The sequence below is a fragment of the Diadema antillarum genome, unplaced genomic scaffold (genome assembly GCF_040938485.1).
Source record: "Diadema antillarum isolate AM-2024a unplaced genomic scaffold, OU_Dant_1.0 scf00000086, whole genome shotgun sequence".
NCBI lineage: Eukaryota > Metazoa > Echinodermata > Echinoidea > Diadematoida > Diadematidae > Diadema > Diadema antillarum.
In genome coordinates, this window is record NW_027270975.1 from 478,886 (window position 1) to 547,500 (window position 68,615).

The 68,615-nt window shown below is 38.0% G+C and overlaps 2 protein-coding genes across 2 annotated transcripts; one reads left to right on the top strand and one right to left on the bottom strand.

Moving 5' to 3' along the window:
• Nucleotides 1-19,483: 19,483 nt before the first annotated feature.
• On the top strand, nucleotides 19,484-21,612 carry LOC139717932 (alpha-1B adrenergic receptor-like). The gene is made up of 2 exons (XM_071629416.1): nucleotides 19,484-19,495; nucleotides 20,584-21,612. Exons 1-2 carry the CDS (start codon nucleotides 19,484-19,486, stop codon nucleotides 21,610-21,612), a joined length of 1,041 nt encoding a protein of 346 aa, XP_071485517.1.
• Nucleotides 21,613-33,432: 11,820 nt separating this feature from the next.
• LOC139717976 (NFX1-type zinc finger-containing protein 1-like) lies at nucleotides 33,433-58,226 on the bottom strand. Its single transcript, XM_071629459.1, has 7 exons — nucleotides 58,110-58,226; nucleotides 52,115-52,750; nucleotides 51,126-51,495; nucleotides 42,434-42,674; nucleotides 37,747-41,763; nucleotides 36,831-36,927; nucleotides 33,433-35,438 (listed from the first exon to the last, which is right to left on the bottom strand). The coding sequence occupies exons 2-7, from the start codon at nucleotides 52,664-52,666 to the stop codon at nucleotides 34,461-34,463; spliced, it is 6,255 nt and encodes a 2,084-aa protein (XP_071485560.1). The 5' UTR covers nucleotides 52,667-52,750; nucleotides 58,110-58,226; the 3' UTR covers nucleotides 33,433-34,460.
• Nucleotides 58,227-68,615: the final 10,389 nt, after the last annotated feature.

Below are 68,615 nucleotides of genomic sequence, written 5' to 3' on the forward strand. Positions count from 1 at the left end.
GAAATTCCGCCCGCCCCGTGACCCCAACTGAACCAGATGCGAATTCATACATCTCTCAGCGCATGCTTGGTAACAAAATCACTCAAACTCGCAGAAGTCAGAGGTGAAGCATTTGAATGTATAGAGACCGTAAAAAAGCATTAGCTGATAAATCAACGCATACAAGGTCGACCACTTACAGCAGCACTAGGCGTCAAACAATGACTAGTCCATTTGTGCTCAGTAATTGCACAGCGACCATTAGTTTTACAACTCTCCAACTTTAAACAGAGAAGTAAAAATAAAGTGTAAGAGCGTTCAGATGTTTGAAGTTTGTCTGTTACAACTACATATTATATGTATCTTTCAAGTTGGAGTTGTATGATATACATTGATGAAAAATTTTGCAATTATTCAACATGTTGATGGTCTACAGGTAGTCAAATGTGGCTTGATCTGTATCATAGTGTATAGCCGTATTCACATATTTTCTTAATTTACCTAGGGGATAGGTAATAATTATGATATTGACTGGCCTCTCTTTCGGGAGGTACCAGATAAATATTGCCCTCGTCTTCGACTCGGGCAATATGCTTTCAGTTTGGGCAATATTTTCTGGTACCTCCCTCAGGGCCAGTCAATATTATATAACTCTTAAATGAATCCCACAAGGATTGGAACAATCATCACCAGCATTCCCACTGATTTCCACTGATCAGTTACTAGCCATCCCCTTTAAAAACGACATTTTTTTTTCTCAGCTGGAGATGAACTTTTTTTGCAAACATCCTTCATGGGCAGTCATTCATTTAGGTACAGTGTAGGCGATTCACTGAGGCAATAAGGTGGGTCGGTCTCACTCACCTCCCTGGTCTCATCCATATTAAACTTAAAATACATTTCACGTAACTTTTCCCTGCGAGTGTCTATAGTGTCAGACAGACGCGCTGGAAGCAGTTTTGGATGAGGGGGGAAAGACTAAAAGGGGAAAATCCGGTCCCAATTGACATTGACATTGATATGAGCAATAGCTGGATAGAGTGCAATTTTGTTGGAGGTAATTTGGAAATGAAAGCATAAATCAATATCATTAAATTCAAGATTTATCTTGAACTTAGGTTTCAGATTTTGCTCTATTTTCAACCCTCTGTACAAACTTTTCATTTTGCACTGGGGTCAATTCGTGTGTATGGAGTGCGTGGTTAACACCCAGACAATGGTCCTGAACAATGACCAGGGTTTGAATGCTGTATTATTAAATAGTTCATGAGAAATTCCACTATCACAGCTAATCTTTATTCATCCTGAAATGTAGTGTACGCAAGCGTATGAAAACATGTGCTTCCTTTTTTCATGTGCGTGCATTTTACCCTTTACCATGAATTCAAACTAGCAGTGCCCCGGGCAATCCATCATGAACTGTAAATAAAGCATAAGTGCCTTGGAGCATGGACCTGTTGTAGGTCCATGCTTGGAGGTCCATGGAGCAAGAGACCATAAGCCCAGTCAGCAGAGCTCTGAAAAGGTGTTACCCGTGGTATTCGTGGTATTCATGTCTATTGTTCAGGGTCATTGTAAGCGCACACTCACCTACACATCATTGGCTCCTGTGTAAAGGTCAATTTTGTACAGAGGGGTAAGATTTGACCAAAATCTGGAGGCTAACTTTAAGATTATTCATGGATTTGATGAATTTGATTCCTGCTTTCATATTCAAATCACCTCTAACTAAATTGTACGCTATTAAAACTATTATTCATATCAATGACAGCATCATCTGATGCATAGTTTTCGAACTTTTTTAAGGATCAAAGTGTAAAATGTTTTTTTTTTGTAACACCTAGTACGATTGATAGGGAAAGCGCAACGTATCAGCAAAATCCTCGTCGGTATATAGAAGGTCTTGCATACATTATAAACATGTACATACATATTGCGCTGATAGCCATTGGGCAAATCGAGCAGTGTCTTTGGTTAGTTCCGTAAGAGAGTTGCGCCAGACTTTTTAAAGACAAGCTTACTTGAGTGAATGCAGAAGTATTCGTAAAACACATCTGAGAAAATTTGAAGAGAATCTGACAATCAGTTCAACAGTTACGATTTTTTTTTTGGTAGTTTCAGTGCAACCGTTGCTGGATGAAAAAAACTGACAGTTTGAGCATGAGCAGAAAAAGGTCATTTGTACTGAGAGACGGGTTGGTTATTAATTTCACTGAGATAAGCGTCCTTTAATGCTATGATTATTCATGGATCCCTATAAATGGTGCCTGCCAGTACATCCACCGGACAGCAAGCCTGGTATTTGGCAATGTTAACAGAAAAAGTTTTGTTAATGTAGTCAAAACAGCACAATTAAATAGATGCTTCCCAAAGTGTTGATTGAAGAACCATTCTGTGCACTTCATCTGCACAGGTTCATTCTTGAGTTCCATAAATTGCTGTGTTGGGCAAGCTGCTGCATTATGTTGCTTTGAATTAAGTGAAGTGCCTAACCAATTGAGAAAAATGAAAGGTCATTTGTACCCATGTGCACATGAGCTATCTCCGAACTGGCTTATTATGTACGACGTTATAAAAACAAATCCACAAGACCTCTTTTTTTTAAATGAAAAGTACACATTCCCTTGACCTGTTCTTGACAAACGATTTTGTTATAGGCAATGTCATTCCCCTGCTTTCAGAAAGAGGTGAGTGACGTGCTACATGAAAAATTGAAAATAATTTATTATGTTGTATAAATCTTCTTTACATTTTCTCTATATAATTGTACATACAGAATGTATGATGTGAACTGACTAACTGTTGTAATCTTGTCATCATGCAATGGCTGCAACTAACAGTTACAAAGTTCATTACATTTGAACAGATTGTTCAATTTTCTCCCAACTTTCTTTGATGTGTGTTACTAATATTACTACATTCACTCTACTTAATCCACACCGTGTATTTGGGTGAATTTGCCCTTTAAGCTCTGGAGTAAAAATCAAAATAGCAGACCCCAACGGCAATGTTAGAGGCCTTGCGGAGCTGAAGCGCTCGGTTTTGGTTCTCCAAAGCTCTTTGCTGACCACTGTCAGCGCAGGTGATAACAGCATGAAGGTCTCTGAAAAAAGGTTAGCACCCCGTGGTACATTGGAGCTGCTGACGGTTCTGATGTTTTACTATTTTCTCTTCCTTTTTTCCCTTAACTCTCCCCTTTTTCCTGTCTTTTTTATATAGATTTTCATTGCACTAGCACAATGCATAAAGCCAAAATTGTTTCCTTGTTTATCAACGAAGAAGAATTAATGGCGAATTCTTGTTATGCGGATCTGTTTATTTTTTTTTTATTGTTATCATCATCATTTCGACCACTGGATAAGTGGTTTTGACATTACTATACGGATCTCAATTCACCTCGGCCGGAAATTGGCACGGCCTAGGCAGTGCCCTGCTGAGAAGCCTGCTGAACGTACCCAGCCGGGCTGACCAAAAAATACAACACATGTACAACTTGACGAGAACTAGATCGACCACCTGAAGGTTTATGACGACAAAAAGGGAAAATTGTGGCTATGTAAGAAAAGAAAGGAAAAAAAAACACAGTTGTAAGCACAAAAAAAAAGTGTATTAATATTCATTTGATAAATTACGAAAACACGTATGAAGAGAATCATTAACACTGTTTTTGGCGTACATATGGAGACTAAATGTAAAGCGTTAACGTAAACGACAACAACATTATTTTTGATGAAATAACGGCGAAACTGTGAGAGACATCAGTAAATCTTTGCTGCAACCAGACATATTCAGTCGCGACCTACCCACTGGAATTAATGCTCTCATTTTGAATCTCCTTTTTGAATCATCGTGCGAAGTGTAATTATTGACAATCTGTTTGCATGCAATATTGATGACAATCTGAAGTTGTTGTGTTAAAAGAGTTTGAGCTAACTCTTGCCGTATCCAAAGCACATTTTCCAGCAATAGGTATATCGTTATATCGTTAAGGAAGAAAATGTTATATTTCACCCCCTTTGATCTAAAAGGTCGAAGGAAGTATTAATTGGTAGTAACTGCTGAGAATAAGGAAAATACAATTCCCGTTTACTTAGAGGAGACCTCCGGATGATTTTCAGACTTTTATATTCAAACAACTAAATTAGTTATACCGAGTACAGAGTTTCAGAATTTATAGTGACTGGGTTGAGTAATAAGAATGTTTTCAAAATTTACAACAAATTGCACTGAACAAGGATGACATGGCAGCCTCACCATAAAAATGCAGGAGTCTTGTTAAGTAAGTGGTATTGTAATGGCCAACACTGCTACATTTCTGAAATATGTGAGGCTCCTATGTGATCAACACTGTTGAGTGTAATTTGTTAAAGATTTTTCAGAGCATTGTTTCTCTGCTCAAGGACCACAATAAATTCCATAAATCTATACATAGAGCTGCCGATTTATGTACTACACCCCATGATGTGAAATTATGAAAATCGTCTGGAATGCTCCTTTAACGATTGGTTCAACGGAAAATGTGAACAATAAAGGATGTCATCTGCCTTTGTAATAAGCGCCTTGTGTGCACTATGAGACTGTTACTGACCGCTGTTACTACAGAGATCTAACTAAAGTCGGTCTACTGTGTGTATGTAAAGGGCAAATCTGGACCAGATATAATTCAGTCTTGAAAGAAGAAGTGTTATTTCATACTGCACGACAGTGAAAATTTGATCAAAATCGGATAAGAAATTGGGATGCTATGAAACTTTGTTGTGAAGCTTCACTAATTTTTGCCAAACTGTTGTAGAAAAGTGTTGATATAATGCAAATCAGTGACCTGATGATGTCATCACCTCACAGTTTTTAGATGATTTGTAAAAAGAAACTGACGAAAATTCAATCTTCCTGCTATAATAGTGTAAAATATAATGTTATTCCCGGCTGAATAACTCTGAAAATAGTGATCAGGCAGATTTATGAGGATTTTAGACTGGGTCATATTATATTTGCTTTTGAACAAAGAAAACAAGACGAAAGTTTCACGATTCTGTGGTCAAACTTTGTGACAAGCTGTGAGGCAATGATTTCACCAACTCACTCATGTGCATATGTGGTCCACATTGACTGTTCGAACATTTTCGAAACTTCAGAATTTCAAAAAAAAAAACTTCCGTAATTGTTATCATACTATTTCAATCAAATATGCATTGTTGCGTTTATCAGCTTTACCGTTAAATTGATTTTCAGACTAACTGGTCCTGAATTGCCCTTCAGGAGCTCTTTCATGCTGAAGTTCACCCTTGAGGCATCACTAGGACTACTGGCTAATGGAGTAGGTACCAGGCAAGCAAACAGTGACGCTCCAATTATTGTATTGAAAGAGAACAAAGGAAAGGCTCATCTCCGCTCAAAAAATAAAATAAAGTAAAATAAAAGATAAGTGTTGCCTGACTGTAAAGGCTTGACTATAATCTAGGCAAAGAGGAAGAAGTCTGATAAGATGATTATGATAAATATCAGATACCTAATATTTGTATATGCAATATTCGTAATATGGATATATATGCATGTAGGGCCTATATGTGTACAATGTACGTATAAAATTCACGTTAGCTGTGTAATTGGTGATGGTGACTTGCCTTACGAAATCTATCCTGTATGGAGATATATTCAAATTATTTTCAAAATTGCTCTTCTTGTGTATCATGTAGTTCATTCAACTGCACCTGAGTATCTCCAGAATTCTTTATATCGTTATAACCCTCCTCGCAGACTTCGATCATCTACTTCCTTTTCATTTCAGATACCTAAGGTTAAGCATTCATGGGGAACTCTTTCTTTCTCCCACATTGGACCAAAAGTTTGGAAAGATATCCCTGTCACTGTTCGCCAGTCATCCTCTGTGGAATCATTTAAAACATCCCTAAAAACATATCTGTTTAATATGTTGTAGGAAATACAACAAAAAAGTGAAGATGTCACATAATTCATTTTTTTCTTCTTCTTCCTCTTCTTCTTTCTCTCTTTCTTTCTTCTCCTAACCTTAAGACTAAAAGCGCCATGAGCATCTTTTGATGGACTGTTGCGCTATAAAAGTATACACTAGTATTATTATTATTATTATTATTATTATTGTTAACTTTCAAATTTAGAGTGGACTGCAATCATGTTGTATAGTGTAGTTTTGATTCAATTCAATTCAATTCAGTTTATTGAACCGACTTTTCATTGAATGATACAGAGTAACAATTACGAACAGTACTGTATAACAGTTTGATTATTATTTGGGGTCCATCATCATAATGCTACACCGCACAATAATGATACAGGCTTATTTTACTCAGACAAAGAATACTTTGAGATACTCACAACACGAACATTGAGGATGCGATGTTATAGACACACATTCTATTTCTTTTAGTAATTGAATCTTAGTAATTTGATAATTTGAAGTTTCACATACGATATACCATGTGCATTTGGAACAGAACTTAAGCAGAGAATCTCGCCTCTGAACGCTTCAGGATTTAGGTTAAACGGGCAGCTTTACTTGGTTACCAAAGACGGGACGTATTATTGTGTCTTTTTGTGCATTTGTGTCTTTTTTTTTAGAAAATGCGTACAGAATGACGTGAGATCCATATCCCTTCACTTAAACGGAATGGCCCTTTTCCGAATACCACCTGACGCGTTCACCCTTTAATATGCAACAATGCTTTGCTCACAGCTATAATATAAGGGGTACATAAATGGGGACAAGGCAGGTCTCTGGCAATATAGAGGCTATCTTAGAAAAAAAAGAGACGTCATATTATTTCTCATCCCACCATCGAGGAAGATTGATGAACTCATCGACAAGAGCCCTTACGTGGTGAAGTTCACTTTTGACGAAAATAAGCCAGTTCGGAGTACCATTTTGCAGCAGAATATAAGGTCATTTGTACTAAAATGAATGTTGGTTTGTAAATTCACTGAGATAATCACTTGTGATATTAATGATTACTCATGAATCCCTATAAAGGGTGCTTACCAGCACATGTAATTGACCGTAATCATGGCATTTGATAATACTCATTGAAAATGTTCGTTAGCACATTCGATGTAAATTGATATAATGGATACTTTCCTAAGTGTGATGTTTTGCGGACAATTCTGATCACCTCGTTCATTCAATCTTTGTCCGAATATGAATGATGAATTCCATGAATTGTATGCATCGCGTTGCTTGAAACGCGTTAAGTGCTTAACCGACAGATAAAAAGAAAAGTAATTTGCTGCTATGTGCGCGTCATGAACTAACTCCGAAATGGCTAACTATAGTATTAGATCTCCCCATCACATGCAGACTCACATACATCCCTGTAGGATCCTTCATATACGCAACTACAAGCACGCCATATGCTCATGTTCTTACATTTTAATTTTTGTTTTTCATAATCTTTATCTGATCTATATGATTTTACATTAACACACACACACACACCCACGTACACACATGATGGTAGGCAAACGTAGATATTTTACTATTCATAAGACGTATACCTGATGTTACAGGATACGCAGCACAGGACGAAATATTCATACTCATTACTTGTTCGTTTATATTTTGTTTATTTCACCTTGCTGAGGATTAAAGTCATATCATTTATCATGAAGATACACACATTTCTCTGCACAGCGTCGCTGATTTTGTAATATTTTAAGCAATTGTAATATTGTTACCTGTGGTTATAATTATGCTCAATTATTTTGAATGATACACTCATCCATCAATGGGTAAGAATTAGAGTTCTCAGATACGATTTGAGGAAGGTCATGCGTGGTTAATCTTAATTCGACCTCTGATGGAGCTGTGGTTAGAATACAATTTTGCTCTGGTAACTGGCAAGTGCAAAAAACAAAAGCAACAACAAAAAACACACCAACAACCCACATATCCAACAAGGGAGGTGAGTCCCAAGCCTCTGATATCCAACCCCATGGACACTTAGAACCAAGTTTGTGACGTCTACAAAGAGTGTATTATTTTGATTTATGAGCCTGTTTTCACCTCATTTTTTTTTTCATTTTGTCGTATTTCTCCGCTTGTACATTTGATGACAATGAATACCGTGGCCTTTCTGATTATGCCGAATTGAATTTGATATTGTTGGAATAGGAGGGGAATGCGAAAGAGCAAATCTTGTACTTAGTCTCACTTTGGACGCATATTATAACGTCATTATCATGTTGTATCATTATTACAAAATTATGTCTCCTACTTCCGTTGATAACTGACATTCATGTATAACTATTTGTATTGTTTACTAACTGAAACACGATTTTAAATTCAATTCAGTTTGCTACAGTTGTACTCTATTTCCATCAAACTAAACGTAATAATGATACAAAGTGTATCATTGACAATTTCTTCCAACAACTTGTATGAAATACAAGTCATAAGGTATGATACAATTTTGATTATGATCACACGCCAGATATAACTCGCATAGAATGTGCATACCACATGCATAGATATTTTTCTTTCATCGAGTGTACTGTATCCAAGGCACGCTTGATGAAACTCGCCTAAAACTCGCATAGAATGGTCATACCCCACAAATATGTTTATGATATTTTAGTTTTATCGAGTGTACACTGTAAGGTTACCTTGTGAAAGTCAGGAAGTTTTGCCAAAAGGATTATTCCCCTTTCCCTTTTCGAGTGGCTAAGACTTTAAATGCATTTCAGGAAGGAGTTCAGGTTGATATTTTATACTAAAATGAGCATATTCTCGTATTATCATAAAAAATGGGGGTGGGAGTGGAGCTGTATTTATGAAAGGTAACCTTTGACATGATACCATGGAAAGATGCCATGCTGCTTTCAAAATAGCCATTACACGAAGGGGGTCTTGACCTCTACTGATTCTTGAAGGTTTGTTTATATCGGGGAAAAATGGGGGAGTATATATATATATATATTTGTCTTTGCATGTGGTTGCGCTGTTTTATTCAACATACTGTTCAACGTGTCGTCACTCTTATATTGTGTAGATGCAGTCTCTGTGTACTGTTCTTTTAGACCAGCGGTTAATTTCATTACAAATTAGTCGTTCCTTTATCTGTTTTTGTTTTGTTTTGTGAAGACTGTGTTTTTTTTTCACTTGTGACATCGCAGTACCCCTGTTCTACTTGTAACAAAGCAGTTAGGAACAATCGGAGGGGATGGCAGTGCACTTATTGCTGAGAATGACGGCTCACCTCTTGAATCGTGGTTAAAAGGACAATCCAAAACGTACACCAGGATTACGTACATTAAAATTTTTTTCTATATTGGAGAAGCAGCGATGCCGTGTTTGTAGTTCTTTCTTTTTTCATTGCTTAACTTTTTGCCAATTTCAAACACAATGAATCGAATAAAGGTGATATCGATCTTTTCATAGATTTCTCCCTCGGTTGAGTTCAGAAAAAAAAGGAATTCTGAGATATCTTCGCAATATTAAGACCTTACAAATGAAGAGCTCTCAGTACAAAGTGCTTCTAAGTTCTAAATGACAATGACATTCATATCGTGGCTTTGAACAAAACAATCTAGTATGGCTTTATCAGAAACGACGAGTTATGCATTTAAGATTATAATCTTAATTGTTCATAGATCCCGAAAAGCCAATTGGGGTTGTAATAGATTTGAATAATTAGTTATACACGAATATACATTTCATAGTCGTAACTCAACAGCTGCTCAAAAACCATTGTTTCTTTCAAGAATATCAGACAATATTATAACTGTTCCTATAATATTAGTTCATTTCAGGCAGATCAGTTTTATGATTTCTTTGCAAGCATATGAGGGTCTCAACTAGAATCTACGACCATCCACATTTCGAAAGAAAAATAGAAGAAATACAATTCTCCCAAACAAAGCATTTTCGAGTTTGATCCCGTAAAGGTAGGAAAGGGAAAATTTTGGAAACTAATAGTTCTTATAACAAATCTATAGGTGTTAATGATATTTCTGTCATGTCCATGTTGATCCTAAAAACGGCAACCCCCGCAATCTCATTTTATCTTCCTTAATCAAATTTACGCAAATTCTAAATCGATCTCTTTATTGAAGGCGTATTCCTTTTCAGATGGAAAATATCAATTTAACACCTTACCACAGAATCTAGAGGCAAATTAACGTCCTCAAATGATTACAGACCAATACAGAATTTACCTGCCAACACTCAAATCTTGGAAACACGTTTGCAATTACAAGTATGGCAGACTATCCGAAATTTAATGATATTTTTTAGAAGCAATATGGCTCGACACAGCAAGAACCATTCAACAACATCGACTTTAATCAAAGTTACAAAGGATTAGCTGACCTCGTCCTCCAGATCTCGCCCTTTACACCACAGCAATCTATATGGATTCATGAAAAGTTTCTGACACTATTGACCTTTCTATTTTGATGAACAAAGTATCAAGCAGTAGAGTATCTCGATCCCAGCTAAGTGTCACGGTTCACTGGTTACTAAACTGATCACCGAATCTGTACATGTTATTACTGTTTGAAATCGACAGAATGAGATGAATATCAGTCATGGCGTCCCTCAAGGCTCTATCTTTAGGCGCGCTCTTGTTTGTTATCACCGATGGTAATAGTCAAACATGTGAATCGTTGCTCTTTATTGTATGCTGATGACAATGATTTATTTCTCAGACAGAGCTTTCAGCACTGCCGGCGTTGTTCTGAATTCTGAATGGCAGAACATTTCTCCTTTTTTTTTTCTAATTGAGAGTAGGCTCCCTTGTGTAACTACACTACGTGTGTGAACGAGGAGTCTCCCAGCAAATATGATAAAAACTTCTGAGGACAGAGTCATTTAAACAGAAAAACGCTTGCCTCCGTTTCATCGTCTACGCACTAGCTGTCGACCCAGAGTCAATAGGTGGCGCCATTCTCGTAATCTCAGTTATTCCACGGAGGGCATGGTTATCCAGTCGCCAGTTTTGACGTCATCATAATTGTTAGATTTTGTAGAGATCTTTTCCTTCTTTTCCTAAGTCTCCATAATCATTTTTTTTTTCTCTTTGATGTACTAATATCCCTTACCCATAAAGAGTTATGCCGGTTATCTTAGCGATTTTTGTCTTCGAATTCTAATAACACTGAAGATTTATGACAATTTTAAGTTGACATAAAGTAGGATGTGAATCTTTTTTAATACAATAAAATGTAATTTTCCTAGTGTTGTTACATTTTATGACTCGGATTATGTGATGATAACTAAAGAAGTTGACGTGAATGCCTAGACACAAGGAGATAAGAATAAAATTTAAAAAAAAAAGATTAACTGTATGCTCATCACTGCCGACACTGATAGTAATTGGTTTGGATCACAATCATCTTGTATTTTCATAACTTTATGTTTATCTGTGAAATTGATTTTCCGCATTTACTTTACCGATCAAAAGAGTTACTCATTGTTTAATACTAGATAAGATCTAACCCATGCAATGTATATTATCAATATCATACAAAATGTTTATCGCAAAACATGAATTTCCTCCGCTGTGCACTATGATAACGCAACTTATACGGGTACCAAAATAAACTATAGATCAGATTCAAAATAAGTCTTAAAGCATTTAGATTTTATAATTCTCTTTTTATCTTGTAGGAGAAACATTTATCCGCCAGTCACTTCAAGTGGTCTTGAGATAATCGAAGGGCTGGATTCTGTCTTGAACTCTTGTCTATATTCGCTGACGTGCATTGGGTTATAAAAATGTCAGATTACACTGTGGCGCATCATTGGCCAGCGCCACCTCGGTCACGACATCAAATTGATTTGGTTGGTTGTTCCTTCTAGATATAGTAGCAAAATATTTATACAAAGTGTAAAAGGAAGATAAACGATACAAAGCAATAAAGGAATTGTTATTTCCGTATATAAGAACACTCTCCCTGACAGCATAACACATTGACATAATGTAGGAAAGTAGAGATAAAAAGATAGAAAACAATGCAGAAGACCAGATTCACAATTATGAATGGAGCCTCAACTTATGCATTGACATTACCGTCATGTTGTACACTATACTCTACCGCGCAACCTTCCTATGTAAAGGGAAAGCCGACAAATTGTGAGATGATACGTTCTTGCTTTACATAATTATGTGGGCACTCTTGGTGATAGGTGTGCGGAGTGGATAAGATAAAGACGAAGCACCACTGCCTTTCTCATACTACCATGCCTGTGTGACAGTGCAAGTGGCATCTTGCCCTAAGTCGTACGGTCAGTGTAGGGTTTCTCCATACAGCCTCGTATCCACTTTACGACTTCTCCCATCACATTTTTACCTTCTCTTTTGTTTTTTTGTTTTCGCCCAAATATAAAACGAATTATACTCTACCTAATTTCGAGTTTCTGGTTAAAAGCTACAGGCCTCGGTGTCTCAAATATTACCATTCACTGAGGAGCTGTACCCCTCAGTGAATTCATATAATAGTACAATTTTTGAGTCACCTGTGACAATAGTTTTAACCAGAAACTCTCGAGACGAGGTATAATTTGTATAAAATTGATAGATATAACAGGTTGTACACGGCACAGGTCAAAGGTATATATTCTATTGAAGAGTTTGGGATGTTGATCGATCCCAGTACGGGACGGCTTGATACTGATATGTCGTTGGAAGAGGATGAGTAGGAATGACAATCATTCCTGTCAGATTTCAGCTGGACATTGATCTGGACGAAATGTTGTAATACTCTTTAATAGCCTACACTGTACCTTACGGATTTTACTTGTTTCAGCGCTCTCGTGGAAACCAAAGTAGAAACAAAAAACTTTTGTTTTGTTTTTCGACGTGGCAGTCGGCTCTCAATCACTTTACTAAAATCAGATGATCATTTTAGTGTGTGCAGATAATTCCCCAACTTCGATGGATGGATATAACCCATCTTCCATTCATTCATTAATCTTTATTTTCATTTCCAAACAATAAACATGAATACTATACAAACGACAAAATAATAGTATATTCCGTGTGACATGATTACAGAAAATGGTTTATTCCATGTTACATGATTATGTACATACACATTTTAATAACAATAATAACAATAACAACAATAATAAATACAGCATTTGTAATGCGCCATCGATCTATATAGTGGCCTATTCTGAGGCGCAGAGGGACATATAAAGAGAATGACATACATTATAGTTGTACATACGAAGGTTGTAGAAGAAGAGAGAGAGGTAGAAATATATACTCGATGAGCAATTCAATGAATATTCAACCAAAACAAGATGTGAACATTTATGACTTCAGAAGCTTTTTAGATATTTCAGTGGTTTCATTTTCATTTTATTTCATAATAGACTAGAAATTAAAATTTAGGCGCTTCTAAGAAATGATCTTGTAAAATGCTGTTCCCTCACTTATTGCAAGGGTTCGGAAGTAGAATCGGAGAGGATTATTTTCACGTCATATATTTGCATGTAATTCAGTCTATGATACAAATGTTTTTAAAAAAAGCAAAAACAAAAAAAGAAAGAAATGAGTACAAGTTGAAATGTGGGCGACAATCGGAAGCACATGGTTACAAAAAAAAAGAGAGAAAAGTACAGAGAACTCGAAGGAGACGAGGAGGGATTAAAAAATGCAACAAGGACAACAAACTCATGACTTGGAGAAAGAGGTTTCACATGGAAGTACTTATGATGCAATATAGCTTTGCCTCTAGTTAGATGGATAAATTTTGCATTGAAAGATATTTCTAGAAGTACAAAGTAAAGTGCAAGGACGCAAGGTAGGCAGATAGAAAACATCACTGTCAGACTGTGGAAACACTGCGGAAGTGCAAAGAAGACGACGCTAGTTGTGGTTAACAGTATTTTGTTCCCTCTGACGTAAGGAGCATACCAGTCTTCGAAGTCAAGCGCACTGATATAAAACATGAAAAAAAATAATAGTGATGGTGATAATAAATCATTATCTAAAGTCATTTTCCAGTGAATTCATGTCGCCCTATAAATTTTATCACCATGAAACTGACAATCACTGTGCCACTTCGCCTACATAGGAAGACTTACCTTACCTAGTCAAGCGTTCTGCAATCAGGAAAACAAAGAAAATATCAGATCATACAAAAAATAAATGTAATAGAAGAAAACAACACCGTGGCAATGAGCAAATATATTATATTCTTCCTCTTTTTATACACGCTTTCTCATTTCACTGCACACTTTTGGATCGTCAATGTGTTCTTCACTATTTCTGTCCTATAACTCCATTGATTACAATCTATTTGCTAGTGTACTTGGGTATGATAATAAAGTATGCCCCCACGCCTTTAAGAAAAAAAAAAAAACGCCCACAGAACGTTCTGTATGTTCCTATCCTGTTCATGCGTATTTTGTGACAACATTTCCAACGCATGAATATTCATGAGGGATAATAGTAATTATGCAGGAGCTAGACGGGTTTTACGCGCAGCTCTGAACACTTCACTTATTCTGTTTCAAATCAATCGGAAGATCGGACAGATATATGTGGGGAGCTCTTGTTGAGTCGAACAGACGTTAAAGAGTTTCTTGCGCAGATATCTAACCGAAAATTATGTTCGCTTTAAAGGATCGTATACCGTACCATCATGTATTTACACCTATTTTATATATACCTATATGCACGTGCTATTTCATTCTTTGAATTACAGCTGTAGGTAGGCATGAAAACATTATATTGAACCATTATACAAAGTGAAGAAGTGATTATTGGTCTTTATTCTATTATATTTCAAAACCAAAGATTGTTCAACATAAAAAGTTGGTGAATGAGGTTTCAACATGAAGATTCATATTCACTTCATTTACCAGATGATAATAATTGCAATGCATCCTTATGACAATGTTATAACTCCCATTGATGGCCTTACCCTTGTGTATAATATATAGGCCCCTATCCCATTATTATTGACCTATATACGCAATGTGTCATCACCGTGGAAAAAAAAATAAAACAATTGCTTTAAAAAACGGTGATTAAAATCACTGCAAGGTAGTGTTCATCTGCCCATCCGAAAATGTTATGTAAAATAATTATAATACGCAAGTTGAATGTATTTACATCTGCTGTGTTAACTATGCATTTCCAATTACCTTCTTTGATTTACATTTGCACAGGCACGATCATGTCATATCGAGTCATTATATAAAGTGACTCGCGCTATGTCTTTATAATTGCATTCTTAAACAAAAAAAAAATGACGTTCATCACAAATTGGTAAAGAAAATTGAAAAATGCTTATTCACAATAACCTCATCTACCAGATCATAAACTTGCATGCATTTATGTAACTTTATGTGTGTGTGTGCTTTTTTTTTTCAATTTTATGGGAACATTTTACTCTTGTAAGTGATTTTATACTTAATTAAACATTCATTAGAACAACTCAAGAGTCCTATTGACTCCAAATATTTAGGACCCTATTGATCTGATGTCTTAAATCCTCTCCCTAAATGATCTAAAGCAATTCATATATATTTTTTCAACACTTATTAAATGAAAACTACAGGAAATAATGATAGATAATAGCTGTTGTTTTTTTTTACTAAATAATCAAACCCATAAAATACATTATTGAAATACAGAGTGTTATTGACAACTACAACAAAATGCATATCTATTTTAATTCATTATCCTTCTCAGCATAACCATATTGATTATGAAGATCCAGCCGAACCATTCCTGAATCCTCGTACCCCCCCCCCGCCCACATCTTTGCCCCTTCTTTTGTAAGATAATCATAGAGAAATATTTTGTCATTTTGTCATGAAGAAAAGGCTTGCAACTTTCAATAAAAACATGATTTCTTTTGTAGAAAATCAAATTTTACAGAAATTTGTATTAGCATTTTTGTGTTTCTTTTTTTCTTCATATCATATTCTTCTTGGAAAGGGTTGCAGACGCAAACTGAAATTAAGAAATGGAATTTGAAAATATAGAGAAGTCTTTACCAAAAAGTTTGCTTCCGTCTTGGTTTGTTTGGTCTTCCTGTATACCTTTATTGTATTGTTTATTTCCAACTGAACAAAGTTCAAGTTCAACTTCTTCATCGATGAAATGGATATTATGTTGTCACAACAACCACCACATAATTAATTCAACTTCGCGCACGGAAAAAACCGCGGTTCGACATACATAATACACTACATGTGCACTCACCTGTCATATCACCCTGTCCCGTTCTTATTCTTGTTTGACACAAACAATATAATGCATTCCAGTTTGTATAGAAAAGCTTTTCCTGATTTTATGAGGTATGAAAATGAATGACGTGTCAGATTGTTAGAATGAAAAAAAGAATGAATAAAGAATGGGCGCCAGTAGACTTGCGCACTTCAAGTCACCTTCGATTTTTTTTTGAGGACCACTTTACTACAAAATAACTCTTCAAGCTGAAACCTCACCTATTTGTTTTCTTTAGTTTTTTTAATGATAATGTGTCCCCAAACTCCTATGGGGGTTAGAGCATCATTACACTAAGAGGGTACTTCTAGTTACTTCTTAGTTATACACACTCCAAGATCTTTCACTATTATTTATATTATCATTATTACTATTGTTAGGTCTGTCACTATCGTTTCATTATCATCATTTTTAACATCATCTTCTAATGTCGGCTAGCAGGACTTTCATTGAAGACAATTTTGAATTTATAGATATTATTTGTTCGATGACAAAATCTCCAAACGCTTCCATTATTTCAACAGAGAAAAAGGAATGTGAATCATCCATCTCCCCTTCCTAGTTATGTAAGTAATTTACAATGCGAAGCTATTCATGCCTTTTTATTAATTTACGATTAGCGATGAAAAGGAAAGAAGAAAGTAGTCAAACAGAGAAGGCAATGCTTATTATCATCTTTCTGTGAATGATAATGTTTCTACTTTTCTCCTAGCGCTTGAAAAGCGTTTTCCTAATCATTATGACACAACTTTGATTCGATTTCATCTCGCTGAAAGATCGATGCTTTTAAACAGGGAGAAAGGATTTAACATGATCATTTTTCTTTCTTTATTTATTTGAGCATACTTCCATCAGCAACGAACTACTTCTTCTGCCTCTCTTTCTCTAATATTAGGTCTTGAATAGCAAAACAAACCGTCAGGAGATTGCAGCTAAATGTCTCCATGACCATTCCATCAAAGCATTCAGACGCACGGAGTTTTTACAGTGTAATCAACTACAAAGGACAATTTCCTCATCAATTCAAGGCATTCCACCAGTATTTCTTCAAATCACGTTACCATTACGCTTCCCAGGATTTGAATGGGTTATAAGAAAAGTATAACAAGCCCTTGCCAAAAGATTTTATACAGATTTTTGTTGTTGTTGTTATTGTTGTTGATTCAAGCTGTTTTCCAGGTACCGTTAATACTTGATGATAGTGGTTCCATTGGAAAGACTCAAACTGGCCACATTAGTATTACCAGGGTAACCGCGGTCCATTCGTTTGTAGCCATCTGAGACATGTGATAATTGAATTATCACATGGTTCTTCCTTTGCCATGATTTCTAAGGCGTTACTCTTTCAAATTTTGTTGGTGAAAGACTAGCTCGTGATCATCAGCAGATGTCAATGTACTTTTGCTGAGAATGGGTAATGTTGTGCCTTGAGTGCAACCAGATGTCGTGTGTTTCTGATGAAAGGCTTTGCAAGAATGTTTCGGGTCCGTTTTGTGTCAGTGTCTATGTGTGTATGTGTGTATGTATGTGTGTCATTCTTGTTCTTTTGATGTGGCAAGATTGGATATACGTTAACACTTTAATTTCTCTCACTTCGGAGCAACAAGAATATTGCTTGTTACTTCAGTGTAGAGATTTTGACTACTTGTGTAAAAAAAAAAAAAGTTTTGTTGAAAGAAGGTTAGTTTCTTAATTGGCAAGTGCATGGCAAATGAAGTGGAAGCCGGTTTCTCATTTCACGCGTGGGTTACGTAAACCTACGCAAAATTAAATGAAACCAATCACGAGAGGTTGGGATAATCAGTACGAACGACCAGGTAATGACAAATTTAAATTTTACGCCGATACGAGTTACCAATCTGAGCACGCCTATCAAATGTTCACGTCTCCGCGAAGGAGCCTTCGTCGAAGTCATCAGAAGAAGTGTCGACAAGCACAAAACAAAACAATAAAAAAGATAAGCAAAGCGCACACACAAACCACACGCAAGCACGCACCAACACACACACACGCACGAACGCACACGCGCGCAAACACAACCTCGACATGTGATTTATACACAGTGATACTGTCTTGCTTGGAAACAAATTTGTACTTGTTCATAGCTCGATGGAATGAAATTGTTTCTTCTTCCACTTGTTCAGACACTAGCTCTGCCACCTTGCCTCGCTGGAGCTTTCCTCCGTGCTCTGCCTGAATTCCAGGGAACAGTATATATTTTTTCTCGACCTTTCTCTCTCTCTCTCTCTCTCTCTCTCTCTCTCTCTCTCTCTAATTGTCTTTGTATCTTTTTCTCCCCCCCCCCCCAAAAAAAAAAAAATCCATTCTCGGTCTTTCGGTGTCTGACCCCTCTACCGTTCTCCTACAATTTTTCTGTAGTTAGAGTGCTATATCTTCAGACAAGATACAATCTCACAATGTATCCACTGATAATTATATTTCGATGTCACCCGTCATTTGGCGTTGCTTTACAAGAAGAAAAAGAGATTCGCATCAAGCGATGTTCGATGCCGGAAAAACCCGATAGTCACTAAATCAAAGAAACTGCCACTTCTGTCTCTATTTGTCAACGTTGTCAACATGACCTGACATTATTATCAAAGGGTGATAGTATGATAAATAGGAAATGTTATTTCTAAGCGTTCAAACCTTTGATTTCCCTATAAACTCTGAAATATAGACGGCATAAATTCAACAGTAATCCTATTCCCATTGCAACCTACCTAAGAAGACTTGTTACGCAACCAAAAGTTGTTGGACTCTAATAATGCATAACAATTTCTTCTTTTCATATTTTCTGCAACGGAACAAATAACATAGACTAACAATTATATATATATATATATATATATATATATACATATATGCGTGTGCGACTGTGCGTGTGTCCATTATGTGCTTGTCATTGTACTTACAGTGGCGAGCCATAATATTAGTCAGTCGGAAGATTTGACAAATATATTATGCGGCAACCAAGCTCGCGTTTGTTGAAGCAACGCGCGGAGTTTGCCGTCGCAGATCTAACCAAAGATTATTTCCGGCTCCACGTACATTCGGCGTAAGGAAGCCTTTGCCAAAATTATCTAGTACTCACTAGTTTTTGTTTGTTTGTTTGTTTGTTTCATTACTCATTCTTTAAGCTAATGAGCACTCTCGAAATTGGCATCGTAATTTTGATCATTTAAACAATTTGATTTTTTTCTTTCTTTAAATATGCAAATCTTTGTTATTTGTTTGATGTCAGTTTCTGAATTAAGGAATTCCATCTATTTTTTTTTTCCGCCAGGATGAGGTACACGGTAAAGTTGGAAAATTAATAAGGACAATCATAAATACTTTCTGTAGCAATGTGTTTCTAAGATTTGATAGGTTAATGAACAGTACAGTTATAACCTGATGAAACGTCACACAATGTCCTCACACTGTGGAATATAGATTACATGTCCATGACGAAGCCTGCTAATAGCATTTGTGACGGCCTTCTATCAATGATAACGAGACGACAAGCTGGAAATATCGCAGTTAGACTGTGAATAACAAGACTTACCTCTTAAATGGGCAAAATAACTTTGTAAAATAAATATATCTAAATTGAATTGTTCCTGTTCTCTTCGAAAATGATATTTTTGAAATGATCCGGTAGGCAATAACATCAGAGGTAAGATTTTACCAAGCTATATGCAAAGAAGGACAAAAAAGAAAAGAATGCAGAAACACACAATGATGGGGGTTTCGCAAAAGATTAGAATAATGATGAATGCTTCTTTTTCATAACAGAAACATTGTATTCCTTTTATTTGTTTTTGTAAGTAGGCTATATCACGTCCTTCGTTAAAACTCTCATTATACCCAATTTGTATTCGTCACGTTAATTTTTTGTGTTTGTAGATTACATCGTTTCACGTCGTTTTCATTACGTCGTGGATTTTATTCGTTATTCGTTTCGGAGCGGATTTGTATTATCCTTTTCTTTTCTCTATACGATTTTTCTTTTGTTCCATGAGTGATGTGTTTTAATTAAGTAGGGCGTATATCGACCAAACGTTCTTTTTCAAAAGTCTCATTTACTGTTATTCGCATCCAGCCAATTAGATATTGCTAATGCAACGGTGAGAATCGCTTTATTGGTTTAAATCACATCACGTCTAGCTAAACCACGCCTCCATCTAGCAAATTAGCAAATTTGGCTGTCTATGTCGCGCGAAATTTTAAATCGTCGTAAAACAGGTTAATGTAAGTGCGATACCTCTCACTGTAATGAGTCTGATAATAAGACGTATACGCAGTGATCGAAATTCTTACTCGGGCACCTGGAATGACGGTTTTCTGCACTTTCTTATTGCCACACTTCTCAGATTCTTCGCTATTTTCCCTCATTCTCTCTCAGTGCTTCTCCTTCGAGTCCGTCTATGACAACTCACTCAAAGAGATGGCGAGCGTCTATGTGATTGTGACCATAACCTCTAATATTATAGTATCGGTGATCGGTGTGATAGGAAACGTGTCTCTGCTCGTCGCTTTCATATGTCGCAGAGAGATCTGTACTGTCCCAAACTACTTCAACTTGACGACGTTTGTTGCCGGGTTTATAATCAGCGCGATTTCGTATCCATTGCAGGGGCTTATTGATGGATTCGTCATCAAGAGAAACCCTGAGTGCCTCATCGTCCTCTGCCTGTCGATATTCATAGGAATCTGCTTCACCTTAAACGTTGTGGCGCTCACTGTGGAGCGGTACATCTCCATATGCCACTCCCTGCTCGCTCCAACCATCTTGACCAGGCGTCGTGTTGTCGTGGCTCTTGGGGGCATAGTCGTCTACGCCGCGACGGTGGGACTTCTTCCTTTTCTTACGACCATTGGGTTCAAGGGCCCTTTCAACCCAAGCATAGGCTGTCGACTATTTGTAGTCCTGCACAAATTCTACGTCATGTTCGTCTTCATTAACTTCTTGACACCTATACCCGTCATGATTATCATCTACTGTCGGATCTTCATCGTCTTACGTCGGCACATCCGCACCATAGCCAACCATTCGTCGGTCCAAGGCGCAGCTGGTGCCAATCAAGCCGAAAACGTCGTGCGAGTTGTTGCCTCGACCACGGAAAGGAGGAGATGGAAGCGTGAAGCCAAGTCTGCTTTGTTTCTATTCGTGCTCATCGTCAGCTTCGTCGTCTGCTGGCTGCCGTTCTGTGTCTTCGTGCTGGGTACAACATACCAGACCAGAGTCAGTCCGCTTGTATTCTCCCTTTCACACGTTCTGGTCTACTCCACGGCCACGATCAATCCATATCTCTACGGTTTCGGTAACAAAGCCTTTCGTCAGGCTGTGATGTCGGTGTTTTGCAAAAGGTGTAGAAAAGTTGACCCCCTTTCAACATCGGTCAACACCGTGACATCTGTAAATGTGAATTAGTGATTCTGAGCCTCTATGGGGGGTAAGAAGTGCACAAAAATTTTTTAATAACTTGTATTTTCCCCGCAGGCTAAAGCCAAACGGATAAAAAGATGTTGATTCCTAGTATTGTTTAACTGTTCTCTAGAGTCATTACTAATACCAACATGTAAAAGTTTCCCCCCTTTGCCATCTGAAGTGAGAAGCTTTTATTTCATATGTGTAAATTATTTCTAAGGTGGATGGCGTCTTTAAATACAATAATACTTCTCATTTCTGTAAAGCTATATTCTAATCTGGTGATCATCACGTTTGATAATATAAAAAAAAGAGATAATGTCTTGCGCTCAAAGATTTTTTCCATGTGATTCAAACCGGGAGAATAGAGATATGGCATGAAAATAACGCAGAGTTCTAAATCGAATGAGTATAGTTAAGCGCCATAAGTGACAATGTACTGGATGACATAACAAGCAAAATAACATATGATATTTAAAGTGATTGTCAAAACGATCCGTACTCTTCTTCCATCTTTCTTTTAGGTTTGAGGATTAGAGTCTATATATTCAATAGCCCGATGTTAATTGTTAGTGGTGGTAAATATTCGTCTGCGCGGAAATTGGAAAGAAATCTGTATCGGGTCATTGTATTTGACAAACGAACATCTAAATAATTTGAATGTTGCCAAAATCATGTTTAGTCTAGTGTAGTACAATCAGTCATTCGTTTTATGTCGGTTCATATAGATTAACATTCACAGGCAGTCCGTTGCCCTCATTCATTATTTGAATATGTTATGAAATGAAATGAAATTTGAAATGAAATGATATGAGCGTCGTCTTCATTTCATTTCATTTCATTTCATCCCCATACGTATGTAAATGTTCAATAATTTGACTAGAAAAAGCAGGGTGAAAGTATACGAGAGAATTTATCAGTTAATAATGTCTATGTGATACTGGCAACACCGCTTCTATAAGCAAAGTGGAATTAGATGAGGTAAAAATGTATTAAACAATTCGTAGTTAGCATAAAGACGATGCACCGCTTTCTCCTTAGCTCCAGTTTTCCACAGACATTCTAACTTCGATGAAGAATTACTGCAAACAATTGATAATTTTTATCCACCTTTAAGGATGAATTAAATCCTCGGAATATCAAGAACAGATCTGCAAGGAGGTCCTTAGTTAAAGAGTTGGAATCACTTCATGCTTGAGCAGGTTTATTAACCAGAAATTATGATATGAAAATTGAATATCTTGTCTGCCAATTTTCACATCTTAGAATATGCATTTATGGACGTTTGAAAACTTTGCATTCTTGATACCGTAATTGGAGCACAGTCATGAGCGTCGTTGAAATGCATGGAAGAGTATCCGACGGAGACAAGAGCAGAAGGCCGTATTTCTCATTAAAGGGATGACGCAGTTTCAGTTGAGACGGGGATTACAGGTTTTCAACATTTTTTGATGGTTATTTTTTGAGATCTACAATGAAAAAACTTTCATGAAATATGGAAGAGCATATAATTCTTTAAGATGAATTCAAAGTTTATTTGATAAAAATTGGTTTCGAACTGGCTGAGATATCCTAAATACATTGTATAGCAATCCAAATAAAAGGTGGGACTCATCTTTTATCAGGATCGCTTCGTTTACTCCGTTTTGGGTTATCTTAGCCATTTCAAAATCAAATTTAATCAAATAAATTTTGAATCCTCTTAGAATTGTATGCTCTTTTACATTTCGTAAAGTGGTTTCGAAGTATCTTGCAAAAAAAAAGAATAGTTAAAAGCTGAATCCTCACCTAAGCCAATACTACGATCTCTCTAAGTTATACAATAGTTAACTGGGTATAGTCTTCTTCTTCTTCTTTTAATTGCAATTACACCTTACGACACCAGCCCGTTGAGGCCAAATCGTAAGGCAGGTTTTGCTGAATGCCCACAATTCGCTTTCTTAAACAGAAGAACAAACGCAATTTCACCTTTGAAGAAGGGAAAGCAGAAGCCATACCTAACAATAGATTGTATAACTTTAGAAAATATTTCTTTCTTTTTTGTGAGGAGTTATGTAGTCACTATGAGAACATGTAAAGATAACTGTGTCTTTTGTCAGTAAACATAGCATACAATCATAATTTGTGATAAGCTGACGTGAATGCACTGTAATGGATTTGCCAAACGTGCAGTTCTGATATGGGTAAACTGTATTAATATTATTAGGCAGAATCTGTACAAGTGTTATTAGTTCTTGTCACATCATTATTACTAATGTTACGTAATAATATGAATAATGATATTTACGCCATCCAGGGCAGTATTTGTCGGACAATTGCTGACAGGAAACTTTATCTGTAATAAATGACTCTTTAGGCATCTGAAGACGGCAGAAGTGCCATCGCATCAACTGTATTGCAGACGTAATATGGTATAAAAGCATTACCAATTCTTGGTGTATCTAAACCCGTTCTTCAAGAAGATAATTATTTGGATCTTCGAGAAAGTGCACAGATCTTTGGATTTTGAAGTACAGTCACCTCAACTTTCCGGCGTCATCTAAAATTCAAGAAGGTCGTGCACACTCTTTCAGTATCCTGAATGTTTTATTCATGTTATTCATAATAATCATATCGTGGTATTGTAATCATCATGGCGTCAAACATTCATGTTCCGTGTAGAATATATATATATATATATATATATATATATATATATATATATATATATACATGTATATATATATATATAAAAAACACATTATTGAGTACTCAACCTAACGCAAGGCATCAATAGCAGTTGTGTATCAGTTACTATTATGAATGAAGATGCATTAGCTTTTCATCAAACTTTTCCCCTTATACATGAAGCCCATTCCTAGTTGGCATACATTCATTCGGAAGATACACCAAATCACGCGTATAATCGGAATAAAATAATTGCTAGGTACCTTTGAAAATTCTGTCGACAAATGAAGCATATTTTGTATCAGCTTTCGGATCGTCAAGATTGCCAGTGAAAGACGTTCTTCGTATAATAAAAGGCGCGATTTCCACTGCTAATGTCATTTCAGCTGCATCATTTTATTGTATCTATTACTTTTGCAAGTATGTATCATGTGCAAAGGAATTTAAGAATTGAGAAGATTCATACATTTGACAATTATAATGGAAGCGCTGATGGTGATTGCATGAAGTGCGTTTGTGTTAATGTGTGCGAAAGAATGTGTGATGGTGTTTTAGTGTGTGTTGGGCAGTGTTGGGATTGTGTGATTGTGAGATTGTGTGTGCGTATGTTGTGTACATGTATGTGTGTGTGTGTGCGTGTGTTGTGTGAGTGTGTATGTGAGGGATTGTGTGTATGTATGTGTGTGCTTGTATGTTTTGGCGATGGCTGTTCGTTTCTATTACAGGTGGTAAAGGCTTTTACCTCGGATGCCTCCTGGTTGGCGCCACAATCATGTCAAACGGACAAATTTAACAGCTATTAAAACCACCCGCGTTTTGGGGAGCTCGCAGTCAGTTCAGCAAGTGAATTATGCAATAATATCTTCTTCTTATTAAATATCAAAAACGTTTTCAGTTGCTCTGAATAAAGAAAGAATAGTGTTAGGTGTTTGTGTCTCACCAGGGAGGTGTTTTCCCCCTCCCTGGTCTCACGTTGGATATTCCGCGTCGCATTAATACCGTGACATGTTTATTTCATAACTATTGTCATTCAAGGACAGTGCACCTACACGACCGTAAAAGGGATTCGTCATGTATTAAACATTTGGACTGCTATTTTCAAATGTATAAAATTGGATAACGATATACATTTATCCCAAAGAGATTTAACCCCCCCCCCCCTTTTTTTTTTTTAAAGATTTTCATTCCATTGATGCACGGGCGATTTCATGCTCAAGGAAGCTCATATCTGTTTTCTCGACATTGGTCGTCTAAGCGACAGTTCGAGTGGTTTCACATTTAGATTTTGTCTCAAGAACGGCTGAGCGTTATTTCTGCATCAGTCCTCTGCCCGTCTGTACCGAATAAAGCCCGACAACCATGCGATGCAGCTTGCAACTCGTTCAAGCGGCCAGGGAATACGAGATACGTTTGTCAATGTGCCTAAAATGTTACTTGTATTGAAAATTTCAGGGTCTTTCCGATTATTCTGATTCCACATTCCATACGTTTTAAGCCTATCTGATTCGATTTGCTACTTTCGCGAATACTCTATGGAATGACCCGTCAGCTATGAAAATGATCATTCTGCACGACATCCCGACAGGCGTTTCAATGACAGCGCATCATTATCAAATGAAAATAATCACCCCTTTTTTTCACCTTGTCAAATTCCAGCATCCAATGTTGATTTTGATAAGCAATGTGTTTCAATCCTGTACTAGTAGTTATAGGCCTATCTGCTAAAATACTGGAAGACATTTCGAAGGGATTGACTTTTTGCCATAATTTATCAAAAGAACAGTGCTTAACGAGATTTTTGTAGGCGGCATGCCAGCTTGGCAATCTAAAAGGGGCTTTCCCACGGACACAACCTTCAGCGTTAAAACACACACGCACACACACACACACAATTGGTACCAACATAGAGTGTGAAAAATAATGAAAATATTTTCAGGCGCAAAGTTGGTTTTACAGAGTTGTGCACGTTACATTCACTCTCATGTTTGTGTGTTAAATACTATTAGCATTTTTATGTGTGTATATGTTTCTGTACATATCGCCGTCATATAACAATCTTCTCACAGAACACAGTTACCATAGGGGTACATGCAATGCAACATGAGAACCATGAATAGCGTTTTTTCGTTCTCCTTTACCATAGCATTGCAAACATTTCACTTTTAAAAGATTTAATCTCTTCTCTCGCGTCCTCTATTTTCTCACTCATCTTTCAACGTGAACAATGCCATCAGCTTTCAGGCCATTATCCACCCAATACCCCATTTGATATCAAAGCAGTTCAATGAATGCATTCAATACAAAGACCTGTGTAGGGCGTGGCTGGTTTATTCATCATTACTGTCTACATCTCACAATCGCTACTACCATCAAGTCCCAGAGGACAGATTTTATATGATTTGATGCTGTATTTTTTTTTAATCATGTTATGAATAGTATTCCATAACGTAGAATAAACTCTTCTCTTTCATTATTTTGAAACCTATTTTGGTCAGAAACCATCGTTTACGTCAGTTAAAGATGAAGCCCTAAAATGTTAATTCTATGATTGGCCCTGACATTGACAATGCATTCTGGAAGAATAGACTTAATGTTATGTTTCGGTCTTATATTCACGAATTTTGTATTTTTTCGGATGTAATGCAGATTTTATGCATTTAGGCAATGTCAATTAATCTTTATCTATTGTAGGATATGTGGTAAAAATTCATTACTGCCAATTTGACGAGATGATATTTTCTGAATCTATTGTCCCAGGCTGTGATGGTAAACCATGCACTGCTCTCTCCAATTATAGTTACTCATGGATACTGACACTCGCCTTAGCTAAAAAACAAAGTCAGCATTGATGCAACCTCCCTATATACGGTGTCCCTTAAGGGTACGTCATTAACTGCGGGTCAAGTGCATCTACATTAACGGGCCTCACAAACAATTACAATGTATTATTCTTTACATGCAATGACCTACACGCAATACAGTTTATCATTTTCTTTTATCGGTAAAGAGATACCTGATTGACCTGTCCAGTGTTTTGGCCCTCAGTAGCCTTGACCCGCGGTCCCCATGTCGGTGTGTGGACCATGTACGTCTCTTGAGTATAACTGCATTCCCTATACGCTTCATGATGGTTAAATCTAATCGGAAATGATGGCTAGGTAAATCTGTGGGGTCATCCCTAGAATTGTCATAAATTTGTTCTCTTTCCCCTATACGGGCATTTATACAAGTACATGTTATAATGGATCAAATCATAACTCCTAAGATGACATCTTAGCATTTATTTTATCAGACAGGACTACTTTTTTGATCTTCTCTCTAAACTAGTAGATATCAACACAGCACCTTATAATGCATCTCTGCTTATATACAAAGAGATTACACCGAAACCACACTTTGATGACATCAAGTTTTCTACAGTTCCACTTGTTCAACTTTTAGCGTGAATATAGACACAACTACAACAACAATTGCGCTCTAGAACCTATCCATGGCATTCAGATGGCACATATCGACGCCTAGGCTATGGGGTATTTAGCTCCGAGCCATGTGCTTACAGAAATCTTAAAGATACCCCTATACTGTATATAATCCTTTCCGAAAAATAAAAACAAACAAACAAGCAAACCTAGATCCAGCTCATGATCCAGATCATCGCCAGACCTGAATAACATAAGTTTCCTTTAACCACATCGGACTGTTCCTCACAATTTCATCAATATCTGTTTTCAGCTTCTTCTTCTTCTTCTTCTTCTTCTTCTTCTTCTTCTTCTTCTTCTTTTCTAACATTGCCAACAGACGGACAACCCAACAAACGCTGGCAGAAACACAACTACCCTGGCACTGAAACCACCTTATTGGGATGAACTCTTTGGCTTTTTAATACACGCACCAAGATTACATTAAATACAGTGTACGCGGTTCCCCGTTATGCTGATTTACAGACAAGTGAAAGGAATCGCCCCATGTTCTTACAGACTAGGCCTACAACTCTAGTGAGGGATCTGCATTGGCTACGTGTGCCGCAGGATCTCATTTAAAGTTTTGTTGTCTGTCCACAAACACTTAGGGGTCAAGCCCCGAGTAACACTTCTAAAACAGTTAAAATATGTAACTTACAGGCATATCCATAACCTTCGTATTACGTGCAAAGATATTATAACACTACTGCCACAAACCCCATCACGTATAGCAAACGCAGTTCGCTTTGAATAATAAGCAGAGTCCAAAATGTGGCATAACAGGGAGGTGTTAAAAAAGGAGAGACAACTCTTCGTAATTCCTGCAAACACATGCTTTGGTTCAAAGCGTTACAATGGGATGTCTAGCATTCCACTATACGCTTTGAAGTCATGCTCTGCACCGCTCTAGTTGCAAGGCGAAGTTCGGAGACGTAGAACGCATTTCACCTTTCGTTGAATTACAAGCTTTATTTCCCCGTAAAATTTTAAATGAAATACTCGAATGATTAAGAGGAGTTTAGGAAAGAATTCAATATTATAAACATGTATTTCTAGTTTCTTCGTAATGCGCAAATTGAAAGGAAATGAAAATTAGGCTACCTTAAAAACCTAATATTTTTCTATAATGCGCACATTTCCGCATGTTAGTTTTCTATCCTTTAATCTGGGATATTTTGATCTGTCAAATAAAGTACTCCGCTAAAGCGTGCACTAGCGCGCTTTTAAACTATTTGCTGTTAAAATTGTCAGTTTTACACTGCATTTTGATTCGCTGCTCCAATTCAAAGCACCTGATTTCCACCTGTAGTTAAGCGCATAACTTCTCGGCGGTGCCGCGCATGACTTCAAAGGAGAGTAGGAGTTATCTCTCCTTTTCTAACACCTCCCTGGGCATAAAGCACGTCTACAAATAAAAAAGAAAATAAAACGGACACAATCCTACAAACTTTTAAACCAGAATGAAAATCTATATCTTCTCAACAAGGTATCTATAATTGATTGTTTCAAAAAGTAAGTATCAAAGCAAGTTTTGGAAAAAAAAAGAAAAATATCAAACCAATGTAGCACAGTAAGATACATTTTTATCTATAAACGTAGTTTCTTTGCTTTGTGTGTCAGTATCGAAAGATGTTCTTAAGTCATGACAGTGGGATATATTTCCCCTTGTAAAACTATACACGACTGTGTTCGTATAATCGTACGCTCGTGAATTGTTTCGGCTCTCCAATTATAAGCCCATTGAATGGACTATGGCACATTTTAATCAAATAAATCACAATGCGATATCAATTAAAGGTCAACAACACAACAGAAGTACATGTACTAGTATCAGAAACAGCAGGGTCGCCGTTAAAATACCATTCGCTCTCGACTTACAGTTGCACAAAAACATATAACATCAATACTATACAAACAATCACAATAATGATACTTCTGGGTTTTTTATACTTTTACTTGATACTTTTCTTTAAAGCGACTTGCGACGCTGATCGCACATGGTTGTAATAAGAACGTGCTTTGCTTTTTACAAAGGGCCCGTACTCTTATTAGATTACACGTGCTTTCTTAGCTGCAAAAAACGTTACTTGAAACATCGCTTCTGAATTACCTTCCTTTCAGTACTGACATACATACACTAACTTGTATAGTATCGGTGTATCACGCGCATTGACAGAATGCTTGCGAAATATATCAGAATCTAATCCCACATACAATTTTACGTGCAGTGAATATTGGCACCTGAGACACAGCAACTTTCAGAGTCTGACACAGATGTGTACTTCATAACGTCATGTGTCATGTGTGTTATGTGGTGTTAGACACATATACATACACACAGCACCTTTATAAGGGAGTTTTCGCTTCAGGACGGGAAGACCGAGAATACGCGGAAGCAATCACCTGTGACAGTCCCCGTACTCGGACTCCCGTCCCCGTATCTAAGCAGTTTCGCTTTCCCGTTAGGATGGAGGCGTGGGGACAAGATCGCTGATTGGCTGGCTGGCTGGCTGGCTCACTCCTGCCCAGCTGCATCGGGACCAAACGCTATTTTGGCCGAATACCGTACTCGTTTTCCCCAGTACGGGACGTTTCTCGGATTTGATCATGCACAGAAGCAAATTTTGCGCACGGCACGCTCAAATACCGGCTGCGTCGTGCTTGCGAAAACTCCCTATTGTCATTTTGAGGCAGCAAACCCACTGCGCTACCATTACGTAGAACGTCGCACCCCTTGGACTTGGAGCCAAGTGGTGGTTTGGTGCAGACACGCAAGAAATATTTTGAATCCCTGTTGCATGGGGCGATGGCCACAACTGGAACGAAATTCCGTATCAGCACTTCCGACATACTTCACTTTATTTAAACGCATTTCGACGGTATGCCCACCTCACAAAGTGATCTTGACTGAAATTCAAAATTGCGTTCAAACATTTGGCATAACACCATGAAATATCAACTGACCGTCTTTATGTTACTCAAACAAGAGACGTCATACGTCCCGAAGCGTTTATTCTGATATCTTCAAACAGATTCACCTTTCCTCCTTTATTCAGGTGTAGGAGCTTGAACGAGCGTTTCTATAATGTATATGAAGCTCGCTCGCATAAACAATTCCACATAATGTATGTGAACAATCGAGCGATATAAAGTTGCAAACATATTTCAGCCGCAACTTATTCAAAGCTGAAAGCGTTCGAAGTCGAGCGGACCGACTATAGTGATAATAATAATGATATGGTCTTCTTTATCCAGGGTAGCCTCTTCAATGTTGACATTGTTCTACAAGAGGGCCCTACCATTACAATTACCCCAGCGTTGCTAGGTACCCATTTATACACCTGGGTCGAGAGGGACATAGTGGGTAAAAACATCTTGTCCAAGGACATAAGCACTGGACTGAATTCGAACTCGGGTCCTCTGACCTGGAGTCAGCAGTCTTATCCAGTATGTCTCAGTGCCCCCACCACCCATCGGGTTACAATAATGTCACGAGTGACTGCAAACCCTATATAGAGTACACTTGTACTAGTAATCAACGTGTTGGCCAGACAAAGGCTAACTTTGGTAGCTTGACGTGAAGCCCACCATCAAAGTTTATTTCAATTCGCTCTCTTTCAAAATCTCATCAAGATGCGCTCTTAAACGACGCCATGCACGCATTTTAATATATCGATAATCTCAATTCTCAATTTTCACTTCTTCAGAAAAAATGACAAGAACGAAAGTGGTATAACATTAACCAATGTCATGCCACATTATGGCCCATTAAACATAATTGAAACTTGTCAGAAAAGAACATGATAAAGAGGCTTTTGCTCGCTTAGAATGCCGCACATGTCCTATTTCGATACGGAACAACTTGAAAAACACGACAAATACCACATTAACTTGGATGTGGTAGTCTTCAACACGGGTATCTATAAATGGCTAAAACTGGAAACCACTAGAGACCATTCAGTCAACCATTAACAGCTAAATACATGTTCATCCTCGAGGACCAACTCCATAACCGATGACATATATGACACCTCGCTGACTTCAATTTTTAAAACAAAAGATGACACACACCCTGAAACAGCATGCACGAAAGGGAGTACTTACACTATAAAGGACTATAGCAAAAAGAGTATGTCGAATACACAATATCAACAGGATGCTCATAACTACGCGGCTAGTACTCCTACAAACCCTGAACAGCATGTGATGAATATTTTGCTATGGCGCGAGAATGGTCTTTGTAGTGAATTCGCAATACAAAAGGAAAGTTCTGGAATATATCGTCAAGAATTACACAAACAAAGTTGTTGATGAGAAATTCCCCAACAAAGAGATCGTCAACATGTATAAACGTTCCAATGGAAGCCGGACTCCGGAGGAATTGACAAAACCAACCAGCTTCCATTCGGTCAATATTTCAGTGCTTTCCATGTCCGTACTCGAAGGCCAACTCCATAACCAATATCATTTAGGAAAGCACCTAAAAGATTTCAATATATTTGAACAAAACATCCATCCTGACAGCAATATCTTTTTTCTTTTTTTTTCTTTTTTTTTTGCTGATGACATACATCCTGAAACAGCAAGAACGGGAGTAATACTACTATAAAAAAACTATCGCGAACAGAACATCTCGAATGCACAATATCAACAAGAAAGATATAGTATACTCTTACAAATCTTCAACAAGAGGCAATGATTATGTGGATATATAAATGTGGTGTGGGAATGCGCTTTGTAATGAATTCATATATGAATAAAGAATCTGCTTGAATATCGTCAGAGATGTTATAAACAAAGATTGTTGAAGAGAAAATTCAGGTGCAAAGAGTTCACTAATGTGCACAAAGGTTTCAAGGAAGCCCAGCTCCGTACGAATTGACATAAACGTGCACGTCCAAGTTATATTCACAGCCGCGAGGTGATTGTCATAGTCCTTTGGGTTATCAATGTGGGAAGATTGACACTTTCGTAAATGAAAGTGCTGATCTAAAAACTTTTACACATCATCACACTTAATTATCATTTACTCGATGAATACTGTTTAAAAGTTACGCTCCTTGTAAAACATAGCCAAAGCAACAAACGAACTGACGAAATGAAATGTCAAAACAATACAATGCAAATTTACATTTGCATAGCGCTCTTACAAACTATATATAAGCTGTGTCAAAGCGCTTCATATCACATCATCATATAGCGCAGCTGCGATATAACGCAGATCATAATAAAAAGAATATATTTGTTACACAGTAGTGATAACAAATGACGAGTGCGTATATTAAACCAGAACCTAATTCTCATTGAGAAAAAAAAAATCCTAAAGAAAAAAATACAAGCAATGCTTTGTGACGAAGCACTGGAAATAAAGGGTGTTACAAAAGGAGATATTATACAGATAGCTGGTTTCATGTTCTGTTTGGTAGGCACAACAGTGGAAAACTGCATTCCAAAATACATGTCAGGTCTGACGTAGGGGGAGCTCTGCAAGAGCAGAATACTACTGTATAAATGAACCAACAAAACCAAACAAACCGAACGTGATACAAGCCCACGTCATCAAGGTATTGACAGTATTTTCATTCCATGGTGGGTTTTTTTTTTATAGTTAGTCTATTTTTGCTTTTGCTTTATGTTTTTTGTTTGTTTGTTGTTGTTTGTTTGGTTTTTTTTTTTTGGGGGGGGGGGGTCAGTGGAGAAGCGAGTGCAAACACTTTTGGCAATGCTGCTGGTTTACATTACGGTGATAAAGCTTCGGACAATATTCAAGTGCTAAGTACTACTATCATCATTTCAATATTTATCATAATCATCATTATCATTATTTACAATCTACACAATACTGCAAACTGAACCAAAATCAAACATTTAACACTGATAGTCCTGCAAGAAATGATCACTTCGAGTGTAAAACGCACAACTTGTCATAAGAATTATGAAAATCCAATAACAGCTTAGTGATGTACATCTGATCCATAGTCCTTACAACATAAACAGGTATTTGTGAAGTGTATTTAAGCAAAAGGTTTAAAGACTCTGCATTTATGATGCATACACATGTAAAGAATTGAAATGAAATATGGGCAAAATTTTCATTACCGAGGCGAAACCATTATTATAATGCAACGAGAAAGCAATAGTGTTTTATTAATCCTTGCAATAAACTCTTTGAAATTTAATTGACATTTCTTGCTTCAATGACTCGTCCAAATGTTCCTCCACTCTCAACCATGGTTTCATAGGTCGCGTTTATTCCACGTTTTACATAAATGCTTGAAGCCAAATTAAAAAAAAATAGAGAATCATTGCAAAACAAATGAAACAAGAAAAACAATAATGCAGTAAGTTAGCATCAAAAAGTAAACAAGTAAAGATAAAAGGTAGTGAATAAAAAGTTTAAAAGCTGCATGATGTTAATATCAAGGAAATAGAGACAAATTAAAAGTGTTATCGTCTTTGACAAACAATGTAAGAGGAATCATCTCAATACATAACAGTCTGTATTGTGCAGGTCTCTCAGAGAAAGACATGCATTGGAGGAGAAAAGGAGAGAGAAAAAAAATTAATTCAAGAGGATTATATTATAATATACATGTATTGCGTGGGTGTGAATTTTGCAACTTAAAGCTCTTTCACCTCTGCTGTTGAATGAAAAAGATAAACCTTACACAAGAACAATTTGTTTCCTTTCACCCTTTATAGAGCATTGCTCTCGTGATAATTTCACGGCCTTCCGAAGGGTGCTGCGGCTCCAGCCTTTGACCACGCAGCATGTTGCGCCTTGTCCATCTCCCCAGCAAGACGGTTTTCGTCAGTCAGTCGATGACGTTGTCCACCGATGGTTCCACCGCACTCTGGGCATTGGCCGCGTTCCATCGCTCCACCACATTCTCCTATGGCGTAGATATGACCCTCTCTGCACTTGAACCAGTGACCCTGACTCAGTCCCATTGCCTGGACTACTTGCATCCGCTCCCTCTCGCTGATCCCGAGGCCGGGAGCTTCTTCGATTCCTTGCTCTTTCCGAATTGTGGTGGTGATGCTCTTAGCTTCACTTTCCTGCTCAAGGGTAAGCGGTTTCCCGCTAGCTAGCAGAGCGTCAAAGTCCATGACAAGAGTCTGAAACACAGGATGCTTGTCCCACCATGCCAGGTCGCGAGACAGTAGGTGGGCGAGGTCGATTTCCATGCCAGTGCGAATGATTTCGGACATCATGTCATCGACTTGTTGCTCGGCAAAGCGATCAAGGTCTCCATCGCAAAGCCGGTGCTTCATTTTATCAAGGCGTGCAGACAACGGCTCTAGCTTGAATTGCGCGATATCATGAAGGGACTTCATTACCCTCTTCGTCGCAGATATTTCCGTCAGTGCGCCCTCAATGCTACCTACTTGTCTTTCCAAAGCAATGACCTCCTTCATGAAGTTGCATCGATTCAGGCGCGAAACCACGGTCTCGAGATGATTACAGTCGTCTAGCTTGTCCAGGAAGCGTTCGACGGCGCTCTCGTCCATTCCTCCATTTGCAGACTTGCTCAACGCCCCTAGGTTCTTTTTCAACTGGCGCCGCTTTCCTTTCAGCTCCTTCGCGCTGCCCATCATTTTTTTCTTCACCGCTTCGATGTCAGCGAGGGCGCGTTTTATCACGTTCCCATAGCGCAGATTCTTCCGAATAGGCGTGCTGCACTTGGGACAGCCTTTCAGCTGAAATCAAAATGCACATTAAACACTACGTTGAACTTTATAAGAAGCTATTCCTCCCTCTGGATTTTCCAAAACTACAAACATGATCACCGTCCAATCGGAGTATTGCTTTAAAAGGTTACAATACCCTGTCACGAAAGATCTGTGTGCAGTGACAGGAAAATAACGTACAAAGCCTCATGGGAATAAAGTACCCATGGGCTCACGAAGAAAAACATTATGAGACATATGTTCTTCATTGCCGAAATCAGCCGAAGAATCGCCAAGTGATATATGAATTGATGACATATTAATGTTCAAAAGGCAAGGGATTGTTGACTGCAGTGTTGAAATAAAGAACGTGGAAGTACTGAAATGACCTCGAGGAAACCTTTGCAATGGTTTGGACCATACCATGACTTTGTCAGAGACTAACCTATGGTTGGTAAATTTAAATGCGCCGTTAACAAAATAGAACATTGTAAATTTGGCTTTATGAGAATAAATTGTATCGAGAGCATGTTAATTGTTTTTATCTCAAAAGAGAATGACAACTGAATATATGATATGTGGATTGCCTGAATGCAGCGATATTAGAACACATTAGTCTGCTAGTGAAAATCTAGGAAAATCAGACGCGCTCAAATATTTTACTTTTTAAGGCTTCAGTACCGGTACTGATGAGAAGATGTTAACAGTTCGTGACGTCATTGCGAACAATGATATAAAAACAATATACAGAAAATTCAACATATTATATTTTCATTTTTTACAGCATAATGAAAGAGCACTTGACTTGCCTCTTTCAGAAAACAGAGGAAATAACATTGTCTTCAAAATACGTCAGTCCAACAAGTCGAGGAAATGTATACTATTCGTGCAAAAGATATCAAATTTGGAGCAATTCTTTCTATACTGTACTAGTATATCGTTGTCCTGCGTCACGATTCACTGCAGCCTTCTCATCCAACAATGACTGCACCGAATTTAAAAAAAAAGACAAACAAACATAACTTTAGAATGGATTGTCAGATTTTCCTTAAACTTCAGTTTGCTACAGTTATTGCTGCATTCACTCACCTCCCATACATACACTGTATTTGAGTTCCATTTTTCTCTTGAGTTCTTTTGAGAATTACCTGAAATATATTTTTTCTTTTTCAATGAAGAAAGCACTCAGTCGATAGGCACACAGTGACAAGTTTAAAACAGAAGTACAAACATGTATTGAGTTCATATGCATACATATTTATATGTATATAAATACATACATGAGTGTTTGCTTGTGTGTGTGTGTGTGTGTGTGTGTGTGTGTGTGTGTTTGTGCATTATACAATAGCCCAACGGAAAATGAGCAAACAAAATAATAGTCCTGCATATTGGTGCAAACATTCGATGGGCGTGTACACATACCTTAATGTTTTCTGATTCGTCTGTATCTGAAGGCTTCATCCATCTATCGAGCCCTTCGACTTCCAGCACGTGACCACAATCTTCCAATTCCACGAATCTGCGGGGGGGGGGGGGGGTGGGGGTGGGGACGGTAATAAGCAAATTAACACATGCGTTATATTCTTTTTCTCAAGCTAAATCTGACTTATTTATTCTAAATACTTTCACCGACTGACGAATCCTCATCACATCTCAAGTGGAAGAAGAGATAATGATAATGATAATGATAATTAACATTTATAGAGCGCTTAATACTGATGTTTCTAAGCGCATCGATCCGGAAAAAAAAAAGAAGTATGACATTGAAATAAAATACAGCATTATGTACATGTACATGTTATACTATAACAACAGCAACGAAATAACAGAATTAAAGTTGAGTGAACAGATAAGTTTTCAACAATGACTTGAACATATCAACATTTTCAGCATTACGAATAAAGAGAGGGAGTCTATTCCAAAGAGAAGGGGAAATAACAGAAAAAGCCCTATCACCATAGCGGGTGCAGGTGCGGGGACCAAGTGATAGTTGGAGAGTGGAGGAAGAGCGAAGAGAATGGGTTGAAGTGGAGGAGCGGAAAGAAATTAAGTCTTTAAGATGAGATGGATCAAGATGGGGATTTGCTGCAAGACTGATTTATCAAAATGCACGTTTTTGTTGTTGTAGTTGTTTTATCAGACCTGTTCTAAAATTGTAACATACGGTTACATTTTTTTGAGAGGTTCACTTAATGCGACCCAGAATGTAACGTTTCCTTTCTGATTTTTATGTCGTTTTGTGTTCTTTTTTTTTACAATTTGATGTAACATGGAATGAATATTGCAAATGGAGGTATAAGGTATAAAAATGTCTACGTCTGATGACTGTTATCCTAACCTGGCATCAGGTTCGCTTTCTGTGCCAAAGAGGGTGCTGGTAACGTCTTCTTCATGGCAGATTCTGCACTTCTTTGGACAGGGCTCCCCACACAGTCCGATGCACTCATGGCCGCACCTAAGTAGTTTCGTACACGGCTGCTGGCAGGGCTCTCGATCGCAAGGCTTGCAACAGACTTGGCGACAGCTCTGATGGGGGCACTGCCACTCGCAGTGTTCCGTACATGGGATGCATTCCTCTCCGCACAATTCCGTACACCTGCTGTGATTGCACTTGTTCTGGCAGTCTTCTGAGCATGGAGGACAGGTGGCCGAGCATTTACTCTTGCACTGGTGTCCACACACGAGGATGCGCCCACAAGGTTTCTCGCACGCTATATGCAAGCGACCTCGCATGCAGGTACCGCATGTTCCCTGGCATACATGGCCGCACTTGAGCTCTTCGGCACATGGATGGGGACACATTTCTGCGCTGTCTGAACAGAGTACCTTAACGTTATGACCGCATGGCCAGCCATCACTAGTAACGTACTGGAGACATTTGGTTGCACACTCTTCACCACACGTATTTGGACATTGATGTCCACATGGGAGGATCTTCTCACATGCACTTCGGCACTGAATCATTTCAGTGGGAAGAGAACACGGTGCCAGTTGAGAGTGGCCACATCCTAGTTCTCTTTGGGAGTCTTTGTTGCACTTTTTGTCACATTTCTCAAAGCACTTTTTTGTGCACTTGTGACCTGCAGCGCAAATTAGTTTCTGACATGGTTGCTCGCACCGGTAGTTTCCCATTTGTTTGTTGTCGTGTTTGTGGCATAGCAGTTTACAGCTATGTCCACATTTCAGTCGTGCATGACATGTGTTTCCGCATCCTTTGAGCTGTATTCGCTTTCTGATATCCCCGGGCTTGGAAGCTAGCGTTGACTGGTCACGGTGAGTACTGCAAGTCAGTGTCAGCTGTGGTCCTCCTCTAGTCAAACGTTCAGCTTCCTCAAAGAACGTCAGAATAGACGCAGACTTTTTGGCCAGAACATCAATGTTAGATATGACATAGAGACCCTTTCTTGCACGAGTGAGTGCTCTCTTCATCCGTACTTCGTTTCGCAATCGTCCATGACGGATCTGGTACATTCCGTAAGTTGCGAGCAACACAAGATCGCTTTCACCCTGGAAAGTGTCGAGAAGATCCACAACGACGTGCTGGAGATCTGCTTTCCCAAGTATCTCCTTGACTTGCTCTTGCTGTTTGACAGAATTCACGAGGATAGAAATATCACCATTATGCCCTTGGAGCGTGACGTATTGGCACAGCTCAGACAAGAATTCAGCTTCGTGTTTGCTCGCTTCATTTCCAGTAAGACCATGGCGCAAGAAGTACACATTCTCCGCAACACCCGGCACGTTGGAAAACCTGGTCACGCTACTGTCATCCATCAGATCAGGATACATTTCTCTCTTCAAGAATTTTGAAATCTCCGGTCTCATGCGATGCTGAATCTTCAAGTTGTTAACTGCATAGTTCTTATCCAGAATGCGTTGGAAGAAAGAAATCTTCACATCACTCCTGCTTGCCAAGGCACTCACAGCAACATCAGGCTCCACATTTGGCTCACATTCTCCAAGCAATATCAGCTGTCTGCAATCCGGAGAAAGTGTAGAGATAAGGACAGCCTCAGCCACATCTTGGGCTTGGTCGACTATGATTATCCGTGGCTGGACATATCTCAAAACATCGTGATTTGCCACTGTGGCAGAAGCAGTCATGCCAAGCACAGATGCAGCCCGAAACACACTGTATTCACTGGCACGGCACCCCTTTGCCACTTCATGCATGATGTTGTCTACTTCCTGGCAAATATCTAGAATGCGGTGTGATACCTCCTGCTCATACATGGCAACCCAGAATCTGTAGATCTTCCATTTCTCATGAAGAGGCAAGGACCAAAGATTTGTGATGCACTGAACCTTTTCCTTCTTCATCACATCATGATGCCTAAGTTGCCGCAATACCATTTTGCTTTCTTTTTCCTTGCCTTGTTTTGCTCTTTCCTTTGGATCGTAAGCTACTGCAAGACTACACTCTGTCCACTCTCTCTCCTCTCCGTGGATGTTTCCGACTGAAGTATCATCGGTCGCATGGCCATCTTGCATTTCCTCAGGTAGAATCCAGGCAGCCATACCTCCATTTTGACTGATGCTTTCAAAGTGATGTTCATCCATGACAGGTCTCAGGGAGCTGGCTTGTAGGATTGTGCCCTTCGCTTCCTTGATATTTCTGTGCAGTTGAGAGAGTTTCGTCCTGAGTTCCTCTACACCTGGCTGTTTTGATGCACCAGCCGATGTTCTGGCTACATTGCTCGCATCAATAGCATTGATCTGTGGATCACTGCTCTTGCTTCCAAACCTAATAATCCCTTTACCTTGGAATGTTAGTACGCCTTTGAGGAAGTGATCCAAGCTTGAGTCATCGGCACTTAGGACTAGAATAGGACCGCTGTCAACATCTGCTCGAGAACACGATGTACTTCCAATGCTTCGTCCCCATACATGACGATTCTGAAGAAGAATTTCAATGATCTTGAGACCAAGGTAACGCTTTCCTGTGCCTGGCGCGCCCGCAATGGCAGTAAACTCTTGAGTCAGTGCTGCTCTCATGGCTTTCATCTGGAATTCATCGAGGCATGAAGATGTTACTTCAGGCCAGCACTTGACGTCAGTGAGTGGAACAGATGTTGCCCTGGCTTTAGCGCTCTTGTGTTGGATCTCTTCCTTGACAAGTTGGCTCAGATCATACAAACAGCTACTGTCGTCATCCCGGCAGAATGATGCGGCTTTCTGCGGTGAATCCATACCAATGAAGTGATTCTGAAGCGGCATGGTGACATCCGTCAAGAGTCGCAGAGTTGAAAGGACATTTATTACGCCATCTTCCATGACACGACAATCAATCATGTAGAAAGTGTCATGAACAAGAAGAGAAACAACGTCCTCCTTATGTGGAATGTGCAATTCCACTAAGCCTTGCCTGAGCCATTTTGCCTGTCTTTTGCTCACGATTCCGTAAACCAAAGTTTTGAAGTGATCAAAAGAAAGGCAAACAACTGATCCTTTCAAAAGTTGTGTGCTCGTATCCCACTTCACACTTTGAAATGGACTGTTGTCAAAGTGCATGCGGTACGTCAATCCGATGCGCTGTTCGCTGGACTCGACAATGCTCCTCAATGTCACATTTTGATAGACAGGAACCCTGTTCAATTCATCAGGTGAAACCGTATTCGAATCATACAATGCATGATATCGCGAAATTCTTTCCCGGATGGCAGCTGCGAATCTCTCTCTTGTCATCTGGAGTTGGGCGTTGATGCATTCTGTGGTTGATTCGTACAAGCCTTTATCTCCAGTTTCCGGTATCAATGGGGGCCGGTCTGAGTGGCGTATTTCATCCGAGTCTGGGAAGTTGCTGGTTGGAAATTTATTGAATGGTTCGCTTCGCTTCTTTTTCATGCTTGTACCGGTGACAACTGCTTTGCGCTTGTTGTCGCAACTTTGAAGCAAATCCTTCATACTCGCAGGTATGTCCACATCCTTTGATTCCATGTCTTTTAGAGCATCACCAATCACAAGGAGTAGCGACTGTGCGTCAGCTGCCTGCTCTCGGTTCGATACATTCAAGATGTCCTGCAATACAACCATTACTGTTTGAATCTGCTGTAGCAGCTTCTCTGGAGTCTCGTTGTCGGTATCGACTCTTAGGCGCAAAATGTACTGTGGCAAATGAAGCTTCAACAGTCTAGTTTGACGCCGTATTGTCTTGATCAGCTGTGACGCGTCACATTCTTTGTCTTGAATAATTTGAGCCAATATGTGCATAATATTTGCCAAGGCTTCCGGTGGCACCTCTCTCTGGCCCAGTAGCTTGCCCACACTACCTTTTTGCCTCAGCAGCTCTCCACAAACCTCTATAACCGGCTTAGTCATCAGCGATGTTATGAAATCCTCTTCCAAATCAGGATATCTGCAGTGGGAATGAAAAACAGAAATTCCTCTTCAAATCTCAGTTCAGTGGAAGATGAAGTGAAGCCATTAATACCGGAAGTTCCTATCTATACTTTAACATTTATGAAATACAAGGTCAGGATGAATTGTATGGACGTCAATATTCATGACTGTCTTTGATATGTTCAGAGCGATTTGAGGCGATGCAAAAACCTGCTAGAGTTCTTGATTCCGGTGCAGATTAGATGACACCTCTATCTTACCAGCATGCTGCAGTATACAATGTAACGGCGAATGGCAAATGGAGTTTTAAATCAATATCAATACTTATAAACCAATGTCTTTGGCATGCCGTAGTGTGCAGGGATTTCGAGAAATGACGCTCACTTTTGAAGGATATAACACGCTCAATATTGCCAATCAGATACAGCTCCAAGTGAGTCTGCGATCATTTTTTGAAGGTTTGCCCGTCATCAAAACATAGCTCGTAGTAAAATCAGACTACATGTTACCCTCTCCATCAAACATGTCTTCTGTAACGTGGTGATACACTTGTGCACGTAACAAGATATAATTGGAATATTGAGATATGCGTATACAGAGAAATATATACTATAGGAAAATCTAAATCAACCCACATTCCCTCATCATGCTCATGTTTAACTACATTCTACTGCCTTTCCTCTTACTCTTCTGCGTTTGACGAATCACTTTCTACTTCAAGTCGGGGTTCTTCTAGCTCTTGAGGATTGCTAATGCTGCTAACGACTGACACATTGTCGCCATCATCGCTGTCGTAGAGGCTCTCATTTTCATCTCGAATGGAACTACGATCGTAACTACTGTTGCGGCGCTGTCGACTTCTGTTCCGGTTGCTTTCGTTTCTTCGGCGCCCTCGTGTTCTCCCGTGCTGAAATTCCTCTCTTGTGCCTACGGAAGAAAGTCAAATCGGAAGAAAGTGACAATGACTGCGTGAACTCGCATGGATGTGATGACCCTGCGTACGCAAGGACATACACACACACATACACACAATCTACACACACACACACACACACACAAAGATTGAATAAACGCAACTTGTAATGTGCGCCCGTCTTCAATACACGGTTCATGCTATATAGTGACAAAGAACTTTACGTAGCTCAGTTGAGGCCTTGCTCGACGCAACTATACACTTGCGGATGCCAAACCAAATATGTGTAATGCTCTCATACCACATACAACTACTGTAGAGTAGGACCTCTGAAAGACTACTGAAATATCGTAAAAATCAGCAGATGTCTCAATGATCATTCAGTAAATTTTCAATGATCTCCGAGGTCCATCACGATTCCTAAAAGTGATCGTTCAGCGTTCAGTGAACTTTGTGTCTATCGTCTCCATTTTTTTCAAACGGTTTAAAGCAGTCTTTCAGAAGTCTTTCAGCAATCTCTCAATGAGCGGTCAAGGATCTTATTCATATCTTTCGACAGTCTCTCAAGAATTAGCATATCTTTTATAAAGATCACTGAAAGATCATTGAGAAATCATTGAAAAATTAGTCTCTCAATTTTAGTTTAATGTTATATCTGCATTTTTCATGAAAATCATACATAATGGTACAAGTACAGGGTATTTCTAATAAATTGTCATAACAAATTCACAGCATAATATTGAGGACAATGGGCCGAATGCATAAAACTAACAATTGCGTGTAAACAATTGCTTCAAACAAAAGCACAAGCTCGTCTAGCAAAAAATGTCATGAAAAAGCACGATGTTTTTTGATCTGATCAATAAATCCAGAAATACAAAAAAAAAGAGGTCACGCTCAAGCAATTGCTTAATGCATAACCTTTTGCTTGTCCCGCACAAGCAATTGCTTGCGTTTTCAGAAAAGGGACGTCACGCCTGTGCGAACACACGAACAAAGGCAGCTGTGACAGCATGTATTTGAAAGGATGTTTGTGTGCGAAAATATTTCCTGACATAGCAAAGGAGCTATGAAATGACACTCATAGAGTCATTATATGCACACAAAGACGTCACACGCATCTATACAGACACATACTGGCTGATTCCCATCACTGCTTGTATCGGTAGCCCGAATCTGCCAGGTCGCACGTGGAGAGAGGTCTTCCTTGCTCTCCACCGAAGTCAGGCAACATACACTGTACCTGTTTTTCATCACATTTTGTTTGCTAATCATTGGACATTCCCGTTGTTGAAACGAAAAATTTTCGTCCCCTAATTAGGAGTAATTTCTTGTACATTTATACCACTCCTGCACAAGTTTTGTCTTTCTTTTATGAATTTGAAAATGATACTTAAAAAGGAACGTCCCAGTTAAGCACAAGCTCTCGCTCATTTTACAGAGCTTGGAAAATCGTAAGCAATTGCTAGCAAAAACAAGCAAAAGGTCCGTTTTATGTATACGTTTTTAAGCAATGTAATGCTTGATCTCTAATGCCCCTGTCACACTTTGCCGGATAAGGCAAACGTGTGGGAATTAAACGAATGTCGATTTTAGACATCCGTTAAAATGCGTTTTATTTCCTTTTTGTCATCTGGATGGACGTTAATCTTTCGGTGATTTCCGTCAGAGCGGCCAGAAAACTTTGTGCCAGCACAAAGTTTTTTCTCGCCAAAAACGGATAGCGCGATCCGACCTTTGTCCGATAGTTGCACGTTTTCTCCTGTATCTGCACTGTTCTTTGCCGTTTCCCACTCGTTTCCATCCGCTAGGCCTCCTTTAAAGTCCATTGCTGCAAGGGATGGGACAGATGGAACGGCTATGTACAGCACATCAAACGCATACCCACGGCATAGCCACGAGACGACCAACGGGCAAAACGCATGTACTTACGGGTGGCAAACGGACAGGACAGCCATCGCAGTGATGGTTACATCTTACCTACATGATATCTACAACACATTTACAGAATATGAGAAGGACATGAAGCTGATGTTTAATGAATATGTACCGGCCTTGCCGTAACTGATTCCTGCAAGGGCATATAAAAACGCCGTAGAACCTCGCCATTCTCATTCAATGCCTGTCTGTCGTGACGAACTGCCACCGGCTCCTATAGGTATACATCAAAGGCAGGTGTGGTCCAAGACGTGGCTTGGTCCTTAGAGACGCAGGTAATTTGGTTTGTATGACCAGTTGTCATAAAAACAAGATTGATAAAGGCGAAACAAATTACAGCTGCTTTACTAAGTCTCTCCGAATTCACTATGCAAATGTTTGTTTCAGGTGAAAAGTTGAGAGGCACATCAAAGAGAAAGCAAAATGCATCATGATGCTTCAAGGTCGGAAGGACTATCATAGGGAAACAACCTTCTCACCCTCTGTGACATGACAGCAAGTCTTTCGGAAGAGCAAGATTTTCAGACAGTTTACTATCATGGCTGTTAGAAGAATGTTGTAAATAACGAGGAACTGTATATCTGAAGAAATTTAGGGGAGCATCATTATCACACTAGTTGTACCACAAAAAAGGGGAGCCCAGCTGATCAGATCCGCTATCATCATGATCATGGTGCGATGAAGCACATACAATATGACTGGGCATCGGCTGAGATAAATTGTTGGATATTCACACGTCCCAGAGGTGGTGAACTTCGTGTTGAAAGTGAGACAATGAGTAGAAGATTTATGTCATCAAAATTAAAATCCATGATGACAAGGTTCGAATAGCATTAGGAAACCTAAACGAGCCATCTTACTGTGCTGCATTTGATTTGCTGTTTCACAGAAACTGTTTGAGAGAAAAATAGAGACTGCTTCAAGTTTTGAGTCCATGTCCCAACTTGAAAAAAAAAATTTATTGCCGACATTGATATTCTGAATGCAGACAAATGTTAATTTGACTTCAGGATCTTCTAGTACAATTGATGAGTTCAATGAAGAATATGTGCCTTATCTTGAGAAAATCAATGTTGATATAGCTGTTAATCACTTTAAAAAGCATGTGAAAAAAAAAGAGAAAGCTAGATTTGTGCAGTAACACGGGGCATGTATGAAAGTGACTGTGTAAAGTGAGAAACAGTGAGGTAAATATACAATCATGTAAGTGATATTTGGAACCAAAATGAAGAAATAAGTGTCAAAGGTCTGGCAAAAGTAGCCACCATATTGAGGAAGAAATCAAGTCTTGGCCTTTGATCCCAAGTTTGGCGTATTGATGGCAGCTGATGAGATATGAAATGAAGTGGAGAGGCAGTAGAGGCAGAACTGGCCGAGTGGTGGACGCGCAAAGATGATGCACGTATTTGTAGCCCCATAGCCATCACATGAATGGATCTCTGACGTTCGATGTACGTCTCATGTGTCGTCCATTTGTCCCTCGTGCGTTTTGTCCTGTGGGCATGCAGCTCATATTCGTTTTTCATGCGTTTGCGCACGTTCCACTGTCCTGTACTCAATCGCCCCAGGTACGTTGTATCTTCATTTTGTTCGGCCCCTAGACCGTGCATGTACGCTCCTCTTAAAAAAAAAAAACAAAAAAAAAAAAAACTTAACACTTTGTCCACCGGACTGACGATTTGAACAACGAATGAGCAAAATATCACCCGCTTCTTCTACGATGGGCCTATCCGGCACAGTGTGAGAGGGGATTAAGCAATTGAGTATATGAATATAAGAACGACCCAAGTCCATGGAAGACCATTTCGAGTAAACTTAAAAAAAACTTCATATCTTTTTTATTTGTCCAATGATATTCTATTTAACTGTGATGGGAAGGCAACATTGTATATACAAATTAGAACATATATTATTATGACAATTAACATTTACATTAATTGTGGAGAGGCCATTTTGTGTGATGGACTTGGGTCGTTCTTTGATTCATATGGACTTGGGTCGTTCTTTGATTCATATACATGATATTCTGCTATAGAGATGAGAGAAGGACGAGAGAGGGCGCTATAATATGAATGTAAGAATGACCCAAGTCCTTCATTCTTACATTCATATAAGATTTAACTCATTTATTTCAGGCACTTCCGGGGGTAATTAGGATTTATCATTTATACACAAGATGACTCCATGCATAAGCTACAATTTCCCATGTCAAACTAAATTTGGCCAAAAATTGGACTTGGGTCGTTCTTATATTCAGGTCCTCAATTGCTTGCGAGCAGCAAGCAATTACTTGTTTTTATGCATACGGATTCAAGTAAAAGGCTAGCACAAGCAATTGCTAGCTTCTATGCATCCGGCCCATTCTTTAACGTTATTACCAAATACAATGGAATAAAAGAAATCAGCAATACACTTTTTTTTCTGGTTCTAAAGAGAGAAAGTACAACAAATGAGAGAGAGAGATATCTTGATTTTGATGGGAGATCTTGATTGATTTCTCGAAGATCACAGGGGAGTTTTTCAAATGATCTAGTGATTTTTCATTAGTCTTCTTGATCTCTAAGCGAACACTCTGCTGTCTTTAAAATCCCATATAGAGTCCTGAGAAATTTGTTGGAATGGTACTTTTTGGTCTATCAATGATCTCCCAATGGCGTTTAAAAGCCATTCCAAATAGACACTATTATGGTCTTGGAGACTGCTGTCGGATCTTGTCAATTTGGGGTCTCACACCTACAGTGGTCTCTCAAGGGTCTCTTAACGTGGAATGTGGGTCTAAGATACGTGCATAAATAAAAAAAAAACATTTAAAAGAATCTTGACTGAAAAATCATTAAAGACACCAACTAGAAATGTCGCTATGGCGACTGGCATGCCTCCGCCATAATGCATGATTCTCCTAATAGGTCTAAATAGTACATGTGGACAATGTGTGATTACATTTTCACAAAATTGGCAAAATATTAAAATGACAAGTTTGTCACAAATGTGCTGAATGCTCACCTTCCTTGACCTAGGTTTAATTGGATGAATAGGAGAGCATGTATTTGGGATTTACGGACTTTAACTTGACTTTGACCCATTCATACCATTATGCATTGAGTAATTTTCAAGGTATGGAGAAAAGTGCAATTTCTGTATTGAATAGTAAATTGTTACCATTTTCATATCACCTTTGACTTTAAAATTCATAAGATAATCACTGTCAGGCAGAAGATGCATAAATATGTGGTACGTTTCAGGATAACCGAGATATGGAGGAAAAACTTAGTTTAGCACTTTTACTTGATCTTTGACCTTTTGACCTTTGAGGCAAAAACAAAAGAAAAAAAATCCAGATAGTCTCTATTAGGTTAAACATGCATACACCTAGTGTAAAAAAATAATCCTGCTGGCATTGCATAAACATGAGGGAAAAAGTAAATTTTGAAGTGTTGCCCTTGACCTTTGACCCCTAACCTTTGACCCCATGAACCCTAAATTCTCTAGATAATCACTGGCAGTCAGTACATGTATATATACTATGTTCCATGAAGAGACCTTAAACAATTTCCAAAGTACAGAGAAAAAAGGTGAAGTTTTAATATTTTTACTTGACCTTTGACCTTTGACCTCATGATCAAAACTTTCACCAGAGAATCTTAATTGGGTAATGAATGTATACACTCAGTTTCAAGACATCTTCAGGCATTGCATAGATGTGATGGAAAAAGTGAAATGTTATGTATTTTACCTTGACCTTTTGACCTTTGACCTTGAGCATGTGCACCCAAAACTTGATAGGCACAACTTCACCCCCTAATACACATACATGCCAAGTTTCATGACCTCATGACCAAAACTTTCACCAGAGAATCTTAATTGGGTAATAAATGTATACACTCAGTTTCAAGACATCTTCAGGCATTGCATAGATGTGATGGAAAAAGTGAAATTTTATGTATTCTACCTTGACCTTTTGACCTTTGACCTTGAGCATGTGCACCCAAATCTTGATAGGCACAACTTCACCCCCTAATTCACCAACTTCACCCCCTAATAGGATACCTCAAAAGGTTTTGATAGTTACCTTGTCCACAAAATTCATTACGGACGGACAACCCGAAAACATAATGCCTCCGGCACCACTTCGTGGCGGAGGCATGAAAAGCCCTTGTATTGAAGCATTCCAAAGTTGGAAAAAATACATACGAAAACTGTATTTGCATACATAAATACTAAACTCATATACAGACGCACACACACCATCATCATCATCACATCATCTGAATTCAGTTGATTGGCACCTTTTGCATTATCGGATAATGTCGTACAATACATCATTTTGTAGTTTTCCAAATCAACAATACATTTCAATTTTTCCTTACGTAAGTGTTATTTCTCCATTTTTGTGTTTTTTTTTTCTTTTTTGCAATCCAGAAATGTTCTTTAAATCACGAAAAGACAGTAAAGCCCCTTTGACCTCCGAAAAAAAATCAACGTTCGTTCAGTCATTTAATACAAAATACCTGGCATCCAATAACACGCGTTTTCCCGAACTCGCATTATTCAACTCTTGCACATATCTTGCGTACCTTTTCACAATCCCAAAACCAATGTATGTTTCAATATTTAGTTTTCACAAAGAACGCATATTATCTTTAAAAAAACTCAAAATTCAAACAAAGTTATGTTCTTTTGTGTAAATCACCCATGGAAGGAGTATGAACTGAAATCAGAGTTAAAACTAGAGTCTTTCAAACCAGAAATAAACTGGAAACCATGATGGTCAACCCCGTATCTCTGAATGGTATGACTCTTATAGACTGATTGCAAAATGTTCCTATCTCCTCTTGAAATATGTTGCAAAACCTATTAACAAAATAATATCCCGTATCATTATTCTCATCCAGATATCTTCATTGGTCACCGAAGTGCACTTAAGACCAACGACCAATTGTGTATCTACCACTTTTCAAATTCATATCACAGAGTTTTCAGAGTTAATTTCAAATATCTAATCCTAACATTAGAAATCAATAATCGTCAAAACAACGGCCTATTGCAACTGATTGACAATTGCCCTACATCGACGTAAATAAGCACTGAATTGATCAGTGTTTTAGTGGTAGCCATGATAAAAAATCATGGGCGTACATACTCGAGCAGGATTCGAACCTACGACCTCCTGATCTCCGGACAGGCGTCATCTCTACTCGACCACCGAGATTCCGCCAGACAGCAAGTGTTGGTTCTAATCCTTAAAGCATGCAGCGGGTATACTGCGTAATTAGTCAAATTCATGAAATTCTTCCGTTGAGATGTTTTCTTTGCAACTGGTTGACAATTGCCCTCCGTCTTTGTAGGGCAATTATCTATCAGTTGCAATGAAAACATCTCGACGGAAGAATTTCATGAATTTGAACAATGACCTAGTAGATAAATAAAGAAAAATTCCCAAGGTGGAAAATTTCATCGAATACATCGTCCCACTCTGTAATAAAAATATCTGTTATCGAAATTGATTTGGTTTATTTCAATATCCTGCTTCAATTTAAAAATATAGATCGCAAAATGTTGCTACTCTAAAAACAACAACAATTTCTTTGTGTCATAATTACGACATGCACCCCGTGTGGCATCGTCCTTCACGCTACGATTTTTTTTTTCTCTTTGTTGGATACGAATATTTTTTTTCTTCGGAATATTCCTTGCGATCTGCACCTTCATCAACCCATACTTTTCTTCGGAATATTCCTTGCGATCTGCACCTTCATCAACCCTACCATAGGTGTTATGTACCATAACACCTCGAGTGTCACCAAAATGCTACAAGAACTTAATTGGACCACTCTGGAACAGCGCAGAGAAAATGACAGGCTAATTATGATGTACAAAATACACAATAATCTCACTCCTCTTTCAGCACAGGACTATATCATCAAACAGGCTGCTCAGTTAACGAGAGCCTCGCAACCACACTCCTACCAGGTACCATATTCGAGAACTGAATCGCATCGCCATTCGTTCTTCCCAAGAACTGTAAGGAACTGGAATTCCCTGTCGTCAGAAATTGTTTCAGCGCCATCTGTGGGATCATTTCGAAACCGTCTAACGGTTGATCACAGTGGCTAGTATTTTCGTCAAATTTTCTATGTGCTTGTAAATATCTGTAAATAAATTGTATTATAATGTAAATAGCACCAGTCTGCAAGAATCTTCAGTCTATTGAAGGAGGCAGACTTAATCAGAAGAAGAAGAAGAACCCATACTGCTTTGACCTAATTCTACTTCCCTCTAAAGAAGATAATCACACAAGTGCGCGCGCGCACACACACACACACACACACACACACACACACACATTTCCTACAACAGATATATGGCGCTATACAAATGCTGCATGGATCATTATCATCATCATCACACACGGATCTTCCCATATGAAACCAGCTAATTCTGGAATGATGTGAGAAGTAAGGTAACACAAATTTCATGGGAGGGTCTTGCTTCAAGCATTTATTGACAAGAGAAAAAAAGAGACATACCATGGTCTCGTGAAGGTTGACCATGTAGCCCTTGTTGGTGCATGGGATATGCAACACCTGTTGGTCGAGCCTGCTGTTGGGCCGGTGGTGGGCCTCTTGGAGGAAACTGTGGCATGCAAGGTATATAACTTGCCACTATCGGACCTTGCTGCGGGAAGTTACTGAAGAGTTGAGGTCTGGGACTAAATGATTGGGGACCGCCTTGATGTAACGGTGGAGGTACCAACGGAGGAGGAGGTATCAGTGGAGGAGGAGGAATACACGGCTGTGATGAAGAAAGTCCTACTTGGCCATGGGGAATGTCGCTCTTAACTGGTGGTCTTCCGGGCTGTCCTATCAGCGGTGGAATGAACTGTTGTGCCTGATATGGCTGCTCAATAAACAATATAATATTATCATACAATTGATAGGACGAGTAAATACAGCACCATTGCATGCAGTGAACAATATTTTTTTTTTTTTGGCAATGGTTAGAATATTATTGTTTTAACAATAATGATGAAAATAACTACACCTATTGCGCGTGCTATCGTGTATGGCTTGAGGTTCGAACACAATATTTTTCTTAAAGAATTGTCGTGTAATGAGTTCCCTCGGCGCCTTGTGGAACTTGTATGACCTTCCTCAATATAACCCCTTGAAATCTTGGTGACATCAAATTGAGTTATGTAAACCTTTTGACTCTCTGTTACAAATCGCATAAAATGTAATCTGACCGGAACTAAAGTGGAAATTCAAGGAAAATTAAATCTTGGCACAAATTATTTACCGTGTTTATCCTAGAATCTTAAAAATGACAAAATGTAAGACTTTTGCGCATTCCACAACGGGGAATGCAACAAGAACAACAACAAAAACAAAAAGTCATATGATGTCTGCGGTAATGAAGGTTCACTTTGCATTGGTATGGCATTTATCCCGGATAAATATCAATTCAACACTCAAGCCCTTGTATTTGTTACAGCTGTACAGAACAATACGTGACTTACCGGGGGAAATGGAGGGCTGCTTGTACCGACTGGTACACTCTGGCCTGCAGGACTGTGTGGCGGTCGCATTCCGTCGAAGTCTGACTCCTGGATATTTCCACTTTCATTCAACTCTGACCTGCTTCCTGCACGTCTTAATCCGCCTTTTCCACCCCGACCCCTACCTCGATCAGTGCCACCACGCCCGCGAAACTGTCCACCGCCTCTGTTTCCACCTCCACGACCTCTGCCCCTTTCAGATGGTCCATGTTCAGTTTCCTCGTGCCTCACCTTGCCGCGTTCAGGGTGCGCCCCGCCTCTCCCTCGATCACCGTGCCATCCTCCTCTCCCTCGTTCATGTCCGCCACGTTTCCCACCTCGACCATCCTTGCTCCCGTTGCCAAAAGCTCCCCCATCGGCTGCACAGGGCCCGTCTTTGCCACTTTGCCCACGTCCGTCATATCTGGAAGAATTCTTTCCCCCGTGTTGAGCACCGCGATGTCTCTGCTCATTCTCAGTTCCTCTACCTCGGCCACGCTTGCCCCCTCCACCCCCTTTCTGTTTGGTATCCATGACAACCCTTTATTACGAGCAAAGTCTGTAACTTTGGCAAAACAATTTCTCGAGTTTGTTGGACAGACTTGATCCATGCATGCTCTGTAAAATCAAACAAAAACACTTTACAGTGTAAAGACAAGTAAGTGAAACTGGAAGTATCGGCAAATTTATATTGAGATTTCTTATAAGATTTTGAAAATGACTGTCCCATCACCAGGCCTTGTTTAAACATCGTATACATCAACAGATTTTTGTGTAAAAATAGATTCCGAAGTAATTGTTATACTGTATATAGCAATACGCCTGTATCATATTTTTCTAGTTAATTTCCGTCCCATTTCAACTTAATACAAACTGTGTCTATTATACATAGGCACTGATAGGCTATGGGAAAGATTTTGTAAAAATACAATTTATGACATCCCTTGAAGAAAGCAGCCTTTATCGAAATATCATTTAGACGGAGACAGTCGGTCGTCACACCTTTTGTCAAAGTTACCGATGAATGGATGAAAGCCATAGATAAAGAAAAAGTGCTTGGGGTATAATATTCATAGACTTGCACAAAAAAAAAAAAAAAAACACGTTTTGTTGCGTAACTGAATCATAACTTGCTTCTTAGCAAATTACGCTATATTGGAGTATCAGATGAAATGTTTGCCCTGGTTTACCAATTACCTGAAAGGATGATCTATTTAAACTTTTCTGAATTCAAATCTTTCATCTCCATTTCCCGTCTCTTCTGAGCGTATCACCGAGATGGATTCTTGGTCCCCTTGTGTTATCAACACTTTATTTAGACACACTGCAAATTTCTCAGTTCAACTGCATGCATATTATCCTGTTGTTTATTTTTCTAATAGCAACATTAATGATGCCCGTGCGAAACTTACCAATGATTTGTGTATTTTTCATAAATGAATATGCTTTTTTTAAAGGAATAAATAAATTTTGAATAGAATGTATCTTTACCTAAGGGCTGATTTCACGGAGCACGCGAACAACTCGCTAATCAAAAAAGGATGCGAATGTCGAAGAAAGTTAATAGTCATTTCCACAGTAAAAGTAGTTACTTTTCAGGGATGTTGCTTTATTTTCTGTTTCAAATGTCATTACCCCCCCCCCCCCCCCCGCCGCCCCAATCTTTTAGAACACTTTAATGATAGAGACAACTTTGCTCCAAAATTGCTTTAAACAAGTAATCTATATCAAAATTTATGCCAACGTTAGGGGTAAACATGATAGCCCCGAATTCACGAAGGTGGTACAAATGAAACCATGGTTTAAACCATGGACAAAAACCATGGAGCGCCAAGTGTCGTACGGAATACATGTATTTCGTTACGAAGTTGGTCATTTCGTCGACAAAATGACCGTTTCGTTAAGGGCAATTCCGTAAATGTGACAACCTCAGGGTGAAATTTCAAAACTCATAGGCTAAACCTAAATTGCATCTCATTTGAAAGCTGAGACAATGAATTGTCCAAATTTGTGACTTTCAATTAGGTTTGACCAAGGTCAAGGTCATCATGCCTCAGTTTATTGAGACATTTCAGATAATTGTGTTTTTTTAAACACAAGGTATACCTGACATTTTGTCTGTATTTCCAGAACTGACTTCATGGAATTGTTTCTTTCTTTATGGTAAAAGTAGTTTATATCCAGCTCTTATAAATGCAATATTTTATTTTTGATTTAATTTTTCTTTTAATGACTAATTGCTACTTAATTGCATTAAACATGTATGGTCGTGTACGTCCGTCACAAAAAAAACTAGTTTTTTTTTAAGATTTCAGAAAAACAAAGTATTCAACTGATGTTATAATGTCAATCCTAAATAAGCTTTAGGGTATCTACGTACTTGTCACAAAATTTGTTTTCACTCCTGCTAATTAAGTTATTAATGAGCGGGTGGACGTACACTCTTTTTGTACGTCCAACCGCACCTAATTTGTACGTCCATCACGGTGTCATATAGCTCTCATTTCCCCATTTCAATTTGCCTAAGCATCTTGTATAATTGTTCTCCTTTGTTGACAATGACTGGAGAGATGGTCAAAATTGTTACAGGGCAGATTAATTAGTTCATTAGTCATTAATTACAATGGAACTGGAATTTAGCTGTCTAAACTTTCTTCATTCATAAAAGTTTGGGCTTTAGTGAAAAAAGGAAGAGTTTTTTTTTCAGGTAATAAATAAACACTGGAGACTGGGTGTTGGTAGATTACCAAGCCGAATCCTTCCCTTGAGAAGTCATGGAATTTGGGGCAAACAATGCTGATGTAAAGGTCAATGTCATGCACCCAGCAGGGGGATTCTGGAGATGGCCAGAGCCACCAGATCAGATATTCTACCTCAAAAAAGATGTTGCCCAAAAAATAGCAGCACCTGTGGTTGCTGGAAATAGGGGTCAATTCAGTTTCACATTCTAGGCATATTGTTTCCAATTACAGGAGGAAGTCAAATATATACTGTAACACTTTGCTTGATGACGGCTAATTCAACCACTTTATTTATTTTGATTTTGCAAGGGGAAAATAACATTTATATACATGTAAGTAAAAGGCAAATTATCTCAACTCCTCAAATGTTCCAACATTGGACCATGTATGCATCCATTCAACTTCTTATGGTTTGGTGTTTCCTCCCCAGACTTTGCAAAGTTCTTCACAGACATTTCAATTGTTGGTAAATTAACAGACTGTTTTATGCATTCATTCAGCCATTAATTATTAGTAATCATACAAAGTCAATATACAGTTCCATTCATGTAAAAGAAAACTGCTCTTAAGGAGAGTACTACAATCATGCATGGCAGTAATTCCAAAATTTAAGAAACAAGGTACACGTATGTTTTGCTTAAACTGTGTTTTTTTTTCTGAAACATTGTTTTAATTGTTATCATGAATGCTCTTTTTGTTTGTTATACATGTGATAATACGCATGAACTTTACTTTTGTATAATAACCCGCCACTGGATACTTATATACTAGTTCTAACTGTAGTTTAAGACTTTTTAGTAGTATTTCAACTTTCTGTAGTTTCCAGGTTTAAGCCTGATATTATACTCGTGTTACCTCGTATATTGTGCTTACTTACTGTATACATCAATCCTACTATAGTTTTTCATGTGTATGATTACATACATGTACACATCATGACTTAGTTTTCTCTTTGTTTAGAATTAAAACTATTGTATATGAAAGTATTAATCTTAAGTCACACTGTCAGTCCTTTTTAGGTATAATGTACATTTACCTATTCTTTTTCATTTTTTTTTTGCAACCACTTGTTCAGTGTTTGATGTCATGTCAACTCTCATGTAGTACGTACATGATGTGGTCGAAAATATATCCATATATCATGATAACTTGTTGTTCTTAACCCCCCCCCCCCATTTTAATATAGATATTGCCTTAAATGAGTTACTATATGAGGAGCATTGTTAAAATTTTTACTCTGGCTTAGTTTACTTTGGTATGTTAAGGACATATTGAGCGATGGCTCCCAAAATCTATAGCAATACAAAAAAAAATGTATGATAAGATGGAAAAACAAGGAAATACAAAGAAAAAATAACCTTGGCAGGTATATTTCTTTTTGATAAATGCCAGCTCATATTAAAGAGAGTGATAGTTAATTGTGGTTACAAATATGATAAAAATTCTCAATTTCCATATGTATAATACATGTACGTCCATCACGGACAAATTGTACGTCCAACCGTGTACGTCCGTCACGATAATAAAACGTAGAATATCTCCGTATGAATGAATAAACAAAGCTTGATTTTGGTACCTTACTATCATTTGACATCTCCTTTCTACAGTCATACCTGAGTTTGAAGAAAAAATCTGAATAAATCACAGAAATTTTTATTTGAAATCAAGAGATTGGAAAACAGCGTCCATTTTTGTACGTCCAACCAGAGGGTGTTTTTCCACTTTTTGAAGGTCACAGGAAGGGTGTTGCCCCAAAATTTTATGTGAATGTTTTCTTTTCATAGAGGTACATCTTTTGGTAGGAAAAAACTTGTCTTAATAATATTTGGTGTTTTTTTTTTTTGTCAAATGTCATTAAAGGCTGTGAAATGTACGTCCGTATTTACGGAATTGCCCTTAACGAAATTATCATTTCGTGGACGAAATGTTCATTTAGTTACAGACGAAATATTCCATGCGACACTTGGCGCTCCATGGTTTTTGTCCATGGTTTAAACCATGGTTTCATTTGTACCACCTTCGTGAATTCGGGCCTATTGTGTAACGCTGGACAGAAATGAACATTCATAATTTGACCTTCATGTTAGTAGGCCCTATAGGGCCTACTAACATGGAGGTCAAATTATGAATGTTCATTTAAACCTTTTTTTTTTCAATTGAATGGTCTGATTTTGATAAAAGAAGATATTAACAGCTCTGAAATTCGACTGAACATTGTGTTTTATACCACTTCTACATTTAGTGTCGAACATATATAACATGACAGACCAACTTGTCGCATTCTGGTCTGTCCATCATGCTAAATGTGTATTACATACATGTAGATCAGTACACCTATAAGAGGCCTAATGAGGCATCTATCATCTTTTATCTTTGTGTCATTATGTATAACATTTATATTCACAAATTTGTTATGCTTTTATTCCATGTTTGCTTGTATTTTCATACCTCGAGAGGGAGGTTGAAGGATTGAAAAAAGACAAAAATCAAAATAAAATCATGGTACAAATTCTACTACAATAAGCTTAGGTTACGCAAATTCTTGGCCCCTAATCCCTGCATTGCCCTTTTAACAAAAAATGAATAAAATAATAATGATATACACAACAAAAGAGCCCGATGAGATATTAAAAAAACAACGAAAAACACCCCCCCCCCCCCCAAAAAAAAAAAAAAAAAAAAAACCACACACACACACACACAAACCACGAAATTAGTATTTTACCTGCAACATGTTGTGGATCTACAGTAGAACTTAGAAGTACTAACTTTAATACAGCTGTACTAGTAGAACCTAGTATTATAATTGTACCTGATACTACTAATACTACATTACTATAGTAAACTCCAAAAGACTCCAATCGGTACACAATGCACGCGATCAGTCAATGCCCAATGGCGATGTCATAGATGACCATTCAGCCGGCTACGGAGTCTTTGATTAGAATATGTTCTTTTCTTTACAGTACTTAGGCCTATAATTATTATAACTACTATAACTAGTATGGGGACCGAAAATGTACACGTAGGTAGCTTCTAAGGTTGGTGACTGAAAGTACAAGGTCCATACATTTCGACGCACTTCACGTTATTTGACGGCTCATCATATAAAAACAGATTAGTGCTATACAGGCAGATACAGGCAGTATGTCTAAACATACTGTGCATTTCACTTTAAAACAGCGCATCTCATTCACACGTTTGAAAGTTTCAAAACGAGGAGGTTTTTCACATACGTTTCAGGCTTGTCCTACATCACCCTGCTGATAGGTTGAGTGGTAAATCTAAGAAGTTTGGCCTTTTATTTTACACACATATGCTCTACCCTTAGACTCACGGTACGTACACAAAGCGGACCGCGGGTTCTGGTCGCAGTGGGTTTTCCCCAGTTGCCCAAAGAGCTTTTCCGTAGTATACTAGAGTGCGGAGTTTGAAGAGTCCGCACTCTAGCAGTCGCTGGGGAAAATTTCTTTGGTATAGGGCTCAAACGGGTAGATAATTCCCGCTATATAGAGACGTGTGTTAAAATTCAAAATACAGCGTACTAAAAAATTCTGTAAAATAGCTGGGAGAAATGAGGTGTTTCATCTTCACTATCCTGGATAAGTGAGATATACCTTTTCATCCATCAAATTTCCAAGGCGGGTTCTTCGGCTCAAACTCTGTCCAAGGGTTCGCAAAGCCAGACTACGAGTTCTTTTCACTAAAAAAAAAAAAAAAAAAAAAAAAAAATCACCTATTTTCTGTACATGCACCCAATGAAATATATTAAAGTCCCCTCAAATTTAATGAGAAAAGCTTTTATCTTCCAACCAAAATGCAGTTAAAACCTTCATACTCAATATCTACAGCTATTCAGTTTTTTTGGGTTGTTTTCTTTTCTTTTTTGGCCAAACTGCATTATCGATTTTTAATTATTTTTTTCTTTATTTATTTTGGTATCTTTGGTACGAATTTGTGAAGGGGTCTGGGACATCCCATTTCATTTACAAGTCAGAGCCCTAAATTGTTACTTCAGTACGCAAAGTCCGCCTTTTCTAAATGGGTAATGGCAGCCCCCATGAAGTCTCTAGTACCATTATATACTTCGCCCTCTAGAGGAAGAGAGGAGAAAATAACTGGTTTTCCCCATTCGACTTCCGCTTCCGTCCTGGAATGTCAAAACGCAAATCCGCATGCGCAGATGAACTCAAATCACAAACGCCAATGTGTGTGTGTGAGATGCATGCACTCATATTTTCTTTTCTACTAGTATTCACAATTCTTAGTATTTTGCTTGATTATTTTCAGATGATTTATTTTCTCAACATTTCATCCAGTGACATGTCTGTGCTAGAGCACTTTTCAATTAAGATTGACTCGGTGTTCAACTGTGTGTTGTGTGTGTGTTGGTATATGTATGTACAAGTGTACATATATATAAATATGTATGTATATTATATATATAAATACTGTAGTTGCTCCGCGTATTGGCAGTACTAGAAATAGCAATGATAATGTCACAACAGAGGAATGCATTAAATGCCAATCTTGATTTTAATTGAAAATCCGAATTTTTGGGGGTCCTCCCCCTTCGTCGGTGTTCGTCAGGGATGACGGCGCGAAATTCGCACTGTCATCCCTGACGAAGGGGGAGGACCCCCGAAAATTCGGATTCTTAATTAAAGTCAAGATTGGCATTTAATGCATTCCTCTGTTGTGAAATATATATAGATATGTATATATATATATATATATATATATATATATATATATAGATATGTATATATATATATATATATATATATACATACACTGTATAGGCCTATATATCCCCACGTTATGTATGCGTGATGTATTATATATCCCCATTTATTCCCACGTTAATTACAGCTTATATTTTGTATTTATTTTGTATCCTCTGGTAAGTTCATACTCGACTGGTAGAGAATAAGTAACAATGGTTTACATTATAGCTTCAGGAAATTTTAGGGCATTTGTAGAGTTATTAACTAAATCCAAGTACAGGAACATATAATCGTAATACAATGGATTACATAGGAATTTAGGAAGTGTTTAATGGGCGGCCGCGTAAATGAAATTAATTGACTTTGGCTGAGATAGGATTGCTTCCAGCGTAAGTACTAGTAAGTAAAAAAAAAAATAAAAGCAACAGTGGAGATTTACTTTAACCTTGTGTAAAAATGAAAAAAATGTTTATTTTCTTAATTGTTGAACCCTGAAATCTTGAGTTGTACAACCTTAATTGTGTGATTTTTTTTTTTGTTGTTTTTGTTTCTGTACGACTCACTTGCTCAGTTTCTCTTCTCATACACCACACACCCCAACGACTAAGAACATACGTACATCATTCATACATACACCACATTATACTCCTCCCCTTGAATATTCCATCTTCCCTCCATGGTCCTATACTTTGACCAAAGATGCACAAATTGTATATAGAAAGTTGTATATACAGCGATTACATCAACTCATTTTGTATATTCGTATCAATTGGCTGCTGTGGAATAAAGTCAAACTTCATAAATTTTTAACTTCCCTGTTTTTCATCAAGATGTTTGTGTTGCACCTCTCATTCTTTAAAGATTACCTTTTTATTTGTCCAGAACTGTTATTTGATTTTTTTAATGTTTCCAAGAATGTAACTTTAACAAGAACAAAGAAAAGGATGAAACGTGTTATCTTGGGTTAATGATTATTTATTTTCACATTCAATCACAGCGAATGAACATATCAAGAGCCAACATCTGGGTGCAATAGCCCGTGGTACCTATGCATGGTAGTAACATGATAAGAGTACGCGCAATTAACACCAGAGGTACCACCGCATACTTCTTGAATTTACTGAAATAATGCAGCACAGTATATATTCACCAAGCACCTATGTTTAAAGATTTGACGCATAGCATCTACTTTATCAGACCGTTTATGACTGCTTTACTGCAGGAATATGAGCATGTCAATAACACAGAATCAATCATGAGTTAGTCGCAGGCCTACAATCTCGAAGTGCATAATATAACACGACAGTGCATACTTAAATTACAAGTATAGCAGGTCTACAACTGTTCTATTCATTAGGAAAACTGATCATCGAAGACATTGCATACAGACTCAGACAATAAAAACACACAAAAATCCATGAACACAAAAATGAATTGCAAGTGTTGCATTACGATTACAGGCTCTTAATAACACCATAATTATTCATGCTCTTTATAGAAGTTTGTTATTCCATACGAACGACTTCAAACACAAAATGACGATGTTTATAAGATTAATACAGTTAACCTTACCTAATCGAATCAAAAGGGACCGGAGAAAATCGATCTACTTGCGTGAAGTTCAATTCACATGATATACGTAATTAACATGTGTTATATATCCATCCACTGCAGGGTAGAATTTTCCTTTGACTTAACCAGTTTTTCGATGTCGACGTAGGCGAGGTTGACTGCAGTACGTAATCTATAGAATTGTACAATAGAGGGGTCTACAATGTGTAATAATCATCACTTTCCTAATTTTCACTGGCAAGGTTTTCAAGGAGTGCCTAATAAACATAGACAACAAATCACTGTTACACATTTTCTCAAGATTTCACTCTGAAGGGATTACATGTATAGTTGTCCCATTTTCATACTCCACCTGTAAGTACATTGTTATACGTTGTAATTGACTATGATGAGGAGCCACAGGTAACATTGAATAGTGACACAGAACAGTTACCACTTTTAAGAGAAATTAATTTTCATGGCCGAAAGCTTTGGACGAAAACATAGTCAGCCACTTTTCTCCCCATGCTAGCCTCGTTATCCACACACAGACACAGAGACACACATACACACACATACACACACACCCTATACCTAGAAAGGGCCACAGCAAAAACAACAACAACAACAACAACAACAATGCAAATCTTATGAAAAGACAGTTTGGTTGATTTGGACAAACAAAACATCTCTGTATGGTCTACATTGTCAGCTTAGAAATAGGATTTAAAATGTAATGCAAGAATTCACTACTTCATAAGTTTCTTCTTTTTTTTTCCTTTATATACGTACAGTGTACATGAGCTAGATTACAAGGGATAGCAGGTTCATTCCTCTCGAGTCGCATTAGGACTTGTACACTACCGCCTCTACAAATCTGCCTAACCACTTTCTATCTGGTCAATGCATTTTATGATGCGTCACAAACTGCTCACGGTAATTCACCACAAAGTACTTCTCTGGCAGTTTTCTTTAAAAGAACAAGCTTTCGTAGCAAATAGGGTTTTTGTTCTTGTTTTTCTTAATATACATGAATTTGATGTCAAAACTAGCCCATCTCCACATCTTCGCAAAATAATTGACCAGAATCTAACAAATGGCATCTAATATATTCACAAGTGGATCGGTCTTTTCTTTTCGTATTACATCTTTATAAGTGATAAAGTAAACCTGACAGCGTAATGCAAATTACAAATCTGAATGGCATAGCCGATTGTGTAAAGAAGGTTTATTGACTTAACGACAGCCTTTACTGCTTAGAAAGGATCTTGCACTTCCCTAACACACACTTAGTGGACACTTTTGGGCAGAGGTATAGAAAAAAAAATGGCAGCAAAAGCATCACTAATATCAGGAAAATGAGGTAGCTTTGGGGATATGAATTAAAGCGGGTCACAGAATCACATGTGCGTATGAAAAAGAGTGACAGATGTAATTGTCTTTCAGTCTCCCATATGTTTGTACTAAATTACTCTGAAATTTTTCTCTGTCAATAATTTAATAGCTAAAATCACCCCCCCCCCCGCTTTTTTTTCCCCCATGGTCATCACTGTTGAGGTCAAAAAATGCAAAATCTCCTTGGGGAGAGAGGGGAGGGGGATACCTCCCTCTAACGCCCTCCTCTTGCTCTGTTGCTCCGCTCCCTCACACATATTTTCCCAAGTTTTGCCCCCCCCCCCCCCCCCCATCCTGAAGACAGATCAATGCCCCTGTCACTGTTAAAGAGAATTGCTCAAAGTAAAGAACAGTTTGATACAAAGAATACAATATCTTGTAGAATTCACTGCAGAAATCATGAGCAAAAAATCAACCAGAGTATAATATCATTTGTGAGGAGAGGATGTGGAAAACTTGTGGGACCATGACATCAATTAATCTGGGTGCCGTGTAATATCATGACATTGGCGGCAAAGCAAGTCTTCCTCTCTATTCTGGCAGCACTTGATGGACTCACAAGAGGCGATACCAGTGACTTTCTGCAGCCATTCCTAAGTATGTTCGGTGTTGTCGTCCATGTGACGTTCAGGTCTCAGTCTTTCCTTTGAAAGCTACGTCCTCAAGCTACTCTTTTCTCAGAACATGTCTCTAAGAAAATGGATCTGTCTTGTAATAATAGTCCTGGTATAGGCTGTCTATTAGTGCCAGCTTGGCCAGGAATGTGGTCATTTGTTATGCTGATGACATCCCCACCTCATCCAATACCCCATTCAGAGTCTCCTGAAACCTCCGGAGGTTGTGCTGTGTTTACCTCAGATGCCTGGGACACTTTATCAACGGTGACAGCACAGAGCACAAGTCTGGAGCGAGTTTGGAGATAGTCAGGAGTGAATCGGAGGTGTATTTTGCATCCCAACTGTGACTAACGTATATATTGTGGTGAAAACGATTTGGAATCTTTTAGTGTATTTTGTGTTTGTCTCTTCTTAATTACACTTTCACTGGCATTGTTATGTTTGCTTGATTGTACAGTCAACTTGAGCATGGAGTCATTTTCATTTCTACGTGTAGTCAGCAACCAGGTACCATTATCAAGACATCTATTACACTGCCAGTACATTCAACTAGATTCTGCCACCCAGTTGTTAACTTTTCGCCAATTCTCCATTTGTTACATTGGCTGCCTGTAGAAAAAAAAAAGATCATCTTTAAGACTCCGATATCAGTACCTCATTCATTTCACCCTCCCCCCTCCCCCATATACCTACGAGACTCTATTCTGAAATACAATCCAACATGAATTCTACATTCATCATCAGATGTACTGTTACTCAAAACACCCACAATAAAACATGGATGGGGAAATTGTGCTTTCCAAGTTATGGGACCAAAATTGTGGAATCACTTTCCTATTCAGTTATGGCAAGTATCATCCACAGAAACATTCAAATCCAAACATAAAATATATCTGTTCCTCTCACACTATATAAACTGCAATCACACACTACAACTGCAATCTATAATGTTCGGAACATAATTGTGTTCTTTATCTGGTATGTGCTTGTTTGTCGTTTGTTATTTTCTTCTCTGTTGTCATGTTTGTACATGTATGTATCATTTATCTTTTCGTTTTTTTGAAGTGCCATGAGCACCGAAAGGTGGACCTGTACACAATACAAGTAGCCACTATTATCAGTAGTAGTAGTAGTAGTAGTAGTAGTAGTAGTAGTAGTAGGAGGAGCATTACTCTTCACAAACCAGCCTTTGTCAGGTTGTTGTTCAATTAATGATGCTTACATTTCTTTCACACATTTACGTATACATATACACATTCATACATATTATGGATATACATATGCTCTGGATTCAGCTTTAGGGAGACATGATATGCTCATAATTACTATATATCAAGGATCAATCACATGCTTTACTGCTGACATTGCTTATCTACACACTGTCTTCCTAAAGCCATATGCAGAGAGATAAATACATGTATATATGTATTAAATATACACCAGAGTTTGACATTAGCAGTGGCCCAGGGACACTACAAGCTGATGTCAGACCACCAAATTTCCTTCATAGATGTCTGATCAGGCATCTTAAATTCAAAAGAAATTTTCACATTTCATTTTATTTCGGGTCACCAGAATTTTATATTTAGTGGCCTGAACGGCCCATTAGTGAAAAAACTTAGTGTCAACCCCTGTATACACTCACACACACACACACACACACATACACACACACACACACACACACACACACACACACACACTTATATGCAATTTTATGTATATATATATATGATACTCACAGTTTAGCATACAGATTATATTAAGTAATCTGTGTCCGCAAAGGAGGTGAAACAAAAACATCTTGTCTCACAAGAACAATATCAATATTGACACAGGTTCAGTGTTGTCCAGTTGAAGCAAGAATCATTGTAGGCAGACACATTCATAATACTCAGTGACATATTCACATTTTGTCAATCTCAGAGCCCTTCTTTACATTACTGTATTTTTCATAAATGAATGTTTTTTTAAAAGGAATAAATAAATTTTGAATAGAATGTATCTTTACCTAAGGGCTGATTTCACGGAGCACGCGAACAACTCGCTAATCAAAAAAGGATGCGAATGTCGAAGTAATAGTCATTTCCACAGTAAAAGTAGTTACTTTTCAGGGATGCTGCTTTATTTTCTGTTTCAAATGTGCATTACCCCCCCCCCCCCCCCCCCCCGGCCGCCCCAATCTTTTAGAACACTTTAATGATAAAGACAACTTTGCTCCAAAATTGCTTTAAACAAGTAATCTATATCAAAATTTATGCCAACGTTAGGGGTAAACATGATAGCCCCGAATTCACGAAGGTGGTACAAATGAAACCATGGTTTAAACCATGGAGCGCCAAGTGTCGTACGGAATATTTCGTTACGAAGTTGGTCATTTCGTCGACAAAATGACCGTTTCGTTAAGGGCAATTCCGTAAATGTGACAACCTCAGGGTGAAATTTCAAAACTCATAGGCTAAACCTAAATTGCATCTCATTTGAAAGCTGAGACAATGAATTGTCCAAATTTGTGACTTTCAATTAGGTTTGACCAAGTTCAAGGTCATCATGCCTCAGTTTGAGACATTTCAGATAATTGTGTTTCTTTAAACACAAGGTATACCTGACATTTTGTCTGTATTTCCAGAACTGACTTCATGGAATTGTTTCTTTCTTTATGGTAAAAGTAGTTTATATCCAGCTCTTATAAATGCAATATTTTATTTTTGATTTAATTTTTCTTTTAATGACTAATTGCTACTTAATTGCATTAAACATGTATGGTCGTGTACGTCCGTCACAAAAAAAAAAAACTAGTTTTTTTAAGATTTCAGAAAAACAAAGTATTCAACTGATGTTATAATGTCAATCCTAAATAAGCTTTAGGGTATCTACATACTTGCCACAAAATTTGTTTTCACTCCTGCTAATTAAGTTATTAATGAGCGGTTGGATGTACACTCTTTTTGTACGTCCAACCGCACCTAATTTGTACGTCCATCACGGTGTCATATAGCTCTCATTTCCCCATTTCAATTTGCCTAAGCATCTTGTATAATTGTTCTCCTTTGTTGACAATGACTGGAGAGATGGTCAAAATTGTTACAGGGCAGATTAATTAGTTCATTAGTCATTAATTACAATGGAACTGGAATTTAGCTGTCTAAACTTTCTTCATTCATAAAAAGTTTGGGCTTTAGTGAAGAAAGGAAGAGTTTTTCTTTTTTTTTCAGGTACTCACAGTAATAAATAAACACTGGAGACTGGATGTTGGTAGATTACCAAGGCGAATCCTTCCCTTGAGAAGTCATGGAATTTGGGGCAAACAATGCTGATGTAAAGGTCAATGTCATGCACCCAGCAGGGGGATTCTGGAGATGGCCAGAGCCATCAGATCAGATATTCTACCTCAAAAAAGATGTTGCCCAAAAAATAGCAGCACCTGTGGTTGCTGGAAATAGGGGTCAATTCAGGTTCACATTCTAGGCATATTGTTTACAATTACAAGAGGAAGTCAAATATATACTGTAACACTTTGCTTGATGACGGCTAATTCAACCACTTTATTTATTTTGATTTTGCAAGGGGAAAATAACATTTATATACATGTAAGTAAAAGGCAAATTATCTCAACTCCTCAAATGTTCCAACATTGGACCATGTATGCATCCTAAATGGTTTGGTGTTTCCTCCCCAGACTTTGCAAAGTTCTTCACAGACATTTCAATTGTTGGTAAATTAACAGACTGTTTTATGCATTCATTCAGTCATGATTATCCATTAATTATTAGTAATCATACAAAGTCAATATACAGTTCCATTCATGTAAAATAAAACTGCTCTTAAGGAGAGTACTACAATCATGCATGGCTGTAATTCCAAAATTTAAGAAACAAGGTACACGTATGTTTTGCTTAAACTGTGTTTTTTTTCTGAAACATTGTTTTAATTGTTATCATATGAATGCTCTTTTTGTTTGTTATACATGTGATAATACGCATGAACTTTACTTTTGTATAATAACCCGCCACTGGATACTTATATACTAGTTCTAACTGTAGTTTAAGACTTTTTAGTAGTATTTCAACTTTCTGTAGTTTCCAGGTTTAAGCCTGATATTATACTCGTGTTACCTCGTATATTGTGCTTACTTACTGTATACATCAATCCTACTATAGTTTTTCATGTGTATGATTACATACATGTACACATCATGACTTAGTTTTCTCTTTGTTTAGAATTAAAACTATTGTATATGAAAGTATTAATCTTAAGTCACACTGTCAGTCCTTTTTAGGTATAATGTACATTTACCTTTTCTTTTTCATTTTTTTTGCAACCACTTGTTCAGTGTTTGATGTCATGTCAACTCTCATGTAGTACGTACATGATGTGGTCGAAAATATATCCATATATCATGATAACTTGTTTGTCTTAACCCCCCCCCCCCCCCCCCATTTTAATATAGATATTGCCTTAAATGAGTTACTACATGAGGAGTATTGTTAAAATTTTTAATCTGGCTTAGTTTACTTTGGTATGTTAAGGACATATTGAGCGATGGCTCCCAAAATCTATAGCAATACAAAAAAATGTATGATAAGATGGAAAAACAAGGAAATACAAAGAAAAAATAACCTTGGCTTGTATATTTCTTTTTGATAAATGCCAGCTCATATTAAAGAGAGTGATAGTTAATTGTGGTTACAAATATGATAAAAATTCTCAATTTCCATATGTATAATACATGTACGTCCATCACGGACAAATTGTACGTCCAACCGTGTACGTCCGTCACGATAATAAAACGTAGAATATCTCCATATGAATGAATAAACAAAGCTTGATTTTGGTATACCTTACTATCATTTGACATCTCCTTTCTACAGTCATACCTGAGTTTGAAGAAAAAATCTGAATAAGTCACAGAAATTTTTATTTGAAATCAAGAGATTGGAAAACAGCGTCCATTTTTGTACGTCCAACCAGAGGGTGTTTTTCCACTTTTTGAAGGTCACAGGAAGGGTGTTGCCCCAAAATTTTATGTGAATGTTTTCTTTTCATAGAGGTACATCTTTTGGTAGGTAAAAAACTTGTCTTAATATTATTTGTTTTTTTTTTGTCAAATGTCATTAAAGGCTGTGAATTGTACGTCCGTATTTACGGAATTGCCCTTAACGAAATTATCATTTCGTGGACGAAATGTTCATTTAGTTACAGACGAAATATTCCATGCGACACTTGGCGCTCCATGGTTTTTGTCCATGGTTGAAACCATGGTTTCATTTGTACCACCTTCGTGAATTCGGGCCTATTGTGTAACGCTGGACAGAAATGAACATTCATAATTTGACCTTCATGTTAGTATAAGGCCCTATAGGGCCTACTAACATGGAGGTCAAATTATGAATGTTCATTTAAACTTTTTTTTTCAATTGAATGGTCTGATTTTGATAAAAGAAGATATTAA

What these genes read in the sequence shown, in the direction of transcription:
- LOC139717976 (XM_071629459.1), bottom strand. Translation starts at nt 52,666, where the DNA reads ATGGATACCAAACAGAAAGGGGGTGGAGGGGGCAAGCGTGGCCGAGGT. An exon ending in GCAGCCCTCCATTTCCCCCG is followed by an intron (nt 51,496 to 52,114) that starts GTAAGTCACGTA and finishes TTTATTGAGCAG; the next exon opens with CCATATCAGGCACAACAGTT. An exon ending in GATTCGTCAAACGCAGAAGA is followed by an intron (nt 41,764 to 42,433) that starts GTAAGAGGAAAG and finishes TTCCCACTGCAG; the next exon opens with ATATCCTGATTTGGAAGAGG.